Source organism: Bactrocera latifrons, unplaced genomic scaffold (genome assembly GCF_001853355.1).
Source record: "Bactrocera latifrons isolate USDA-ARS-PBARC rearing strain unplaced genomic scaffold, ASM185335v1 scaffold_14, whole genome shotgun sequence".
NCBI classification, from domain to species: Eukaryota; Metazoa; Arthropoda; class Insecta; order Diptera; family Tephritidae; genus Bactrocera; species Bactrocera latifrons.
This window is the reverse complement of record NW_017534852.1, coordinates 2,008,301-2,079,538: the sequence shown is the minus strand read 5'-3', so window position 1 is coordinate 2,079,538 and position 71,238 is coordinate 2,008,301. Positions and strand designations below refer to the sequence as shown.

Sequence of the window (71,238 nt, the reverse complement as noted above, 5' to 3'; positions counted from 1 at the left end):
TTTCAACAAGACGGCTCCACTTCCCACACATCGCATCAATCAAGGGATTTATTGAGAGAATACTTCTCAAGTTCGTGTTTTATCACACCGTTAGACTTTTTCCTGTGTGGAAATGTAAAGCCTAAGTATATGGGGACAATCCTGCTTCGATTCAGGCCTTGGAGCAAAACATCACGTTTGTCATTCGCCAGTTACCAGCGGTGGATAGACCATCTGAGACGTAGCCGCGACTAACATTTGAAAGAGATAATCTTCAAAAAATAAATGCCAAAGAATGTTTTCTGGAATGATAATAAACATTCCACATTAAATTTGAAGTTTCTGTGTTTTTTTTATTTAAAAATGTTGGGCACCTCCAAATTGATCACCCCATAGTAACAAGGCTTGGTTAAAGTTAGAATTCTACTCCAATTCCATTAATATTAAAAACGTATAATCAACTTTCAAAAAAGGAAACGAATGTATAATTCTTATTTGAATTTATTTAGATATTTTAAGCCGCACTAAAATCAGCATTTCAACTATCTGAACCTCCTTGACATTTAACTGCCAAACCAAATATTATATTAAATTGAATTAAGCATCTACAAATGCCTACAATTAAAAGTAATTATAATTACGAATATATGTATATAGATATCTATTTATATATATATATGTATATATATGTAAATTACAAGGTTAGCCGCAAATTACTTAGCGCACAGGAGCACTCACGAAATATAACCAGCTAGTCATAACGCTTAATTTATTTGATCCCTAATAATTTTTTAGCTGCGCAGAATTACTGACTGGTGCCAGTAAGCCACTTTGCAAATGAACATGTATGCGTATGAGAATCTGGTTATAGATAGGTGAACTCAATGGATTGAATATGCATGTCGAACGCGACTAATTGGCGCACAAACGCGCGTTAATTTAGTGCATTTGTATTTGACGGCACCTGTGACAGCTGGCGCAGCTTAAAGCGCTATTGAAATTCATTTAAAGCAAATTAGTTAATTTCAAGTAAAAAGTTGGAAAATTCAACATCTTTTTAATGCTTGTGGGTTGCGCTGCAGCAGCGCGGCACAGACGCGTAAATACGTATAACTCAATCTTGTTTGGCAATAAACGCAGCGCAAGCGGACATGCCGCGCTTGATAAGTGATACTAGTCTGCCGATTGCAACATATACATATGCATATATGTACGTATGAATATAAGTGTTTAGCAAATATTCATTCTGCTACTTGGCGACGCATTTGCATAATACGTTTGCGCATGCGCGCCGTACCGCGCACATATGTCGAATCGGCGCACGTGTGATGGAGGTGTTGGTGAGCGTACTTTGCCGCATTGGCACTATGCGCAACGTGTCGCACAGCATCAATACGTTTTGTTCTTGTTTTTGTTGTATTATCGTTCCAATCAATATGCTTTAGTGGATCAGTGTCGCAAGACATAAAGCTGCGCGCCTAAAGTAGATCATATAGGCGTACATATGCTAGTAATTAAAGTATTCGAACGCAAATCGCACTCACCGCAACCCAACGCGATATTTGAAGAAGTTTTACTTGTATACTTGTATGCTTTGAATCAGAAAAAAAAGAAAACAATATGTGCCGAAGAAGTCATTACGAAACATGAGCTATGCAGTATGTTGGCACGACTTCTGTGAACGCTCAGCTGATATAGTTAGGTATAAATAAGCGCGCAGGATGGCAATATTCAATTAATCCACGCTTGCAATTTACAGCGCTGACTTCACAGTTCAATTACATTAAGTAATCCACTTACGTAACGTAAACCTAGAATATGTTCCTCAAGGTAAATATTTGTAACTACAAAATCGAACCATAAAAATTCTCGAAACATTCACCTATTTTCTATGCATTTTAGTTATTCATTCTCGCCATCGCCGTTCTGCACGTGCACGCCTTGGTCGAGCTTCATGATCCACATGAAGAACATGGCCCCGTCGCTTATGAGTTCCACTATGCTGTGCACGATCCACACACTGGTGATATTAAATCGCAGAAGGAGTCACGCAAGGACGATCATGTAGAAGGCGTTTACGAACTGATCGATTCTGATGGCCATCATCGTGTCGTACACTACAAAGCCGACGATCATAGCGGCTTCGAAGCTGTTGTTTCACGTGAACCGACCAATATTAAAATTCCAGTTCCCGAAGTGCATCACAAGTTAGTTGCAACCAAAATTTTGGCACCAGCTTTGCTGCATCATTAGAACGACGAAAAACCCGCATTGAAACCACCATATAATAAATATTCTAGAAATACTCGATACGACGGTCTTGTGTGAAAGTCGAAGCTTCGTGGCGTCAAGCATGGTTATTTGTGGAATTCGTTGCATTTACTCATATTTACACTTGCATTTTTGTGTGTTTAGCCATAAATCCTATAATTAGCTAAGTTTTAACAATGTTTTTTAAGTCAAATTGTGAAAGCATCCCTTATGTGCCATTTTATTATAATGATATTTGTAAATATTTCTGCAATCTCCCGTTAAATATGCCATGCAAATGTACATACTATACATACATACACATATTGAAATATAAATGCGTCAATGTAAAGAAAATAACGCTTAATGTTCGTTAATCACAAGTAAAAAAGTGCAAGGGATTAAGATATTGGCAAAGGAACAAAATTTCAAAACAACGTGTATGACTTATTTTGCTAAGCCACCTGATCCATCCATTTTCTAGATTCATAAAGTAGTTCGGTCCAAATTCCCTTCACTTTATTATGCCCTTTCTGAACAACATAGTGCTGGTGATGAAGTTCTTCAATACTGAAAGTTTTACCTGTGTAACTTCCTAAATCAACAGCAAAGAACAAATTTTATAGTATCCTCATCTTCTACTTCCTGACTGATGCTACAATAGTTATTCTCTAGCCTTCGCAGTCTGCTAGCAATTGCAGAGTGGTGCATGCTTTGGCTATTTCGGCTTCACATATACCAGTAATATCACTATGTCCCGGAATCCAATATAATCTAGTTTAGACCCATCCATATATGTAGATGCTTAACTTCGTGAAAGCGAAGACAATAACCTACAGAATATGAGTTCAATTCTATAAGGTTTCAAAAATCCGTGGTTTTGTGTAGAAACGAGAACTTACTTTGTTAAGTAACTTAAACCGTAATCTGTCCTTCCCTGCTATTGGATAGAAACGCTAACTTATTATGTTACGTAGCTTAAGATGTGCCCCTTATTACAGGTGACTAATAGGGAGAATTCCTTCAGTCTAAAAGCTGACTTCGTTGCTAGTTGCTTACAGAACAAGTCCGTATCAAAACGTTAAGTGCATGACTTGTGCAGACCTGACAAAAGAAAAGCCGATGCTTTTTGTAATCACCTTAGGAATACTTTTAAGCCTTTTGCTCTCAATAGTGACTATTAGCGCTTGAGAGTCCATGTCAAATGGACTGAAATACAAGCAGAAGTTTTGCAGTTGAAACATTCTAAATCGCCTGGCCCAGATAATCTTTAATTGTGCTTTTAGGCTGAGCCACTTTTCTATGCAATGGAAAAGTGCCCTAATTATAATGATTCCGAAGCCAAACAAGCGCGAGAACGAAATATCCTAAGTTTTCTGGCAATATTTTCCAAAATATTTGAAAGAAAGCGCGAGAACGAAATATCCTAAGTTTTCTGGCAATATTTTCCAAAATATTTGAAAGAAAGCGCGAGAACGAAATATCCTAAGTTTTCTGGCAATATTTTCCAAAATATTTGAAAGAATATTTCTTCGTCGATTATATCTATTTCTGGAATCCCTATCCGTCAGCCCGGACAAACAATTTGGATTCAGGCAACTACATGGAACCCCTAAAAATGCCACAGTATCATTAAAGCCATACTAAAATGTCTGGAAGAGAAACAGTGTACAGCAGTTTTCTTAGACACTCAACAAGTTTTTGATAGAGCTTTGCACGAGAGGTTGTTGTTCAAAAGAAACTACCAGTTCCACTTTACCTATTTCTTAAGTCTTATCTCGATTACAGACATTTTACGTTAGAATTAATGTTGACACATCCGGTAAATACGAAGTAAAAGTAGGTGTTTCGCAAGATAGCGGGCTTGGCCCAACATTTTACACGATTTTTATTGGCAGCATGCCAATAATATATAACGAAAATAACCGTTGCCACACCTCCATTCTGACATCTGCATACTCTGCAAACGAAGCGTCTGAAACTTTGGGATTGGAACGTTATGGTGAATGAAACAAAATCACCGCATGTTGCTTTCACCATAAAAACAAGGAGCGCAAAAAGAAGTTATTGACTTATCATTGTTCTAAGAGCTCCACTGATGTTCATTTATCTAATACTTATATTAACCCATCCGAAAAATACATACCCTGAAGCTCTTCACAGAAAGCCTCAGATTTGCTTCATTTTATTATGCATTCTGTGGAAATCAGAACTAACGGCGCGGTTGTTGAGGCCAATGATATCAATATTATCGGCGTACGCCAACAGCTGTACACTCATGTAGAAGATGGTAAGCAGTAGGTCACACGAAAGGGAATCGCCTTGTCTGCAACCTCGTTTGGTATCGAACGGTTCGGAGAGGTCCTTTCCAATCCTAACGGAGACTTTTGGTGTTGCTCAACGCCAGTTTACACAGCCGTATTAGTTTGGCGGAGATACCAAATTTAGACATCGCGGCATAAAGCCAGCTCTTTTTCGTGATGTTGAAAGCAGCTTTGAAATCGACGAAAAGGGGGTGAGTGAATATCTGGTCGGTTATTGATTTTCCAGACCTAAAGCCACACTGATAAGTTCCTATCAGTTTGTTGACGGAGGGCTTTAATCACGTTCACACAATAAGCTCGAAAGAACCTTATATGCAATCCCACAGTGGTTGGCGCAGATTTTTGGGTCTCTCTTTTTGTGAATTGGGCATAGCACACTTAAATTCCAATCGTTGGACATGCTTTTGTCCGACCAGATTTAACAAAGAAGCTGATGTATGCTCCTTATAAGTTCTTCGCCGAGGTGTTTGTCGTTTTAGCTCGGCCGGCAATCCATCGGCCCCCGCCGCTTTGTTATTCTTCAGGCCGATGGTGTTATTTACGTTCGACTTTTTTCAAACCATATACATATGTATGAGACCATATGTAAGTAAATAACACATCAACTTACAGGTCAAACTATACACATTACTGAGGTCGAGTTTTTCAAACTGCCTGCTGTGCCAACTTTTGAACTCGAAAGGTTCGAACTAAAATTGAAACTCTGTCGAGTCTAAAGTGGGAAATGTTTTAAATCCTTTATTTATATAACAACAATAAGTAATTAATTAAATATATTATAATAATTTACTATTAAACAACTATTTGTTAAAATTTTAATAATTTATTGTAGTCTAAATTTAGTATGATGGCAAATAAAGCTCCGATTGTGGAATATAATCCAATGGTGGTGGTGCATATTCTGTACCATAAGAAATTGAATTCAGAAATTTTGTGCTATGATCATCATATGTGTTGTGACAACCCACGGTACTTGAACTGAGTTGATCATAGCCTGCTTGCTGAGATGGTAATGAAGGAGACGCCACAGTATAAAATTGTGATTCACTCAAATCCATTTTATGGACATAGTTTGCATACTGTGGTTCCGACGCTGGCAGCAATGGTGAGGCATAGCTCTGTGATCTGATATCTAATCTGTCTTCTTTATATTGAGACTCCGAAGAATTACTTTCGTAATTCGACTCAGCCGCAGACGTTGGGATGCCATAAGACAGCGAGTGTGGTTGATAAATTGGTGCGGTAGATGGAGGAGTTTGAGGGAAGCTGCCATGTATGGCATATGAAGGTCCGTTGATGGATTGTGTGTAGCTGTTGGTAGCCGCATTATTAAGATGTTCCATTTGCAAAAGACGAGTCAACTCATCAACAGAATAACTCGATTCTAATAAAGCATCCGGATAGATATTCGTAACCTGGGGATCTTCATATAAGTTTTGTGCAGGTTGAGGGTAAGCGATTGCTACTGGCTGCGATTGTATAGGCGGTCCCGATTGTGGCAGCATTGCTGGTTGAACTTTATACGCCAAATTTGTATTAAGGTATGGATTTATCAACTCTTTATTCCTATGTATAGGATAAATAGCGGGGGGAAGGCTGGACTGCGTTGACGGTTGTACCGGTGTGTATGTGGTTTGTGAGTCTGGCACAAATTTAAGCTGGTGCACGTGTTCCGAATTGAGCTGACCATTCGGTACACGTTGTGTTGTCTTTGTAACTTGTGTTATTTGTTTTTGTGTTGCTTGTGCTGCGCCATTTACCGTCACCTTGCGGCAGAACTCCTTACAGCCCCCTTTACATTCACAATAGCAATTGTTGTAAGTTGTAGCGGCTGTCGTTGTGACCGGCGGTGTAGGGGTGATGTACTGTGCTACACGCGGTTTTGTTGTTGTCGTTTTCTTAACTGGTGGATGCGCCGTTGTATGTGGTCTCCGTGTAGTGGACGGTTGTGGCCTTGCAGTAGTGGTTGTACTAGGTCTACTAGTAGTAGCGACCTCTTCACATGGCACCTCCTCCCACACTTCCTCTTCACATTGCGGACAATAATGATGGTAGTTAGATGTAGATGCGGCTGGCGCGAATATAGCGCAGGCCAGCACTAAGAAACAGAACGTAACAGACTGAAATTGAAAGAGAAAGCATTAACTTGTGTGTCAAATATGATCGAAAATTAAAAGTAAAAACAAAAAACGGGATACAACAAGTGATTGACTGCGAATTGGTTTACGCTAAATGGGTCAGTACGGCGATAGCAACGTCGGCAAAGCCGTTATGTCTTTATTAAATAATCGTCTCTACCATAATTGTCCATTTGGCACTTATACCGAGCGGGTGGTATTCGCAGCGACCTACTCAGTGTTAATTTACCTTCAACAGCATTTTCTGCACTCACTTAACGACAGATTCGTCGACGTTTGCCAATTGAAAGTTAAAAATTTTTTTTTAATGCAATAAGTTTTATAAGCCAATCGTCTTTACTGCGCCAACACAATGTATGGGTGTCGAATTATTTCGTTTTCCGTTGTATGCCGCCTCAGCACGCGCTTGCAAAGCTGGCCAATATACGGGCGAAGGTTGGACGCGCAAAAAATGTTCGCCTAGGGCACGTTCAGCGGAAAAAGAAATGTGGAGAAATGGTAAATGTTGTACCAATTGTTTTGTGTCCGCATGAGTTGAAATATGTTTACAAAATAAACCACCTTTTTCCCGAAGTCACTTGTAAATTCCGACGTTGTAAGTAGCAGATATTTCCCATATTATTGCTTCATAACCTTCATGGGTTTAAGATATTCTGCAAATATAAAGCTTATCATTTTTATAGTAGTATTAGGGTGGTTCTTAGATTTTGATTTTTATTAAATGCTCGAATTTTACAACTAGACTCATTTTTTTAAAGCTTTCGTCAGTTCCAAATGGCAGCTCAACCAAATTGTACATTTATAGATTATATTTTAATGATAAAAAATTTTTGTTGTTATTTTCTGGTTCCACAATGATAGCAAATATGAGGTTTAATATATTTGAAGCTGAATTTATTTTAAGACTAAAAATATTTGTTGGGCTTCTGTAACCGTTTGTAGTACAACATGTTTATATAGAATTTTTCTCGAAATCTAAAAAGCATTAGCTGTCTCATGCTCAGCTAACACCATCTGAGTTCTAACCACTGCTGCTCTGGTCACTTAAAATACAAAGTACTTAAAGTACAAATTCCATACAGCTCATTCATTCATCTCATCTCATCTCTTCTCTTCTCTTCTCATCTTATCTCATCTCATCTCTTCTCATCTCATCTTATCTCATATGTCAAAGCGAAAAGGTCCATAAATATTTACCTAATCTTCGAAGAGAACGAGCCTAATTTAGGTAAGCAAAGATTTATTTCGCTAAAGTCAAGAGAATTGATGAAAAGGAATACTTCGACTATTAATATCAAACAATGCTTCGTCCTCTTTTCTTTCTACAGTAGACTCGTTTCTTTATCTGCTCCGTCACTGCTGCAGTGATTGCCGTGCAATTACATTCAGTTAAAAAAATAAAAAATTGACAAAATCGCGGCATTTTTAAGATAAATATGAATTTTGCCCTAAATTGTGGCAATTTTTTCCCTGACAAAATTCGATTATCAAACAACTGGTAAGTCATTGTATGGAGAGCAGAAAGATGAACTGATTAAACTGGGTGGTTATATTTTTGAATGTTGAAATGGAAAAAACTATTTATATATGTCAAATAAATTTAATAATTTATATCACATCGAGTGGTCGTCTGCAATAAGTGGCATTCGAAGATACTAAGCAAGTTAGTGTTTATACCCAATACCGCAGGGAAGAAGTCGCTGGTCAATGGGAAAATCCAAAGTGAAAACGATGCCCAACTCACACCACCTTTCTTGAGAACAGCTACCTAACCAAGGCCGGCATCCCAACGCTTCCGCAGCCGCCCAACTGTCAGAAAAGACGAGAGAAAGGCAAAGCATTTTGAGACGACAAATGGCATCCATGCAGTATGCACCTCCGCTCTCAGGGCTATACCGAAGAATGCCTGCTGCGACGGTTTCAATGCTTGGAAACTGCGCTGAGAGCGCTGCATAGACGCAGAAGGAGCATATTTTGAAAGTTTTTAAAGAATTGTAATTGGTTCAATAATTTTTTTTATCTATTAAGTTCTATTACTTCTCGGGAAAACCCTGTATTTCACCATAAATCTGTGTTTGTATTTGTTTTCCATGTTTCAAGAAATAGTAATATTTCTGGTAACTGTGAAGCAGATGAACTGCGCCGGTGAGTTACCACCTTGCAATTAGACTCTGGGAAAGAGGGTTCTTATTTGCCACTAGGTACTTGTAAATATTTGATCGACAAATATTTTTTATACTAAATATAGCTGAGTCTGTTTGGAGCCAGACCTTAAACCTTTCGTTGTGAATGGTTTTTTAAACAAGGTATTTAAGTTGTGATTTCTAACCCCGCAAAAATCTGATCAAAATCTTCTGCAATGTTTTAGAAGTTGAGATCTATGTATTAACTTTTACATCGTCAGATATCAGATTAAATTTTAATTCCGTTTTTTTTTACTCTATAATTAGTTAAAAACCTTTTGATTTGTATTCTCCCCTGAAAAAGCTATCTCTTCATTTGGACAGTGCTTAGATCATTGTCGGTATGTATTGTATGTACCTTTCATACTTTTATATATGTATTATAAAATTGGAAAGAGGTGGTGACTGGGTTGCCACATTATTAATTACACGATTAAGATTTATTAAACAAATGTTTATTTATTTTTTATAGTTTATATAAAACAATTATTTAAAAAATGTTGTAAAAATATCTTAAATTAATTAAATAATACCCATATATTTGGTACTCAGATATGTATATTAACTTTTGGTCTAACTTATGGTAGACCCAACGCTGAGCGATACAAATACTCGAAATCTCGGATGTGTGGTGGAGCTTCATATACTGGCGCATCCGCGCTCATATCAGTCATATAGCGTTCTTTCAGTTTTTGGTTTAGAAGCGCTGATGTCTCCTCAGTGGGCGGATTATCGTATGTAAGAAACGTATCTGATAATTGGAGTGGAGTTTCCGCTGGTATAACCGCAGCTGGAACGACTTCTGTTAGCGACGATTCTTTGAGAAACTTCGACGATAACGCAGTGCTGCTCGAATTATTATTATTATTATCGATACTAATGGTTTCTGTGTTTGGAATAAACGTATTTTCCTCCAAAGATTTTTCTAATTCTTCCATATAGTTTGATTGTGGAGAGACACTTTGGATTTGTTTGCTCTTCTCGTTGTTTTTTGACAAATCAACGCGTTCTACTTCGCTTCCTTTCGATTGCGCCTCCATATTGTCGTTAAATTTTTGGGTCCAGGGAGCGGTTTCCTCTACTACCGGTTTTATATTCTTCATTTCGTTGTTCTTTTTGCTCGTTTCAATCTTTGGGACATCTTGTTTATATTGATTTGATGAATTTGAATGCATTTTTGGATTTTTACCCTTCTTCTTCGCGTTCAGTATGATAAATTGAATCTTTTTCTCCCCATTTGAAATCCGTTTTTCTTGTTTCTTTGTAACTGTTCGCTCCTTAATGTCTTCTGGAGGTGTTGTGGTCGCATCACTCTGCTTTCCCTCTGTCTGCTGCATTGCTGCCGCTTCATAACGCTTAAGGCTTTCGTAATAACCGGGCTGATCGGGTGTGATGATTTGTATCGGCTCATTGGCATTCAAAATTTGGTATTGTGGCGTACCCAGTTCGTAGGTGATGGCATCACCTTGATGTATTTCATTGCGTAAGTCTTGCCATGGAAAGGACGCGGTATCGTTGATGATATCATACTCAGCTTGGGTGAATGCCTTTTCCGCGTCTACACTTACATTGGTGCAATTAATTAAAAACACGGTTACAAAAATAACTGCTAATACATCTGACCCCATCTTGCAACTGATGCGTCTGTTAGCAAACCATAAACACTGAAATGTTTTCAAAGTGCTGTTTGGATGCAAAACGTGTCAAACGGTACGAAATCGCAAAGAAGAAAGACAAACGTGCGTTATGTGATGGAAACTGAAGATTTAGATGAAGCGTTAATCAAAAGATAAATTATGAGTGTGTAGGGGAGGGCTAAGTTCGGCTGTATCCAAACATTTTCACACACAAATTTGATTTTGGAGTAATGAAAACTATTATATGTAATATATGGGAGCTGGGATAGTTCATGGATCGATATCGCTCATTTATGGCATTAAGCGATAGTATATCCAATATTATACTTTGACTTTACGTTGCTAATATCTCTTACATACTGACGATATATACAGTATAAAGCAAGCCGGAAGTTTGATATTCTTATATACATATTATATCTTTCTGAATTTCAATAAGAAACCTTACGGATTGACCAATACATATATATAAAAGGTATAAAGTCAGGCGGATCTTTGGAAAACCTTATATTAATTATATGGGAACACGAGGACATATTGTCATACATTTTATGAAAATAAACTGTTATTTGAAAGATATTACTTCTGAGGGTCACTAAGATTTCTTACTTATTGGCCAATAGATGAGGAAAAGAGTGATCCATTTCGACATTCCCTACTTTTTTAAAGAAAAAAATTGAAACTTCAATCTTGATGAAGAATGTTTATTATGGTGGTTCATCCGTTGAGTATAATTTCGATGGCTCGTTCGAGCATTTCGACTAATAACTGACGAATGACACGCATGTTGTTTTGCTCCAAGGCCTGATAGACTTTCCATATCCCCACAGGAAAAAGTCTAAAGTCGTATGATACCCAGGGTTTTGGTGGCCCATTAATCGACCCAAAACTTGAAATTATCTGTTCTCTTAATTAATCCATTGATTGATGCGACGTGTGGGAATTGGCGACGTCTTGTTGAAACTAAATGTCGCCGAGATCACGAGCTTCAATTTCAGGCAGCAAACAGTCGGTTATCGTGGCGCGATAACGATCGCCATTGACGGTTACGTCTTCACCGGCATCATTTTTGAAGAAATATATGGACCGATGATTCCACCGGCCCACAAACCAGACAAAATCGTTGTTTTTTCTGAATAAAATGGCAGCCTTTGAGTTTCTTCAGATTGCTCTTTGTCCTAAATGAGCAATTTTGCCTGCCTATATACCTATTGAGCCAGAAATGGGCCTCATGTTGGAACAAAATTTGACTCGAAAACGTCGAATCTTTTTGGAACTTTTCAAGACCCCACTGAGCGAAGCATTGTCACTTGTTAAGGTGGACCATACGTCAGTAAGAGTTGTTGCGAACGGCGCCGAGTCGAATCTCCAGGGTCTTCGTGTACACTCTCAGCCACGGCTGCTTTATTTTCTTCACGTCGTGCTGGACGTGGTCTATCGACGTCGAATGTTATCCAATACTGAATTCTGGGTCTCAAGGGAAGTATTAACCCGAATAACAAAAATATTCTCATTCGATTTCAATATTTCAACTCACAGAATGATCGATATGTTCGATAAAAAATCAGCCATATACGCCGGGTTTCACATATTTGATGCATGTGTCCTTGAATAGTTATACTTATAATGATTTCGACTATTTTTGAGAGCAATGTGAACTGCTTTGTGGGCACTATTATTGTAAAGTTTTATTCTGATGAGTTCATAGATGTTTGATTTGTAAACTATAACGTGAATCAGAATCAGAAAGAATTTAAAAGTTTATTATGTGGGAAGAAGGCTTGGTATTATATGTGGCAATATTTGGATAAGCTCACACACCAAATTTGATTGAGGTAGTTCCTGAACTATATAATTTTACGGCCATTGTCTAATTTTTACACCTACTTCTATTAAGCCCTTCCCGACCATCTCGTTTGGGAAGTTGAATTTTTCTTGCCAAATTTATTCAGGCGGGTTTTATTAGTTTTCAACATACTTGTACATAACCGTTATATTATATGATTTTACCAATTTTCACAGTGTATAAAGAAGTACTAAATTGCTTCTTCGCATCAAGTTGGGTTGATTTAGTCTTAGCGGTTTGAATGATGGTACAATAAATCGGTTTTGGGGTGATGCTCACTCACTTTTAAACAATGTTTAGCGCAAAAGTGTCCGATCTGCAATACCAACCTCAATTGGGTGCCTAGGAACATGCGTTTCATTAGGATATCTCAATTTTACTCAAGTTATCGTTTGCATAGTCAGACCGAGGAACGTTAAACCTGATCATTTATATATAAGACTAACTCCTATATCTATATCTCGATTAGATTTAAGTGATACAAACAACAAAACTAGTATACTCTGCAAAAAAATGTTATGATTATATATAAAGCTCTTCCATTCCAAAAGAAAGGTTATACTCTTATATAATGCCATCATGGAAATCGTATAATTTTTAACTCCGTTAACAAGATAAGATTTCGGAGTGGTTTTCAGCGAGTTTATTGATTGCTCGAAAACCAAGCAACTGCAAATGTTAATAACGTTTATAGTCCTGTTACTGTAACAACACATCAATTCAAGTGGAAATTGCATCAGTCTTGTTGGCGCTGCTTCGATTTCCAGGAAGGTAAACATTGCACAAAAAGCCACTTGAACCATTTTAATACAGTTGGATAAAAAAGTAGCTCCGGGGGTGAATATTTATATCATCAGCAACACAAATGGGTCTGGCAGTGAACGAGGAAAAGACGAAATATCTCCTATCATCAAACAAACAGTCGTCGCACTCGCGACTTGACACTCACGTCACTGTTGACAGTCATAGCTTTGAAGTTGTGGATAATTTCGTCTATCTTGGAACCAGCGTAAACGCCACCAACAATGTCAGCCTAGAAATCCAACGCAGGATAACTCTTGCCAACAGGTGCTACTTCGGACTGAGTAGGCAATTGAGAAGCAAAGTCCTCTCTCGACAAACAAAAACCAAACTCTATAAGTCACGTCCTGCTATATGGTGCAGAGGCTTGGACGATGTCAACAACGGATGAGTCGATGTTGTGAGTTTTCGAGAGAAAAGTTCTGCGAAAGATTTATGGTCCTTTGCGCGTTGCCCACGGCGAATATCGCATTCGATGGAACGATGAACTGTACGAGATATACGACGACATTGACATAGTTCAGCGAATTAAAAGACAGCGGCTACGCTGGCTAGGTCATGTTGTCCGGATGGACGAAAACACTCCAGCTCTGAAAGTATTCGACGCAGTACCCGCCGGGGGAAGCAGACGAAGAGGAAAACTTCCACTCCGTTGGAAGGACCAAGTGGAGAAGGACCTGGCTACGCTTGGAATATCTAATTGGCGCCACGTAGCGAAAAGAAGAAACGACTAGCGCGCGGTTGTTAAAAAGAAGAAGATGGATAAAAAAGTAGCTAGAAAAATAGGCGATAGACAAAAAATGTAGACTGCATCGCTACAAGTTACTAATGATCGAAATTGGGACATTTATGGTAACGTCAAACGAAAACGGGCGTGGTCGAATCGTGTTGAGGAGAAATTTTGCTATGAGTATGATGGCAATGGCTGGCAATCATCTATTATGAGCCGCAGGGGTCTACTACCTATTCCTTTCTAGGACTAATGATTTTAGTAAAAAAAGCAACTATCACAGTTTTTTGAAATTATGAAACGTGCGCTGGGTCTAATATTCGGTTGACATAATCGCCGCGCAAAGTTGGTAATTCGAGACCCTGGTGACTAAAGCGCATGCTTAGAGATACCCTACAGTGCGCAGCGGAGACGCTATTGCTGTTGTGAAGCAGATATCGGAGAAGTTCACGGCCTCGACATACGGCCACAATTACTCTTAAAAGTGATCTTAACTGGTATTTATTCGAGCCAGCCGAAACTGTCATTCATCTGGAATCATTTTTAAAATATTTTGACAATCCATAATCTTTATAAAAAAGCAAAATTCTAGGCACTAAGAATAAATTATATGCTTTATATTTCTTCCTGAAAACGATATGTCTTAAAAAACATTATTTTAGTATTGATACTAAGTGAGTCTAGCTTCTACTGTAAATGGTAGTTGAGAAGTATATTTTCAATTATTTGAGCTGCAGTTACTTATTGGCGTTAAATCGGATTTATTAAAATACTGTGTAACGAACCTAAAATTGATTACTCAGAGAATTTTTGTGATTGTGTCATATGCAAAAATGCAAAAGTACTCATGTAAAAGTTATACAACACATGTTATTTATCGTTGATTTGTATGTTTCTGTCAAAATTAGAATTCCGTTAGCAAAAATCTGTAATTTATATTTGGTGTTGAAATCTTGCGTCGATGTTTATCCTTATCAGTATATCTCCCATTTCCGAACTTCATTAGCAAAAATCGTGCAAGTAAATATGCAAATAACGGAATGTTATTGCTAGAAATAAACAAGCGTATATACATACGTATGTCCATACTTACATACAGGTATACTCGCATGCAAAGGCGTAAGTGTATTTGGAGACAAGTTTCGTCAGCTTCTACGCAGAATTGGCGACGCCAAACAAGCGTTTCAAGTTGAAATTGGAGCAAGTAGGATTTAAATTTCCAACGCATAGCTAGCACTGGTCAACAAATTTATTTTCACTTCTACATATTTAGTTATAACTTGATTTTATTAAATTTGTTTGCACAAATGATTTCTCAAACATGTTCAGATGCAAAGTGTAGATCCTATTCGATATTACAGCAGACATGATACATATACAATATTTCTTGTATTGTTAATTCCTTGACCAGACTGAAGTAAATCTGGAGAAAAGCATAGCAGAAACAAGCAGAAGATCAATCTGAAATGAAAGCTTGAACCTGGCAACACCGACTATTGCAAAACAGCCGGAATTACGTGACCACTTAACATTTTGCCACTATCAGTTCCTTCAGACAAAAACTACCTACGAACACTATTCGGAAATCAGACCTTTATAGCATACAAAATGAACTATAACAAGTAAGGAAGGGCTAAGTTCAGGTGTAACCGAACATATTATATTCTTGCAACTTATAAGAATTGAAGCCAGGGAAATACTTCATGGTGTAAAACGTCAACCTGAAGATCGAAATCCAGCAATTTTATGCATATATACATACATATACAATATAAAACTTATACACTGACATACTCATAAGGTTTATTAGGAAAATTAAAATCATTATATATAGTACACGGGAGTTGGGGCAGTATCAATCCGATTTTATCAATTTTTCGCAATACCACATATGTATGTAAGTACTATTAACATGTCACATACAAACTACAGTGAAACTTCGATAACTCGTATTTGCAAGGGACCTCAATTTAAATACGAGTTATGGAGTTTTTCAAGTTATCAAGTTATACAACTTATAGAGGCAACATACAGAATATACGAGTTATAGAGTTTTTTTTTATTTATTTTTTCAATGTGTCACGTACGGTTTTTTGTGAAAAAAAAGAGTTGTAGAGGCTTTTGATACACATTTTTCAATTTTTGTCTCAAGAAAAATACGAGTTATCAAAGTAACCGAAATAAATGCATTTTTCGCGAATTTTTCTAGGGACCGAAGAAATACTATAAAATATCAAGGTTTTCCGCTTATCGAGGTTACGACTTATCGAAGTTTCACTGTAATCATATACATAGATCAAAGTCAGCCGGATGTTTGAAATCATGATATTAGTTATATAGGGATTAGTCAAGTTTTCGCTCAAATTAAGATATTTTAGGCATAAAGATACACTGTTACGAGTAAAACACGCTATGTAAGTATTAATGAGATAACTGAAATATTGGCATAAAGTCATAAAAATGTTTATATTAGGTATATTGGGGAAGTATTGACCTGATTCAAGCCATTTTTAACATACAGACACACCATTGTCAGTACTATTTCAAAACAAATTTTTACGTTTCTGGCGCGTTAACTTTAGATTTTTCGTGCTTTTAGTAATTTTGAACAGTACCGTTATATGAGAAGTGAACAGGGTTTTCATCCGATTTCATCCATTTTTACATTATAAGTAGGAGTATAGAAGTTCTTGAAATATTTGCGCCAAGCGAATTTGATTACTGTAGCTTTAGTGGTTTAAAGGATATATACATTAGACTTATTAGAGGGCGGGGCCACGCCCACTTTTTCACAATTTTACCCCAGGCTACTGCAATTTCCTGTGCCAAACATGAGTTTTTTATTTTAGTGCTTAGTTATGGCACTTTATGTGATTTCGGTTAATGGTGATTTTTGGGCGTAGCAGTGGTCCGATTACGCCTATGTAAGAACTCGAACTTTTCGTACTAAGAAACCTGCATATCAAGTATCAACAAGATATTTAAATTTTTACTCAAGTTACAGTTAGCACGGACGGACAGACAGACAATCAACCGGATTTTAAATTTTCTCGTCCTTATATTATATTATATTGAGATGCAGTTTTTCCTTTATCGTAGTAGTACTGTAAAATATGCCGTATTTCTCTTTATTTCGCTCCATGTTTGCGACGCTGTAACTCACGAACAACTTAAAAGAAACGGCAATCAATCAAACACGTGTTAGCGCGTGAAATGAGCTTTCCAAAGAGGTACAGCGTGACCCGATGCGACGAATAAAACTAGAACTATGCGCTCTCAGCGCCAACTAGCGAAAATACCGCAAGACTTTTTTGACAACCTATTATATATATAACCCTATATCTTTCTACAACCGTTAGGTAAACTAAACTACAAGTATAATATGTACTCTGTAGCAACTGGTTGCAAGCGTATAAAAACTATGCCTTTCTATGGAAAAGTTTTTTCTTCGACAAGAACCAGTGAAAAAATGCATCTCATTCCATCAGACATTTCTCCGACAGACGTCAAAAAAAAAAATTACGAAAAAATTTGTTTATATACTCCACGATATAACTCATGATATGTGAAAAAAGTTCTATCTTATATATAAAAATGAATCGCAAAATGTGTTGCTAAGCGCATAACTCACCAATTTTCCAATTCTTTTTTTTTTTAATGTTCGTTGAGGTTCAAGGATGGTTTTTACGGCAAGAAAAATTGGAATAATTGCCTGAAACAGGTTTAATTTTTCCCATACAAACGAATGAATGTTTACTTGTTAGTAAAGCTAAGTGAACGGCTACACCAATCTAGATGAGATTTTCAGAGGTTGCTCGTTGTGGGTCGAGGATTGTTTAAAAATAAAAATACCTTATACTTTTTAGGAGGAAAAGTCGGAAAATTGGATAATTCCAAAAAGATACATTTTTCTATTTACATTTCTTTAAAATTTTGTTTGTTTGTCCAATATTTTCAATTGTAAATTATTTGAATTGTTCAATTTCGGTCGCTTGCTTTTTTATTTCGGCTATTCAAAAGAAAAATTATTGAAAATTATTTGTGTGTTTCACACAAAGTGATCAATTGCAGATTGAAATTTGTTACGAAACTACGAAGAGTTCGCCCAAATATCGGTCGGCGTTCTTTTTGCCATCAACGTATGGCAGCCCAAGGCAAGAAGTACTCCCTATATGCGATGACATACGTGCGGGATTATGCATCGCGGTCAATCAGCAAGCGATCGTCACGATGTCACAGCACGTCTTTTCAAGCAACAGCTTCGATAGACCTTATCTTGAAGTAACGTTTATATGGTGCTGTTAGATGCTAGATGTGCTCTGTTGAGTGGCAAAAGAGAGATTTGCCACACGCAGACATTCTCCACATCTGATGGATAGTGGTTACACCATATCAAATTGATGATATTATTTCTGCGGAAATTCCTGATGCAGAGAAAGATCCAGTATTATTCGAAATGGCGAAAACCAATAAGGTTCATGGACCTTGCGGACACTACAATTCCACTTCGGTTTGTATGTCTGACAATAAATGCACGAAACACTATCCACGTGCTTTTCTTTCGGAAACACAAACTAGAAATGATGGATATCCACCCTATCGGCGTCGCTCACCAGACGACAATGGCAGAACATTCAGCATTCAATTTAGAAGAGTGAATATCGAAGTAGACAACACATGGATCGTACTATATTCGCCATTATTGTCTAATTCACATTAAAAACTCATGTCAATGTTGAGCAATGTTGCAATTCGGTGTAATCGATAAAACACGTTTGTAAGTAAGACACCAAAGGAACCAACATGGCGGTAATTGGTCTTGAACGATACGGTCGATACGTGAACTGCAATAAAGCGTTTTGTAGGATATTCCCTTTTGCAATTCATGAACGTTTTACGACTGTTGTGCGTCTCGCTGTTAATTTGGAGAATAGCCAAAGAGTGTATTTCAACCCATAGAATACAGTACAGCCAGTGAAAAAACGCCACCAACAAAATTAACATTTAGAAACATTTGTTTCTGAACTTTCGTCAGTGATTCGTTTGCGAGAACATTATTCTATTTGGAAATAGTTTGATATTATTTATACATGGAATGTATCATCAAAGAAATTGTTACGTAGAAAGCAAGACCAACCAGTATATTGACATCCAGGTGTGTTCTCAACTAATGCTTTCGGACGAATTTACACAATCCACCCGAAAAACGACGATTGCTTCTACCTTCGGTTGCTATTGATTAATGAACGCGGTTCAACTTTATTTGATTCATTGCGTACTGTGAATAGTACGGTGTGTGGAAGTTTTGGAGAAGTAAGTCAGCTTGAGGCCCTATGTTCCACCTAGGAACTACGGAAAAGTATATATAATTCAGCAATTACAATTGCTGGAACATGTCAGGAACATCACAGGAATGAAAATGAAGTTGGCACACATTTCGCGATAATCATTTCGACATGTCAGCCTTCAAATCCGAGCCAATTATGGGATTCGAACAAAAATGACATTGCCGAAGACATTTTACATCGTCTTCGCAAAAAATTGAAAATTGGTGGTTCAATATCAATTCGGACATTGGCCAAATTATCGTAACTACGATTCCTTAAGTTCACGCGCATTTTTAGCTACCAAATATGCCGATGTTGTTGACTTAAACTGGAAGATTGAAGTCAAGTTACGGGAAACTAATACAAATCGATCGATTGTCTTGACAATGAAGACGTCATGAATTATCCAGTGGAATTTCTAAATTCTTTCGAGAGGCTTGGTATGCCCCCGCATCAATTGCGTCTCAAAGTTGGATCTGTTATTATTATGTTTCGCAATCTTCATGCGCCGAAACTGTGTAATGGAACCTAACTGATTGTGCCGCACCTATCGAATACAAGGGGTAGAATGCTTGATTCTACGAACTCCTCTGAGTTCTAACGATTTGCCATTTTAGTTCAAACGTATTGCGTTTCCACTAAGTTGCATTTGAGATGACAATCAACAGAACACAAGTATAGTCTCTAGAAGTGTGTGGAATAAACTTGGAAATGCTATGTTTTTTCACACGGCCAGATATACGTGGCGTCCTCACGAGTTCTTTCACGATCTTTTCTGTACACCGGACTAGAAACCAAAAAATGATTTTTATCAAGTTGCTTTACATTGAAGAAAAAATGAAATTATAAATTCAACTATATTTTTATTTCCAAACACATAATTACACGCAGGACAACGACTGGGGGACGTCAGCTAGTTGTAGAATAAAAATATGTTAAAAAAATAGACCAGATTACACAACTATTAATTTATTAAACGAACCATGTACAACTCGTCCCAGATTCTGGCTGGTTTCGGGGTGATGTTTTCAAAGCGAGATTATCCGCATAGACGTTAGGAAAAAGTCAAACGGTGAGATTCCACACGATCTTGTTGGTTAATCGACCATCCCAATACATAAAATTATCTGCTCACCGAAGTAATTCGCGTATTTTCGATCGATTTTGGTCGTCACGCTGATCATTTATAAGCATGCATATAAGTACATATGTATGTATGTACTGTAAAGAGTTTCCTTTAGGATTTTACAAACATCGTGGTAAACATAATATACCCGTTCTTTATATGAAAGCGTCTCTTCTTTCCTTATTCCTTCTCTCATGCATGTATTGTAACAGAATTTATGGCAAGAATGTGTATTTTGTTCAAATAATTTCTTTAGTTTCAAAATATTATGCTGACCAATACAAAAAGACTAACCGAGGTAGCGGCAGGTAAGAAAAAGCACAGCAAAATAGATCGCTGCAACGACACGCGCCATACGCAAAGAAAAAATGTCAAAAAATATCGATACCTAGACGAGAGATAAACAAATGGGCATGTGTATCGATGAACAAAACAAGATTTCTGTTRAATGTACTAAGAGTATACAGAAAAGATACCCGAAAGTGTTATGAAAATACTTGCAGTTAAAAGAAAAAATATTTGAAATGCGTTGTAAAGAAATTAAAAGAATTACAAATTTTAAAATGACCAACAAGTGGGATTTATTTTTGTAAGACTGTAAATGCTAAATAAGATAGGAGAGCGATAACGGTAAGGCGTTGGGTGGTGGTTTTGAGGCACACATAGACATATAGTAGGCATTTGCATACACCAGATATTGGTTAATATTGTAGTGATACTGTAGCAAATTGTTATTGTGCGACTCAAATGAGCACTTGTGCCACCACTATTGCACACAGCGCAACTGCAGCGGCAGAAATTTTCAAGCTAACGGACATCAGCGTTCACACAATATAAAAGTTGGCGGCTAATTGATCAGAATTATAGTACAGCACAGGAGTTTGACGAGTACAAATCGATACACCACAGTACAGTAGTACGAAAAAGTCAGTTTAACTTGAACGTTAAATCCTTCGAAAACACATACACAATGTTCACTGTGCGTACCACGTGTAGTTAAATATTACTGAAACATTTAATTTGGCTAATGTGTACATATCCTTTTGCAGTTATTCGGCCTATTCATCATCGGTTTGGGTGCCACCACCGCCATCGAATTGGGACATGCACCACTCTTGCTCAAGCCGACGCTAGTCAAGACCGTCGAAGTCGAGGCACCAGCTCACTATGAGTTCTCCTATTCGGTGCGCGATGATCACACCGGTGATATTAAAAGCCAAAAGGAATCCCGTAAAGGAGATGTGGTGCACGGACAATATTCATTAGTTGACGCTGATGGCTATCTGCGCACTGTTGACTATACATCTGATGCTCACAATGGGTTCAATGCCTTAGTGCGTCGTGATCCACTTGGTCACAAGGTGGTTAAGGCTGTTGCACCGGTAGCCAAAGTACTCGCACCCATTGCCATAGCACCGAAATTACCATTGCTCTCCTTGGGTCTGGGGGGTAAGTACTGAGCATGGACAATGGCAGTGAAGCGATTTCGTTCGAATAGCAGCATAGTTGGTTAAACGAGCAGTTGATTCAGCACATACATTGTCACACAACCAAATCATTGAGAAATCATTAAGCAATGCATCATCTTTTGTTAAACAAATCGATTCTACGGGTAGTTTACATTTAAACATACATATGTATATACATACATGTATAAACGTAATATTTAGATTTTTTAAGTTCACTACATTTTGAATACTCACACGTCAACCACGAAACACTACATACAAATACACATGCAATTTTATGTTGAATACTTTTTTTTTTATTTGAAAACACCACCGCTGCAATACTTCAAGCAATCATTGGCGACTCCTGTAGGTACACTAAGCCTGTCACACCAGGCACGTGACCCCTCTGGTCAGCACTAACCTTTAGGCTCAACACGTTCTACTGTTACATTCACATATAACATGTCAGCACACTTTTTGATTTTTTTTTCGCTCGATGAGACGTTTTAAAAATCGTCCGATTGCGCTCCTGTTTCTGCGATATATTGAGTTACTGGTGGCGCGGCATCATCGACAGTGTTTTCGTTTTTCGTTTTAGTTAATTTCATTATTCTAACATTTATGAAACACAGCTTTGTTTAAATTGCCATAACACTTGTATAACTCACTTAACGGTAAAGCTATTGTATGTTAATTTGTTATAAATATGTTTACACATAAAATTATTTGCAATTTGCTKTATAGAAAGCACTTTATGCATTTGGAAATAAAACTAGAATGCGATTATAAAAAAAACTCTTTTTTTATCACCTGGATTTAAAGTGGCTACATGGACTCAAAAGTCTTTGGTTTGACAAGAGATATCCTTTCTTGCCTTAGAATACTAACTTTAACTAGAATATTGTGAAAATTGTATGACATTTATCCAAACATTCCGAGGTTCTCAACACAATTGATCCTTTTTGAAAAGCAAATCTGTTCCAAAAACATGTGTACCCAACTAAACCTCATGAACTGAACATTCAACTGGGAATTGCTACTTAATCACAACATATTAAATACATTTCTGATGCCGGTGGCTGCTGGTGATGAAAAGTAAGTCACTTGCGATACCGTCAACCAAAAAAAAAAAAAAAAATCATAATTGAATCGCGGTTAGTTGGCCCAAACGCTGGTCAAGCCTGGATTGATGGTCAAGAGTGTTTGGTGGCATTGACAGGGAATCATCTACTATAAACTGTCCGACTACAGCCAAACTCTTCATTCGGACTTGTACTGTCAACAATGAGAGCATCATAAGGAAGCAACCGGATAGGAGAGAAATTGATTTCCATCGGGCCAACGTCAGGCTACACACATGAATACTGATGCTCTTAGAGCTTTATGCTTGCTAGAGCTTGGAGATTGTTATGCATTTATCATATAGCCCGAACCTGACACAAAGCGATTACTACTCGTTTCTGACTTGGTAAATGAATTTACAGGCGAAAAAAAACGTCTCAAGAGAAGCTTGTGTAAATCGGCTGCCCTTATAAGGACGATGGTTTTTTTTTTTTTGAAAGTGTCTTTATAAAATTACCTTCAAAATAGCAATGAGTAATTCAAAAATACTTAATTTGTTGTATGTATAGTTGAACGCTATGTGGCAGTTACTTTGAATTTTAGAGCTATTTTTTTCAACAAGGGATGGTAATGTCTACTTTTCGGAGAACGTCAGAAAGTGCTCCTGAGGGTTAGAAGATCGTGGAAGCCTTATAATTAATAATTCACGTCGAGATTTTACTTACTGTGTCTTTTTACGTAAACCTAAAATAAAATAAATAGAATTCCGAGCAAACTGTTTATATCGACCCATATAACCCAGAACTTTTTGTAAAAATTATAATAGTAGGGGCGCCTGGAGTGCTAAATTTGCAGTTACTGCAGCGTCATGGAGACTTACTAGATTGTCAAGATAACGCTTATAAAAAGAAAGTCTAGGTGAAGTTTTTCATTTTAGCTAGGAGAAGGGCGGGTAATTAATTTCAAAAATGTAAAAAAAAACAGTCACATAAAAATATGCAAGCGCTTCAGTCATTTATGGTATATACGCGCGTTGTGTATATTAATCTGACAATCATTTCAAGGCGGAGGGCCGTAATGAGAGGTTAAAAAAACAACAAAAAGTTACTCGAGCGTATCGGATTTACAAAGCGAATGTTAATGAACCTCTAAAAAGTGTGCCATTTTAATTTCTGAGAATTTCGACGTGACCAAAAGTCATGATTGATTTTAAAACTTGTAAAAAAAAACAAGGTGACCTTGAGATACTCGATCGCGTCAGATATTTATGCAGGGGGATGAACTTGATGTCAAAGGCTTCCAAGAGATAATCTGACAATTATATAGAGGAATATTGTCAATCTGAATTCTGTTTGATTCTTGTTTTTGTTACAGGATGTAATAAAAACAGTGTATACATATATATGTATAGAAAATTGAATAATTTATTAATATGAAAATAGATATAAATATTAAAAGAAAAAAAAAACATGACAATTTTCGTCATTCGGGTCATCGTCGAAGTTGGTTTCCACTTCTTGAACTCCTTGAACTTTCGCGTCATTTTGCATTTCTGTAACGGAGAAAAAATACGAAACTTTACAATTTTTTACTTGTCTTATGACAGTATAGTCTTCAAAAAAAGATTTGCCACATCAGCAGTCCTCGTACACTTGAAAATTGAAAACACCACAAAACAAGTAAGGAAGGGCTAAGTTCGGGTGTCACCGAGCATTATATACTCTCGCATGATAAAGTGATAATCGAGATTTCAGGCGTGGTTGTGAACCGATTTCACCCATATTTGGTACATGTTATCACGATGTTAAGAAAATATTATATACCGAATTTCATTGAAATCGGTTGAGTACTTCCTGAGATATGGTTTTTGGTCCATAAGTGGGCGACGCCACGCCCATTTTCAATTTTTAAAAAAACCTGGATGCAACTTCCTTCTGACATTTCTTCCGTAAAATTTAGTGTTTCTGACGTTTTATGTTAGTCGGTTAACGCACTTTTAGTGATTTTCAACATAACCTTTGTATGGGAGGTGGGCGTGGTTATTATCCTTTTTTTTCCATTTTTGAAATGTCTGGAAATGCCTGAAGGAAACGACTCTATAGAGGTTGGTTGGCATAGCTATAGTAGTTTCCGAGATATGTACAAAAAACTTAGAAGGAGCTTTAATATCTTTATTTACGGCTTAGTTATGACATTTATTTCCGCCATTTTGTGGGCGTGGCAGTGGGCCGATTTTGCCCATCTTCGAACTTAACCTCCTTATGGAGCCAAGAAATACGTGTACCAAGTTTCATCATGACATCTCAATTTTGACTCAAGTTACAGCTTGCACGGACGGCCGGACAGACAGACATCCGGATTTCAACTCTACTCGTCACCCTGATCACTTTGGTATATATATATAACCCTATATCTGACTCTTTTAGTGTTAGGACTTACAAACAACCGTTATGTGAACAAAAATATAATACTCTCTTTAGCAACTTTGTTGCGAGAGTATAAAAACAAAAGTGTCAAGCGTCTACTAACAACAACCACGCTATGCTGATCAGCTGAGACGGCATCATGGCGGCAGACACTAGTATGAGGACGGTGCGAGGGATTGAGAAACAAACAAAAGTGTCAAGATCCACTAAAAACAACCACGCTATGTTGATCAGTACGCTTGACCTTTTGTCGACGATTTTACCTGTATCGCCCCATGGAAACTGTCAGATAGGATTTTCGTGATTCTGACAGAATTATCTTTAAAATGAAAAAAAAAAAAAAATCTATCGCACTCGAGTATTTTTAGGTGACGTTTTTGTTTTTTTCTACAGATTTGTCACCCTACTATTTCTCTAAGTCACCCTCAAACTGTCTGAATATTGAAATATACACTCGTCTTCATGTATTCAATTTACCATCTCTTAATCTGACGCGCACGAGCTTCCCGAAGGATCGATTTCTTTTCTCTAATCTGACGAACTCCCCCCAACGCATGCCTCCATTTTGAGTAACTGCAAAAATCCCCTCTTGGGCTCCCCTACTATAAAAAAATATATATAAATACATTAACAGAGCACATAAACAAACGAAATCATTAGCCTCAACAACGGCGCCGTTACTTCTGAATTCTTCAGGTTGGACAAAGAAGCGAAGCAAATGGGAGTGGTAGTGAACGAAGGTAAGACAAAATATCTCCTGCCATCAAACAAACAGTCGTCGCATTCGCGACTTGGTTCCCATGTCGCAGATGACAATCATAACTTCGATGTCGGAGATAGTTTCGTCTACCTTGGACCCGCATTGACACTAACAACAACGTTAGCCTCGAAATCCAACCCAGAATAACTCTTGCCAATAGGTGCTACTCATTCCGAGTAGGTAATTGACAAGTAAAGTCCTCTCTCGACGAACAAGGGCCATACTCTACAAGTCACACATCATCCCCGTCCTGCTATATGGAGGCAAGGAGTTTTCGAGAAAAACGTTCTGCGAAATTTTTATGATCCCTTGCGTGTTGACCATGGCGAATATCGCAATCGCTGGAACGATTTGCTGTACGAGATATACGACGACATTGGTACAGCCCAGCAAATTAAGAGACAGCGGCTCGGTCATACCATCCGAATGTATAAAAATACTCCAGCTCTGAGAGTCCACTTGGAATTTCCAATTGGCTCCAAATAGCGAGAAGGAAGACTTACGCAAGTTGGGTCTACGCCAATAAATGAGAAAAATATAGATACGTTCCGGAAATGTAGTTTGCAGATTTTCGCAATACAGAGTTGAATTAAAATCGATAGCTTTGCAATAAAATGCTACACAACTTTTTGATCTCATGCTAGAATATGAATGGGTTTTAAAAAAATTTTTTTACATTCAAAAACGGTTAACTGGCTACCTCGTAGGCTAGACTGACTCTCACGTTTTTTTTACAGTAAAGATTTTCTTACTCGAGACACTTGGTAAAAGGATAGCAAAGAAAAGTAGAATACTTCTAAAAGCTGTTAAGTTTTCATTGGCTACGTGTTACGAAGCCTGTTGAAGTCATATCTGCTGTAAGACATGGTTGCCACATATGTAATATATTTTTGTACAATCTATAACTTCAATATCTATATGCCTATAGCTACTCTGGAGACCATTTTCTAGAAGCATCACGAACTCGAACACGAGATCAAAATAATCAAATTTGTATATAATGAGGAAAAGTTAGACAACGTGTGAGCTTTTTAAATAGTTTCAGAATATTAAAAGCTAGTAATTCAAAGATCATCTTTTCATGGAAAAAAAGGATCTCAAAATCGCGCAAGGTTCGTTGTTAACCAGTGCGGGAGATCCATGGATCCAATGCTACAGCGCAAGAGGACAGCGGGGTATGCAATCGTTCCGAAAATGATAAAATTGTGGTAAGATTGCGGTATATTGCAAGTTCATTGGCTTTGTAGTTTACAGCGATTCCAAAGTGGAATGATGGTCTTGAACACACTGTCAGAGTGATCAAAACCATTATTAATGTTCTGCTATGGGAGAGAACTCAAGCCTCTCAGAAGGTTGCTGTACTTTGGAGCAGTACACTTACTGATACTTCAGAATGTCCGTACATGGGAACTCTCATGTTCATTGTTGATGTTGTTCTTACTGCACCACAAATTCCAATGAGAGTCGTTCTGCGTTGCCGGACCTGGATATTTATCTAGCCAAGGACTCAAAAGCACTTTAAGAATTCTTTCGGCCGCTGCAACAACCACAATAAAACCGCTCTGCCGACGTGGCTACAACCGAATTAGCATTAGTGGACTGTAAGGTAACCGGTTTAGGGCGGTTCATGCGGTTCAGATCCTCCCAGTTGAAAAGGTTGGTCACATCCCTCAATTGTGGCAAATGTACACTTTGAATAAGCAAACATAAAAACATTATCTTCCACAAACAGGACGCAAGGATTCTTATTAATAACAATTCAATTTGCATAAATAATTTTATTTATTTTTGAATGTTTGTGAAATGGTATGTGTAGCAATGAGTTTGAAGTGTATCTCAAAGCCCTTATGTGGGCATGTATGTATGTATTTTATTATAAGAGTATGTGTATAAATGGTCGTCCACATTACATGTCTTCAAAACTTTGCTAGTTTTTGCCCAACATGTTATCTGGACAACTGTATAAAATTCTGCTATATATGGTTCAATATGTATGTAGTATGTACATGCGTGTGTAAGTGTATGTGTGTTAGGATCAATGCATATGCTTTACGGAACTGTCGATATAAATAAAATGTATGGATATATAACAATGAGTATACATGCAGGTGTATATGTCACTACTATTTTTCTGCTGGCAAACTTTTAATGACGATGTAAGGGCAACTGGCGGATAACTGGCACTTCCCGATGCACTTGAGCGGTGAAGCCCAACAATGGATCGGCATTATATTCCACAACACGACGCTGGCCATCGGGTTCAATAAGCGAGTAACGGCCGGTTACATAATCGCCATGACGATGCTCGAACTGATCCTTAACATCGCCGGTGTGGGTGTCGTGCACGGAATAGTGGAATTCATACTGCGGTGGGCTGTTTTCCTCCAATTCGATGGGAATGGGAATGCCATGTCCAATGAGGCCCGCGTTGGTGCTAGCGAAGTAGCTGATGACGAGCAAAGTGAGTGCGTACTGCAAAGATGGGCAAAGAATTGTTAGATATAAGTTTTTTTTTTATAAAGGAGGATGTTGCTTACGAAGGCCTTCATGTTGTTTGAGTCTTTTGTTTAATTAATCACTGTGGCTTGAGTACTACTGCTGCTACTACTCCAATTGTCTCGCTGTGTTTAATGCTGTTTGTCCACATTGATGTAGCTTTTATACTTACTTGCACGAAGTCGGCCATATGAATATGATACGCATGCGCACGTTGAAGACATCTTCCGCCCAACACTGGTAGCATAGCCATGGGTCGCACTTTGTGTTGTACCACACATTGTTGTTGCTGCCCTATTGAGCTGTATTCAACGCGCTGTCGCATAATTGTCACCGGATCCAACAGCCGGTCGGTTCTCCTGCAGTGCTTTTTGATTGAGTAATATGGCGAAAATTAAAATAAAAAATTTAGTATCAAATATAAGACAAGTAAAAAGCCAAATAAATGTTAACTCTGTAGTAATATGTTTTTCGGCATTCACTTACTTACAGTGGTGGCCATTGAAATATGTCTATGTAATGGGTAGCTTTTATAACACCCTTTGTCATACGTCCAAGAAAGACATCATTGCTCACTTAGACAGCTTGAAGCGAAAACAATCGTGATCGAACTGTTGGGAGCCGGCGCAAACAGTATTCAAGCCTGGCTTGACGGTCAGAAAGAATTTTCTCCTATAAACTGCTACCTACGGTTAAACTTTTCATTCGGTACTTTTCATTCCAGTACTGTTAGGTGAGAATTTGTGCTTCATCAGGGCAACTTGAGGCCATACACATCGATGTTGACTCGCCAAAGCTTCGAGAGGTTGGTTAGGACTTTCTTATGCATTCAACTTACAGTCCTGACCAGGCGCGGATCCACGGGTCCAAAAGTGAAAAGTTATGCAATATTTCCACCTTAAGTGACATTCCGCGAAGAAAAGGACTATGAGTTGTTAGTACAAAATTATATAGTTCCCCCCCAACACCCAAAAAAAAAAAAACTACACTAATTGTTAAAGAAATTCAAATGTTTTCTACGTAATGTGAAGAACAATCAATACAATTAAGTTGTGAATATAACATCATTAAAAAAGGGTTTATTGCTAAAGACCAATGCCACCAAATAACCCCATCTTATGGTACAAGGGTGTTAAATCACAACTTCTTGGAGGCCATTCAATGTTAAAATTTTTGAAATAATCGTATCTTCAAACTCTTCTCGCAATAAATCAATTGTTGGACGTGCTGTGTGCCGCGCAGCTTTTGTCAAGATCAACTTCTTCCAATTTCGGTCCTTGCCGATCTTGAACTACTAAAGAATATAGCTGCATTATAAAATCAGCGTTCCAAAAAGTCCTTTATATCCTAATTCTGCTATTGACCAGAGCATACAAAAAGATCCACATGTGCCCATCCGCCAACGCGCAAAACAATTGGAACTGTGCCCATCCACTTTACAGAAGATTTTGCGGAAGGATCTTGGTTTGCGAGCTTACAAAATTCATGAGCCCAAAACGAGATTGCCATTGATACCAATTTTTATAAGAAAATTTTATTCAGCAACGCAATTCTCCTTCGGTTGAATGGGTATGTTGACAAGCAAAATTTCGCATTTGGTGTATTATTATATTCCACAAGAGAGTGTAAAGCACGTGTATCTTCAAAAGATCACTATTTGGTGTGCTGTATGGTCAGAGGGAATCATTGATCCTTATATCTTCAAAAATGAAGCCGTCCGTAATGTTACAGTTAATGGTTAACGCTATAAAGCCATGAATAATGAATATTTCGTGCTTGAATTGGAGGATATATAAGTGGATGGCCTTTATTTAAAACAAGACGGCGCTACTTGCTATGCAGCCAACGAAACAATAAATTTTATTAAAGCAAACTTTGGCGAGCACATCGTGGCCTCATGATAGTGAGCTTGTAGCGTGTCCTCCAGGACCGTTCGTTTTAATACCCGTTGGACCATATCTAGTGGGTTTATGTGAAGTAGCTTGATCGACGTTTTGGAAGAGAATATTCGAAGAGTTATTTTTGCCCAAAAGTGGTCAAAAATTTGGGTCTCTCGACTGTAATTCATTCAAAATATAACAAAACCGACCCTTATACTTATAATATATCACAATTTTTGGTCAGAACAGTAAGTTATATGCCTTCTTCTGATTTCTACTTGAAAACCACATATTTTCAAAGAAAACTCCTAACATAAAATGCAGGCCTTACTAGTAGCATATCTTTTAAGTGTGCATATTCTAAACGCCACAGCTGTATACTTGTGCGCATATACATATGTTAGTATGTGTATATATTTTCTAATTATGTAATTTTACGAACAAAATTATCTGTAACGCTGTCTACTAAAATATATACTATCAAATATTTATATACATATGTATGTATATTATATTATACACATACAAACTGTAAGGAAATGCCGCGCAGCACAGTATTGTCGAGGGATATCAAATTCGTTGACAATCCGAAAATCAGTCAGCTGGTAACTGTCAAGAGTTTGCTGCGCTGCGGCGACTCTATTGGTCACTTGGTAATCAGTTGGTTGTTGTACAAGTACGCACAACAATTGCCGTTTGAATTCGGTTTTAAAAGTCAAAGTAAAACTGTTGAACTGGCTTAATGATATCACATTTCCACGCCGCGAGTGCAAACAGACAATGTAATGATAATAAAAATGAGAATTAAAAAATTAAACATATTTACATATTAGCTTTTGAGCCTTTCTCGTAAGCGGTGCATTGCTCTACTTTCAACTTACATAGATACATATGTACATACAGATGTTCATAAAATAAAGCATAAGCCGCACACGCGTGTGTTGTTGTACACTTTTGTTGTTTGTTGTATTTTTTTTTTATTATTTTACAGTTTTTGAAATAAAATTAAGTACACATTTACAAATACATACATACATATAATTATTGTTATTGTTGTTTGCGTACAGAAATTCAGTTGCATTAACATATTTTGTATGAATTATACGATTCTTGTGTAAGTTTGTACAAATGTAACGCTAGTATTTATTTTATTTTGTATTGTACAATTTATTTTATATTTAAATAATGTCTCACACACATTTGTTTTTGCATATGTATTTAGAAAAATACCCATTTATGTGCCTTTGAATTTTTAATTTGTTTATTGAATTTTAGAATGTTCATTTAGTTTATCACAGCACAAACTTTTGTATGACAATTCAGCTCACACAACTTTTCGCCACTTTCCGGACACTGCGTTGCTTCCTTCCTTCCACTTTTTTAGATTATTAGTTATTAGTTATTCTACTTGCTTTTGTTTAGGCTTAATAATTAAGGTACGCTGTATTCCATTCGGAACTGTTTTTATCGTTGAGTCCATTTAGAATTTTCTTCTCAAGCAAAGAGCCTAGAAAAGCACAAAAAAAAAAAATTTAGATATATACATATACTATATTAGGATTGTTATATAATATTTAATGTTTATTAAGATTTTTTATATGTAACATCAACATTTGAAGAAGACTATGTTCGTGCAAAATCGAACCGATGTAAACATCTCACACTTTTTGAGATATAGAGGGTTATGAAGTAAAGTGCTATCCATTTCGAGGTTGGAATCTTCCAAGAGCACATAGAGCGAAGCGAAGATATCGACGTAAAATGCGCCAAGTCGTTCCATGCGTCAGTCCGAGTTACTGCGAACGGCGCCGAATCGACTCTCCACGGCCTTCGTATACATTCTCAGCTACAGTTGCTATATTTTCTTCACTGCTTACTGGACGTGGTCTATTCGATCGAATATTATTCAATAATGAATGCTGGGTCTCAAAATGGATAATGGTGTTGCCAGTAGTACGTTTAGTAGGCCGATTTTGTTGGCCATAAGACCACGTGAATTTTCGCAATCTTATTGAACGATTTGTAAACGTTCTTCAGGCATAAGTTCTTCCACGATAAAAAACCAAACAATACTGACAAAAATTACGTGACAGCTCGACACGACCAACCAATTGTGGTTTGATCAGCAACTTAGGGGATTTAAAAAAGTGTCTGATTTTTAACACACCTAGCCACTATCCTACTTCGTACTAAATAGGCAATTGAGAAGTAAAATCCTCTCTCGACGAACTAAGACCAAACTCTATAAGTCACTCATTATTCCCGTCCTGCTATATGGTGCATAGGACGACGACAACATCAGATGAATCGACGTTACGAGTTTCCGAGAGAAAGTTACTGCTAAAGATTTAAGGTCCTTTACGCGTTAACCACGGCATTCGATGGAACGAAGAGCTTCGCTTGGAATTTCGAATTGACGCCACGTTGTGAAAAGAAGAAGCGACTGGGGCGTTGTTGTTAACTCGGCTATAATCGCGTAAGCGGTGTCTACGCAAGTAATTAAGAAAAAGAACACTCCCCAAAAACTCTTTTGTAGCTTGTTGCTAGTGCGACAACATCTGAGGTGTTTCTGTAAGAATCTTTGCTTCAAACCACCTTGAAAGAGCTTAAGGGAATTGTTCTTCAACAGCCACTGGCCAAATTTTCTGCCTTTTCATTTCCATCTAATTTTATATGACAGGGTATCCGAAAGATCTTCACCTAGTTTCCTAAGTCTTAATAAGTCTAATGGATGCCTTCTTACAAAATCTAACGCAGAGTGTCTTCGTGTTAGCGCTGCGGATAGCCTTTATTTCCTTTATTCTTCTTTGGAAAACTGTCAGCAAAATCTCATACAGAAAAAAGTTGAAGCGGTACAACAAGGAGTTCTCTGCTTAACAGAAGCGCTGAAAACAACACTATTAGCTGCGCAAGACAAGTTATTCAACCTTCCACCAATCAGTGGAAAGCTTAGCAGCAAAATCATCTTCAAGAAAATCAATGTATACGGTAATAACCAAATGGCAATTAAGGAGATAGTCTCATATCATATTTCGTCAGAATATCTCCTTAGAATCAGGGAAGTGGCTGACGGAAAGCAACTTCTGCTGAAATTGCCAAGGGGGTTCTGATGGGATTTCCAACGGCTGTTGGTCTAAAACTCAGGCATCGCGTGTGAATTGAATGGTCATTAGTAATGACAATACATAAAGAAAGTGCAGGGAAGTTTGCAGGAGATTGACGCTGAAACACTTCCTTCACTTCTATACAATTTTATTCAGAAATCCTCTTCGACAACTATTCAAAGTAGTAGATTGCCTGTCAAAATTATATCTCATACTTACTTCAGCTGAAATATAGCTGAATCTCCACGGACATTACTAATAACCACTAGGGCTATGTATGACGCGACAGCCGGCCCTATAACCCAATCTAAACTGTCAATGTAGATATATTATTATGCGTAAATTAAAAAAAAGATGAAAGTGAGTAAATATGCTCAAAACAGCCACCATCCTTACTATCTCGAATCTTCAATACTACAGTTACATACCGATGAAACCTTTTGAATGGTCATCAATAATGTGTCAGTCTAGGAGGTATAATAAATATAAGTCCGTTTTGAAGTACATGTAATATCTACGAGGTGTGTTCAAAAAGTATCGCGAATTTTGAATTCTCGCGGATGTTGACTGTGGCATACGGAGAAGCTACCTTGGACCGAAGCAACGTTTATCGGTGGTACAAAATGTTCTCAGAARGSCRAGARGATGTGACAAAAATTGGCTTTTGCACCACGATAACGCCCCTGCTCACACATCGCTGCTTAAGCGCGACTTTTTGGCCAAAAACAACACACTAATGATGCCGCAGCCACCGTATTCCCCAGATCTGGTCCCCTATGACTTTTTCTTGGCCCATGAAAGCACGACGTTACGCTTCTCTTGACGAGATAAATACAGCATCGAAGGAGGAGCTGAAGAAGATAAGAAAAAATTGGTTTTTTGAAGTGCTTCTAAGATTGGAAAAACCGTTGGCACAAGTGTATAATATCTCATGGGGACTACTTTGAAGGGGACAAAATAGATATTCATGAATAAATAAATAATTTTTGAAAAAACACAAAATTCGCGAAACTTTTTGAACACACCTCGTATGTATGTATATATATTAGGCCTCACGCTATACATATGATCTTGAGAGGGCCATCCTTGCTTGTTTGCTCCTTAATCTTTACAAATTGAACTTATACAAAGACGTGGATGTTACTTATATCTTAGTGAAAAAATTCGGTGAGCATCTCACTTGCTTGCTCCGATATCTATGGTCGTATATTGTAAACAACTATAGCTTTCATTGAATTTTTCGGAATATAATTTGCTTAACCCTCTAATTATACTTGTCTCTTTTCATCTCGTTATTTGTATATAGTATGTCTGCTGTTCAATTATACAATTATCGATATAGTGATACATTACATATCTTATCTTATAACCAATCGATATATAAATAACCATAAATAGAGAATAGAGAAAACTCATATCTCTATATCATAGTAGGTCTATATGGACTATTCGCCCTCATATTCATTTGCGATGGGTTTACAAAAATATCTTGAAGAATAGGCATCATCTTTCAAAAACTATTATTTTGACAATATTACTGTATTTCACAACATAACCTCTAATTTACTAAATTTCAATAGCTGCCTTAGCAAACGGTTATTTGCTATAAATACTGAATAGTTCTTGTCTAATTACATTAATTTCGATTCAGGATGGACCTACCATTTTCCGCAACCATCCAWGCCGTCAATTTTTCATCTTCGGTCTTATTCGTACCGTCCCATGGTTGCATTTTTGCTTTTGTCTGCTCAACGGACTGTGGATCAACTCTGAAAAAATAATTTCAGTAAATCTGCTCATTTTTGTATGTTGAGATTCAATATGTTTGAAGAAAATATTTATTTATTATTTAAACTGAAGATATGCTTTGTGCGAAATGGGGGAAAGATGCACAAGATACTGAAACAAACTACATAAAGCAAATGAGTTCATAGCAACATACAAACAAATACAATGAGTAACTACTGTTATGTGACACGAGATTACGTCTATGGAACACAGAAATGTAACTATTTAATATAAAAGACATCTTACTAAGGTGTAGCAAACAATACAAATTCGGGGGGTACACACAAATTCTACAACAGCCAATTGCAACTAGAAGGCATTACAAAAACTCAACATTTTACCACTTTAGTTCAAATTAAGTACAAAATTCGAATGCGATGAGTTGGAGGTGGATAGTGTAGGCTAATCGTGGAATCCGCAACCAGTGTGACGTCTGAAATACAACCCATTTCGATATACCCGAATGAATGCGAATATTTGTCCAATTTTTAGTTTATAATTTTTTTTTATATTAACTAATTACTGTCCACTACCTAATAAACAAATAAATGACGTTAACTACAGATTACTCTACATTACATTGTTTTAAATTGACATTTTATATAAGCAAGGTCTAGTTTTTTACCTAATGGGCCAAAATTGGCACTCATCATCTGTGGGCGGGTCAAGTGAATCCTTAGATATACTAGAACTGTTGTATAAAATACACATGTTTATATTTCAATATTATGATTTTAAGAAACTTTTTTAAACGCTCTAAGCATTGCATAATACATAAGGAAATAATTAGAAATACACATAAGAGACAAAATGTTACGTACGAATTCGGACAAAACAAACAAGAAAACAAGGATAAAACAATGTTGAATAACAAGCGCTTATGAGTATAACTTAATGGACTAGTAGCACACGCATGGAGCACACTCTAATGATGACAATGTGATGATTAAGGGTTTCTTAGGTTTTTACCCTAAACATAAAGACCCGTGAAAAGAGAATCAACACCTCCCCTTCGTCGATTTCAAAGCTGCTTTTGAACGTACGAAAAGGAGCTGTAAATTTTCGGCTATGTCTGAATTTGGTATTCCTGCAAAACTAATACGGCTGCTTAAATTGACGTTGAGCAACACCAAAAGCTCCGTCAGGATCTGGAAGGACCTTTCCGAGCCGTTCGATAGCCAACGAGGTTTCAGAGAAGGCGACTCACTATCTCGTGACATCTTCAATCTGTTGCTGCAGAACTAAATAGAGATTTTACAATATTCTATAAGAGTGTACAGCTGCTGGCGTATGCCGATGGTATTGATCTCATTGACCTCAATAAGCTCGTAGTTAGTTCTACTTTCTAAAGACTGGATAAGGAAACGAAGCAATTAAAAATCAGATCGCTCAGATCCCTCCATCAAAAAAAAATACTATGCATTATACTATAAATGTTTCATAATTCACGTCCCATTACAAGGCGCAGAGACAGGAACATTGACGAACCGATACGAGAACTTAAAGCATTCGAAATAACTCTTGTCCACAAGGTCTTTGGAGCCGTCCGCGTGAGCGATGAATAAGATGCAACGACGAACTATATGAGCTCTACGAACATATGGAGCACATGGACATACATACAGTAGTTAAACGGATAAAAGTCGAACGAATGCTTTGGTTAGGCCATGCCATTCGCAGGAAAGATGGTGCTCCAGTGAAAAGCCCCTTCGATACGAGGCCCATTGGTAGACACGGTAGGTCCAATGGAAGGACCAAGTGCATAGTGATATGTCTACACTTAGAATGTACAACTAGTGAAATTTCGCAAATAATAGAGGTAACTGGTAGGATTGTAAATTATTAATAGAGTAGAGCACAGGTATGAAATGCAGTCAAAATACCACGTTGGACATATTGTGAATACTCCCTGAACGATGATTGCTCACTTTAGACAGCAAGTGCAACGGTGAGATCACTTCAAAGTAGTGTGTGTTGCTATTTAAGCACAATTTCAATGAGTCTTTGCATGGATGTTGGACACTCTAGTTATCACCAGCAATCAAGTGGCAGTCTACAGCCTGATAGCGAACGATTACAAGACCGAATTATTTGGCCGATACGACACCAAAAAGTGGTGTGCCATTATGACAATGGACGGTTCAACAATGTGACTATCGGTCTGGCCTTTTGTCATTGGAATTGTGTTACAATCTACTTTCTCATCCATCACTGCAATTTATTTTCCAGAATTTCGGAAAACGTAATATGGAGAAATGTCAAAAAATTTGAGCTGAGTTCTTATCAAATTGACCTTGTATGTAACACAAATAATACTTATACTTTTTAGAATATTAATTAACAGTTATTTTAAGTAATATAATTTATTGGGATCTATACCGCCCAATGCAAACTTCAAAAGTCTCTCAAATCAGTTTATATTTTCCGATTTCCGCACATCTCCGAAAAGTAGATGGTATTTTAGATGGCTTACTTACGCATTTGTCGACAGCGAGTCAGCATAACTACCGTTATTTACTTCAATGCTACTGGGTATGTACACCTTACTCTTCTCCGTCAATGAAGTCTCATTGGAATAACCATTTGGCAAATTGGAGTTACGTTCCGCTAATGTTTGTTGTTGTTGCATCGTTAATGGAACTGTATTTGGATACTTTGTTGTTTCGCTATCCGAATCGAGCGATAGATGCCCGAAGAGATCTTCAAGCAAAATATTTGCTTTTCCATTGCGTTGACGTTGACGTTTGGCTGATGTTTTGATTTTCGAACTGTTAATAATATAAATTTAACATCAAATTATTTGTTAGTCTAATAAGTTAATAATTGCTAGCATATAAATAGAGATAAATATGATTTATTAGTACTTAATTTGTTACCAATATTGACCGGTTAATCAGAAATCGTGAAAAACGTTCGTGTCTTTTAAATAAGCTCAATACGCCAAGCTCAGTTTCTATTTAATTCAAGACAAATTTATCAATTTATAACCGAATTTTTGATATTTTTTATAATTGAAAAAAAAAAAATCGAGTATCAAAAATAGAAATTATAACAGAAATTCTTTGAAAATATAGTTTCAGTTTAGCTAATTTTACACACTACTTTCAATATTTCTAAACATTTGTATTTTATTTAATTATTTTTTTAATTTTTCTTTCATACTTCCAGATATACTATCTGTTTGTACATCTTAATCGTCATCTATGTACATAGAGACCGGTGAACAAAAGACTTAAGCAACAAACTTTTCTCCATCTAAATTCATTTCTTGAAAAGATAATTTGAATTAATAATAATAGTAAGTGCGCATGATACAAGAAAAAAGTACTAATAATGATTACAACAACAATATAATGTACTCTGAAGCTTTCTTGTAAGAGGAAACAATTATGCTTTGCTGCGGAAAGACTCCTACCGTATAGTATGCGTATATATGATATACTAATTGAATATGGATGTAAAACTCCGACATCGTTCTACAAGAGTTAATTGTGTCAGTCAATATAAATCAATTGTGTCAGACAATATAAATCAGCCTTACTTGCTCGAGTGAGCTAATTTTTAAAGTGAGCCTTATGGCTTTGTTTTCAAATAAGTATTCAAAACACGGATTGATATTTAAATCTCAATAACTAAACACTATGGGTATAGTTCCTACATATACAGACAGAGAGACATGGCTAAATCGACTCAGCTCTTTAGGCTAATCATTTAGTATGTATATATTTTATATTTTTTCCCTCTGAACCTTCGTGCAACCTTAATATAGTCTGTTCAGAGTATGAAAAAACTAAAAGCAGGAAGATCGAGATAAGCACTAATTGCTAGTTATTTAGTAACAGCCTTAATTGGCCACAGAAAAAAAGCTCTTTTCCTTCCGTTTTCCATAACTTTTTCAAACAACTTGAAAAATAAATATGAATTCTGGTTAGCTAGTCAAAGCCGCTTCTCTTTGATGTCAAATGAGCTTTCTTGGCGTGAACTGCATAGTTTGTACCGTAGTTTGACATAGACTATGCGATGTTGAAATTTGTAAATGCCAAAACTTCCAACATCGACATTAATTTCCATCGACTGTTTTGTATGGATTGTATGTTCTTAAAACCTAGTATTTGAAGCTACATGCTGCAAACGAAACCATCACAAAATGCAAAAGAACAGCTGGTACGTCACAGTGGAGAGAAATAGACAATACAATCGACGCATGTGCGGACTGGGATAGTTACCTACAGCTGATGAGGGAAGCGGGACGCATTTGCAGGCAAAACAAGAAAAATCGTTAACTTCGGCTGCACCGAAGCTAATATACCCTTCACAGGTGTATTTCTTTTAGTAACTATGTGTTCAGTTTATATGGGAGCTATATGCTATAGTAATCCGATCTGAACAACTTTTTCGGAGTAATCCATGTCAAATTTCGTGAAGATACCACGTCAAATGCGAAAGTTTTCCATACAAGCCCTTGATTACGATTGTTAGGCTTATATGGCAGCAATATTCTATAGTTAGCAAAATCTGAACAATTTCTTCTGACATTACATTATTTCTATGAACAATAACTCATACCAAATTTCGTGAATATATCTTGTCAAATACAGAAGTTTTCCATACAACAACTTGATCCCGATCGTTCAGTTTATATGGCAGCTATCTGTTATAGTGGTCCGATATCGGCAATTCCGACAAATGAGAAGCTTCTTGAAGAGAAAATGATATTTGCAAAATTTCAAAGCGATATCTTAAAAAAGAAGGACTAGTTCGTATATATACAGACAGACGTTCATGGCTAAATCGACTCAGTTCAATATGCTGATCATTTATATATATACTTTTTAGGGTCTCCGACCCTTCCTTCTGGGTGTTACAAACTTCGTGACAAACTTAATACACGCTGTTCAGGGTATAAAAAGAGAGAGGCCGAAGAGTATAAAGAGCTTGACAAGCTAGCCGATAGCGGTAATGCTCGAAAATTCTTCGTAAAGATGCGGCAAATAACATAAGGTTTCAAGACCGGAAAAAAGGGGATCTAGTGACTAATTCCCAGAGCAACTTAAATTATGAAAGGAATATTTCTCTAGCCTGCTGAATGGCAGTGAAGGCATAACGACCATGAAGAATTTCGAATACCAATTATCTGTCTGAAGAACAGCAAAGCGGGGGGTACTATTCAATATAGCTATTCAAATACGGTGGCGAATAACTGATAAGGAGCATGCATCAACTTCTTTGTCGAATATGGTCGGATGAAAGCATGGCAGCCGATTGGAATTTAACTGCTCTCTGCCCAATCCACAAAATCTCCGCCAACTACCGTGGGATAACTCTCCTCAACGTCACATATAAGATTTTATCGCTTATTGTGTAAAAGATTAAATCCCACCGTCAACAAACAAATTGAACCCCATCAACAACTGACCTGGTTTTCATCATGACCGAAATCTTGAAAAAGAACCTTGAAAAAAGTATCGACATACATCACCTCTTCGTCTATTTCAAAGCTGTGTTTGACGGTGAGCAGGTCAAGAAGCCTTTACTTCTAGGCAAAAGTGAACTTAGTCACATTGGAGAAGTCATCACTGGAGGGTCACTGCACTTAAGATACCACCTTCAGAAAATTACAGTACAAATTAGAATTGGAATGTAGAGCATTCGCGGAAGGTGAAGAGATGCGGAAACATTACCTTTGGCAATGAATAGTTTCTAGCCGGTTATCTTCCAGAACTGCCAACGCAAAAACTTCAGAGATATTGGGTAGATGGGTTGAAAGAAATCAGGTTTTAGACCAAATTCACTGAGTTGATGAATAAGGTTTAATTAATTACCGTTAATTAATTACCGCTCGGGAGCTTATTGGGCCTAAAGATGTCCCAAATATGGCCCACAGTGATCTGGTGCTTATGCGTCTCGTTACATCTACGTTAAAATGTAGTTTGTAGTATGATATGAGTTGGATCTACAAATCTATAGAGCTCTTTCTTTACAACTTATTGGTATCAAATTGCAATATTTCCATTAAGAGTTGCCTTTACATAAGATAAAACTATAAACTTACCCTAATATAAGATCGAGTTCATCGTCCTTACTAAGCGCCGTATTTCGATCGTTCGACAAGGTCGACTTTTTGTCGCCACCAAGACGCTCGAAAAGTGGTTTCTCCACGGTTTGCTCATTATTTGTTTTGTAATCATTGCTATCCCCATTCGGTTCGAATGCATTACGCATAATTAGATTGCTTGGTGGCGCTTGTTTGGGCACCACCTTGGAGAACATATTATAGACCTTCGCATCCTTACCAACTGCATCGAGGTTCAATAAGCTTGGACGTGTCTGCAGGTAATAGTTATTAATTTTCGCCGAATTTTTAGCATTCTTTGTGGCGGTCTCAAAGAGTGCATAATTTCGATGGCCATTCGCCAAATAGATGACACCGGCTTTAATATTTCCTACAGGATTAACGCTGTTATTGAAAGAAACATTTGGCGGTTGTGGCGGATGCAGCTGACCGGTGTTGCGATTCAAGTAGATATCGTTTATGGACTCGGTAAATGCGAGGTTCTCCTGTGAACGCTTGTGGAGCGCAGCATCACCGCCACCGTTCAGATATATGTGACTGGCGGGCGCTAGTATTGTATTGTAGCGTATGGAACCGCTTTTTATAGAGAGACTATCTTCAAGTTGTTCACGGAATTGCCGATTGGCGGCGTTGTTGACGGCATTTGATGGCATGCCGTTGTTGGTATGCAAGTTCTGTTGCGTACTAACTGCTGCCATTTGTACAGGCATTGTGGTGCGCGTCGCATCACCACCATTTATTGATAGGAAACTGATTTTGGGCGCTTGCATTTGGTTGGGGTTTTGTGCCAATGGAATTATCGTACGTCTAGCATATATGTTGTTGTACCCGCGATTGTTGTTGTTGTTCAACGATGCATTTACCGCATTATTGGCATTTATGGTATTGCTATTATTATGCTGCCGATTACCTTGCTGCAACAGCTCGGTAACCGCTTGTAGTTTCTCCTGAACCGGAAGCACATTATTCGATAAATTCGGCAATTGCCCCGCATTTCTGCCATTGATATTCGCATTGGTTGTTGCATTTGTATTGGCAGCAGGAGCCGCTGCCGCATATTTGGCCGTAAGTTTGACGTTAGCTTTCGCCGCCGCCGTGGGTGAGATACGCTTTAGCGCATGAAAGTAGGCATATTTAAGGCTCTGCTGCGCCGTGGGTCGCTTATCAGGATCATAGTGCAGCATGTCCTCCAACAAATCCAAGCCCGCCTGACTGCAGCGTGTCACAATCGTATTAAGCGGCACTTTGATGCATTCCGGATAACGAAAGTGTATCGTAGCAGCGAGTCTATAACCTTCAGGCCATTCTCCCTGGTCATGTAAGATAGATTTGACTCCACTGTGGTTAAAATACTACATATAATGCATACCTTCTCTGGCGTTCCTAAAACAGAACAAATCTTAAACAGCTGATCCACTTCACTGCTGCCCGGAAAGAGTGGCCGAAATGTGTAGAGCTCCGCCATGATGCAACCCATTGCCCATAAATCTATGGAACTGCCATAGTTTGTAGAATGCAGCAGCACCTCTGGCGCTCGATACCTTTAAAGGATTCGTTGGATGAATGTTATTGCAAATACGAATCTGATCAAATTTGAATAGGACTACTTTATCACGAACGTAAGTATTTAAGTGGCACAAAGCATTCATTGGAGGTCGTGAAGTCAATGAAAGCTTGACTCATGCAAAATTGTTACGAAATTGTTAATAACAATTACATCGAAAAAGTTAAGGAAACAGTGCTTGAATATCGTCATGTTGACATGAGATGGATTATAGGGGTCCCCAACGCCTCTTATAAAATGAATCATTACATTTCGTTCGTTTCGCTTTGGGTGAAGCGTACCATTGTCAGGCTCATACCAAAAGATTTGAATCTTTTGGAAAAAGAATGTCAAGTAGAGCTCCCAAAAGAGATGCTTTGTAATGTAACAGAGGACTCTATAGTCATCAAATCATCATTTCTGGTCACGAGACGTGGGTTTACATATGAATATCTAGCGATTGGCGGTTCAAAATTGAGCCGAAACCTAAAAATCCACGTCAAAGTCAGTCAAAAATCAAGGTGATGCATGGGGCAACTGGTCAATCAGAGAATACTACTTGACCGTTTCGAAGCATTTACGTGAAGTGATTCACGTTAATCGACCAAAATTGTAGGCAGAAAAAATGTATGTGTGTGGGACGGCATTTCGACACAGTACACGCCGGGGGAAGAGAAAGACTTCTACTCCGTTGGAAGGACCTGGCTACACTTGGCATCTCCAATGGGAGCTGAACAGCATAAAGAAAGAACGACTGACGTTCTCTCGTAAACTCGTAAACTCGAATACTTGTTTTACTGCCTAAGCGGTGTCTACGCCAATGAAGAATAAGAAGTACAAAGATTTGTGTAAAAATATATGATAATATTGTTTCTTTTGTCTGTCCTGGTCAAATTTTACCAGATAGTATTGTTGTTGGCAAATAAAAATGCACTCACCATCTTGTCGACACATAGTCCGTGAATGGCGGTCGCGAACGTACCTCGCGTGCTAAGCCGAAATCTGCAATTTTAATAAGCTCCGGTCCTGAGCAAAGTAAATTCTCCGGCTTCAAGTCACGATGAAAAAATCCATGGCGGTGCATAAACGCTAAGCCGGTGAGTACCTGTTTGTTAAAACGACATAAAATATATATATTAAAGGATTTGGTTACAAACTCTGAACTTAACATTAGTTGACTTAAGCTCTATCAACGCATATGTAAATTAACTTACCTGAAACAGTATACTTTTGAGCGTCGGTTCTGGCAAATGTGTGTCACGATCCTTAATCATTTGATATAAATTCTCTTTCATATATTCAAAAACAAAATATAACGTGTCATTCTCGCGTATGACTTCCTTCAGTTTTACAATATTGGGATGAGAGAGTTTCTTGAGTGACTGCAAAATTAATTTCGTATAAGTAATTATATACGAGTATATATGTACCTAATATACATAGAAGTATTTAACAAAAGTCTTACCTTGACTTCTCGCAAATTCATCGCCTCCTCCCAGGAGTAATATTTTCGTTTCATACGTTTGATAGCCACCTTTTCGCCAGTGTCCTTGCGTTGAGCTAACACCACTGTGCCGTATGTGCCATCACCCAATTGTGAGAGTGTAATATAACGATTCATTATACTTGAAGCGGGAAGCACCCGTAGCCGTATGAATAAATTGTCGCAATTATTTTCAGTCAGTCGTTATAATAAAAGGCATTATGCTGGAATTGTAACAGGAAACTGTAAGGTTTTGGAATGGTACATAATAAAAGTAGTAATAATAAAAATGTATGCGAACAAATTCAACCTGGTGCGGTTGTAAGTTGTATGAGAAGCTTTACTTCGTAGCATTCCACAAGTTATTGCGTTCAAGCTACGTAATTGCCTACAGCCCGAGAGAGGCTGTATAAGAGGGATTCTTATACAAAAGCAGATGAAAGCGGACTCGGTATTTATTCCAAGAGTCAATATGACATCGTATGTTTTAGCCCAGGATTTTAGACCCATCAGTCTTCTCTACTCCTCCTTCATATTGAAAATGACCGATTGATCGGCTCTTAAGGGATAGCACCTGTATTCCAAGATGTAGACTCTCAACTACACAGCAGGTATATTGGTCAATGGACACAGCCATGCCTAGTATTGTCTTATTGCTTAAGGAACAAGAAGATTGCAGTGGGGATCTTCCTCGATATCGGAAAAGCATTCAACAACGTTTTGTCGGAAGCAGCACTTAGAGCTTTTTATTGGTTTGTTGTTGAGTCGAACGATCGTGGAGGAATGGAGCCTCACCTTCAGGAAAGAGCGGTCGCCCTGCACTGATGTAGAGAAGCTATTGGAGTTTATTACCAAAAAGTGGTTCTTTCGCTCTTTGAATCCATAGTTAAACCTATAACGTGCTGCGAAATTTTTGTATTGCAGACAGCGCTGGAAAACGCTTCTGGTGGTCAAGCGGCTTCAGTTCATGCAATTCACAAGGCTTGAGAACGACGTGCAAGAGACTGATGTAGGTCTTCTTCAATTGATGCGCTAACGGCAAAAATATTCTGGACCTACGGGAACAATTTTTCCACTTGGCGCTCAATTTTTGATCTGACAGCACGATTATGACGACCATAAATTGGACGAGCGCTTTTAAAGTTGAGGCCACTGACTCCGAATAAATGTCAAAAGAGAGAGAAAAAATATTCTATCGGTCTACTTTTGTAGCTCCCTAAAGAAAAAATATACTCCAGTCTTAATATCTGCGAAATAGGAACGGTTGGAGATCCATTCTCTTCTTGTCTTTTGTTGTGCAGTGGTAAGTTCCTTCTGCCCAAGGTAAATCATAAGAGGTTTTTCAGCAATGCCCATCTTTTAATTGATGTAGCTGTTCTAACTGGAAACTGCCTGATCGAGATTCATGAAGTAAGTTTGAAAATTTTACAGGCTGCCAGCTGCATCAGCTGTTTCTAATCCTTCTAATCGAAAGTCCTGCCTTTGCCATATTAGGGCAAAAGATCCTCGATTCCCATACTTTTAGACATCCAAGTTAAATTTCGGGAATAGGAAAGCAATATTTAGGTAGATTTATGATAGGTTCAGTGCTTTCTGCCAATAACTCATATCAACTATGCTAGTTATATTCGGTTTTTATGTGGTGAGTGATCTAACCTAACCTAACCTAGCTGCAGCTAAGAGCTAGAATAACATAAAGTGATGATCTCGAATCCGAAAAAAGTTAGAATTCCCTTTCAACTACCCAACACCATTAAAAAAGTGGAAATATATTAATGCTTTCTGCTCTTTAAAAACCATAAAATTTTTGGAACTCATGGTCTATCAAAAGCGTTATTCAAATATGGCAACTAGAAGTTTTTAAAATGAATGCAGCAACACTTAAAGAGAATTGAATCGAAATTGTGAAATACGAGCTGACATGATCTTAATATTTAGGATTAGGCCTTGGAATCTACATTTTACCTATCCCATCCATACCCAGCGACTCTTGGAAAATACTCCAGCATAATAAATGGACACTACAATCGGTATCTGTCGGATCATTTGACTGTTTGAGATCTTGATGTCAAATTTTAGTATGTGATTTTTAAGTATCGTATATGAAGAATTCTCAATTTCGATGTTTAAAATAATTCACACACCTGTGCCCCTTTAGTCAAAAAGTACACATGCGCCAAGAGTGAGATTACCCTTCAGCGGTAAAAGCCTTCAATTCGCTACTAAATATTGGTAGCAAGGCAGTAAGAGTACCACCTGTCATTTCGTAAGCTGAAGTAGAGAGGGAAGTGTCCTTACTAAGTAATTCGCATTGCCGCAAAAATATTCCATATTGAAGAAGTTTAGTTAGTTCCAGGTCGAAATAAAATATGTTATGTAATAAAATTACGGTGGCAGTTATTGAAGTGAACTGCCCAAATTCGCGTGACTACGGTTGAAACAGCTTGTCTTATAAGTGAACTAAATGAAATCAAAGTAAGTCGCCTTTATGGATTCACTTTCACGAATTTTGGGCATTTCATTTATTGTCATTGTCTCAGCATGATGTCCCCATTCTAAAAACATTCCCACTACTTGCCTTTAGCAAAATAATTATTTAAATAGATATTGCATTTCCTACATGTCGGCCTATCTTGAAACCTATTATTCTCCAACTTATGTTGTTGAAACTTTTTCGTCAACTCGTCAAGAATTCTACATAGACTTACTCTTAAAGACGAACGTCATAAAGTCCTAGTTACCGCAGATTTGTATAAATTTTCATACAACTGTTTCCACGAAAAGTATCGTCTATACCACAACTACATTCAGTTATTACCCGTTATCTGCTGAGTCCCAAACGCTACTAAAATCCATTTCTATGCTCAGAGTCAATCGCATTGTAGAAGTCACGCATATATTGAATACATTGCTTTCATACAAATGTATATACATATTTAATAACTATAAAAATGTATTTACTAAATCTGCTGCTAAGCGTGTCGATTTAATAGTTACAATACTAAATTATTCCTTTATTGTCGCCGCTTTGTCATTCTATCGTCGCTATAAATAATTTCCACTTATCAATATTTTTTTCACGCCGCTTTATGCAATTATATACACATTTATATTTCGATATCGAAGGTAGATAGCCATTTATAGATCTTATAATTACTAACAGTAGCTTGAATATTTATTTTTGTACTATTCCCGTATTAAATTGACACGTGCTTGTAAAAGAACAAAACAAAAAATATTCATTACAAAAATATAAACAAGACAAAAAACTAAATAAACAAAAACTTTTCAAGAAGCTGCTATTTGTCGTAACCACCAATATCGGACCACTATAGCAATACTTTAATTAATTTCGAGACCGCGCTGACGATGAACCACGTACGGGACGACCATCCACATTAACTTATGATCAACACGTCAATTATGCGCAGACAACTCGTGGTTAATGCACCGTCGCATACTGCATTGATATTTTGTGAGTTTTTTGCAAAATTTTCATTCAATATAGTGCTGCAACCACTGATTTGGCTCTGTGTGACTATTCAGTAAACTCAAATGACCGCTTCGGGAAAACCGTTTTGAGTCCATTGAAGCCGTTAAAAGTGAATCGCTACGTGCATTGCAGGCTATTACGGAAATCGATGATTGGAAAAAACGTTGGCATGTGTGTACTAGAGTCAAAGGGAATTGCTTAGAGGGGGACGACGATTTTGAAAAATTGTCTTACTATTTTTGCTCTTATCTTTTCACGGCTTTTCATAAGACTTTGTAGGCATGATCTTATGTTAAATTGAGAAGACGGTATCGTAAACGGTTAAGTGGTCCGTTGCCATGCCCACACTAGACCCCCGTATCAATCAAAGTGCAATTTCTACACTTCTGCTAACCACAAACGGCAGATTGATTGTCCTAATAGAAACACGCAGCATCTATTAGACGATCCAAAGCGGATGGGCCACCTATTAAATGGTCGCTGGTCGCCAGAGGTCGTTAAAATTGCGAAAAACGATATGCGCGCTTTCAAAATCGATCATGATGAACTCCGAAAAATTATCGCATTTCTGGTGCTGCTGGGAGGGCGCCTGATTCTAATGGAAGCATATGTATAGCAACTTGCAGGAACTCTGGTTTAAGGTTGTTATAGGTTACCGCTAAAACGCTAATGAATATATCGGCCACTAGATGTGCTAAGGCTTGTCGTCTTATGACAAAAAATTGCCAAAATTAGATAATAACAGTTTAAGTCCCCGGTTACCGAATATGTGGACCACACTGCGTATGAATAAAATTTGACCGAAAATATCGGTCAATTTATGAAAATATTATTGAAACTCGGTTAGAATTTTTTTCTGGCAATAGTATGCCTGTCTATACAAATTGGGTTTATTAGGGTTAATATTTCACTAAGCCAATATATACCAAATATTAAAGATTTTAGTACTTCCGATTGACTTTATACCGCTTATTTTGGTGATGAATGAAACCCAGAGGATGTTTTTATGTTTATAATACTAAGTACTCAGTACACCATATTTATTATTCTAACAAACCCTATGCTGGATATGTCAAACAAGTTCTCGATTATACTTGACTAATTTCAAATGATTATACAAGGTGCGTTGCAAAGTTAAGAGGACTAAAAAAAAACAGAACAAATGATTTTTCGGTAAAATTAATTAATTTTATTCAAAATAGTATCCTTCTACTTCAATACACCTTATTGCACGGTCCAAAAGCATGTCGAACGAGTGTTTTAGCTCATTGGCCGGTATGGCCACCAGTATGCCGATGCAAACCTTTGAATGGTCTCTACGTCTACACAACGCTTTCCTTTCATGGTTAAAATGTGATTTTTGGTCAAATAACCGGTCACAAGCGTCGATCGAATGTTGAATTCTGAGCAATTTTTGATCGTCAGTCTATTTGTGCGGAACAAACAGCGCACACACATTTCGTAAGCCCGAATGTTCGACCAAAATGCGATAAATCGATGTTTTGGAGATGTTCAATTCCATTTCCATGAATTTCAAAGATGATTTCGACGAATACTTGATGAATTCACGCACAGTTTCGATGGAGTTTCCGGTGATCACGGATTTTCATTGGCCCTCATGTTGATCGTCATTTATGTCCTCACGACCACTATGAAAACATTGAAACCACTCGTGCATTCTGCTACGTTGTTTCATCAATTGAAACGTTTCGGTAAAAGTTTTACCAACTTTAAAACAAAATTTAATGTTGGCTCTTTGTCCGAAGCTCATTTTCGCACCGATAACACAAACATACTGACACTTAAACGCAATAACTTCACTTCCAATAGATGAAATGCCATGAAATTCTCACTGGACAATCGACAAAAATAGCAGATTCTTACGCACCGGTCGACATATAGATGCCACCAAGGGGCGCTAGATTTAAAAATTCATGTTTACTTTGGAAGGCACCTTGTATTATTACTGGCGTGTGTAATATGTAATCTTACACTTTGGATAATTTTAAATTGTTATACCATGAACAAAATATAATAAATTTCACACGATGGTAATAACACTGTGGAACATTTTTGGGATTATTGTCTGGGGGATGAGAAATTCACAGGTCAGGGTGATGGTACTAGGGCAGTATAGTAAAATCCTCAAAGGGTTTGGCGTTCGTATATGACAGTTTTTTTTATGACCTTTTCAATTTTTTCCTTAAACAAAAAAAAAAAAAACCAATTKCCGAGAATTCTCTTAACATCCTTGCGACAGAAACATCGTAGTTATTAGAACGATGCTTTCCCAACAAGCCTTCTATTACTTCTTTGATTGCCTGCCATGCATTCAATATATATCAATCAAAATATTGTTGAATGCGTCACTTTTAATCAGCTTTCGTATATCTGGACCATTTAGTACGCCTAATGGGAAAAAATTTATTTGTTAAGATGGAAAACCATGGGAAATAAGGAAAAAATTTAAAAGGTCATAAAAAAAACTGACACATACGAACGCCAAACCCTTTGAGGGTTTTACTGTACTGACCTAGTACCATCACCCTGACTTAGAATTTCTCACCCCCCAGATTAGCTGTTGTACTGTGTAACACTCTGAGGGTCTCCAAACCCTATAAAATGTATATATAAATGATTATAATGACAAACTGAGTCGAATTAGCCATATCCGTCTGCCTTTATATACGCTAAATACGTTCAGTTTTCGAGATATCGATCTGCAATTTAGATCGAACCGCTATAGCATATGCCATACAAATCGAGCGATCAAAATTCAGTCCTTGTATGGAAAACTTCTTTATTTCAAGATATATCTTGACGAAATTCGACATGAATTATTGTCCGAAGCAGCGGTACAATCTCCGAAAAAAAATCTCAGATCGAACCACTATAGCATTTAGCCGTCATACAAACTGAACAATTAAACCGACGTCCTTGAAAAGTTTTTATTTATAAGAGGTACTCTAGCTCACGTGGAACCGAATTGTTTTTCATTGCTTTCAGCGCCTACAATAATAACGTCAACTATTTATGCACATATGTATGTATGTGTTTTTAGTACGTAATAATTCTATGTGTCACTTAACAATTGGGTAACAAATCAATATATTGAAATTAATGTGTGCACATGCATACATATATAGATCCTCATTCTGCTCCTCAACGATGTCAGCGCTCGCAAGCAAACGTTAAGACACATTTTCCACAATCAGCCAAGGTCAAAGGCGTCATTTTTCTATGAAAATACCAATATTATTAAAGTGTCTTGGCTGCACTAATATTGACTGCATGTTTGATGTTGGCGTGTAAGCACTGGAAAGCACGCAAGGAAGAGTCGGGTCCCAGTAGGAGTTGACCCAGAAATTTATTACTTGGCTTTCCTAATAATTATCGCCAATGTTTGTAAGTTTTATTTTGTATATATCTATTTAGAAGTGTCTACGAGTCAATTAAAGCAAATGTCATTACGGTTGTCACAAAGTTGACCCAATTGAAATCAAGCGTATAACAAGCTTAGATAATTGTGTCATAATGTCAGGATAATACTGTGAAAATTGTCAACTATTTCCCATATGCATTAATAAATAATGTACATACATAACTGCTGCTTTTTCCATACATATTAAAATAAAAATTAGAAAAAAGCTTAAATTAATATTCAAATAGACAACCTGATTATTTTACCGATATTTTGTGAAAATTTTATTGCAAGAGTATATACATAAGTATATAGTTAATAAATAGAATAGAAATAACAAAAATATTTTAGGACTTTGTAAGCAACGTAGAATGTGTTTCTGTTAGACATGTGGTTTTCAAGAAGAAATAAAAAGTAGATAAATTAATACTGCGGCCAAGATTTAGCTTTTGTTTTATGAATGGCATCCTTTATATTTTAAAATGACTTCCGGTGGGGAATATATCTTCCAAGATGTCAATCGTCTCTAGCTTATCTAGGTACATAAGCGACACAAAAATTTGTCCAGCAATGCACGTTCTTTTAGGCCACGCCACTGGCCCACAACTTGTGATAACGCACTTACTAAAAGTTTCCTGGCATGTAGTGCTTTTTTGCTGGGATCAAAGGTCGTTCACAACAACATCCCCCAACTCAGCTACAAAAAAAGTTATTTACCACGGCTCTATAGCATTGCAAATTGACTGTAACATTAAGGCTGGCTTCATTCGACCGTGGACCAATATTTTGTCAATAGATTTACATGCAAATTAAAGTGAGTATAAATTAAGTAACAACTCTCAATAAGACCTATTTCGAAAAAGTATGCCTCATTGAAGACCATACGTCTAAAAAAGACATCCGTTGACACATTTTATTTCGTATTCAAATACAACAAATATGTACTTGAGTTGGTTTAGGGGCTTGACAAATATTGTATTAAAATAGTGAATAGATGGGATAGGTTGGCACGCTTACTTGGATTGGTTTCGATCATTAAACTGGTGTATATCCAAAATAATAAATTTATTTAATTTTTTTTAAGGATATCCTTCATACAGACTGATATATTAGACCTATATGGTACAAAACTAATCAGAAAACCGAAATAAATGTATTAAACATATTGGAGCTGGAGTAGATAATGACCGATTTTATAAAACTATGGGTGCCAAACCACATTATTATCACGAATCTCTGAATTTCGTTCAGATATCTCAACGATTGACCGATTTCGATAAATCATTTGACCACTGGTTTGACTGGTTCATTTCAACTGGGTGTGCAAACCTCATCGCCCTACAACCTTTTTTCATGTTTGTGTGAAGTTTGATTTTCATATGTAAATTATTGTGCGTTTGGCAGCTGTTTGTTTAGGACGTTATAATTTGGTTATAAAGTGTGTCAATGCTACACTCGTACCAAGTCAACTGAATCGTTTGTAAGAACGAGGAAGTGTACGAGTATTATATATTGCTGAGAACTCTAAATTCATCAAACGCATCATTACTGCTGACAAGACGTGGGTTTATAAATATGATGTCGAAACTGCCCAACAATCTAGCGAATGGTTCACATAACTAAGCTGAAACCCAAAAAAACAAAGCTGAAGAAATAATCTTAGTGGAGTCGTGAACAAGTTTTAAATTTGATCAGATAAATTCATTATGATGATGATAGTTGATGATAAAATCAGCTGTAAATTTTGGGGTGCCAAATATGGTATCTTGGTTCCTTGAAAAGTTGTGTTCTGATTTTTAATACCCTGAAAGGGGTATATTAAGTTTGTCACGAAGTTTGTAACACCCATTAGTAAGGGTAGGAGACTTTATAAAATAGTAAACATGTCTGTCTGCTGTATATATACGAACCTCCTCAGTTTTTAAGATATCGTTTTGAAATTTTGCAGACGTCATTTTCTCTTCAGGAAGCTTCTCATTTGTCGAAACTGTCGATATCGGACCACTACAACATATAGCTGACATACAAACTGAACGATCGGGGTCAAGTTCTTGTATGGAAAACTTTCACATTTCACAATGTATTTTCACAAAAGTTGGCACAGATTATTTTCTAAAGCAACAATGTAATCTCCGAAGAAATGGTTCAGATCGGTTAACAATAGCATATAGCTGCCATACAAACTGAACACATAGTTACTAACAGAAATGCACCTGTGAAGGGTATTTATCTTCGGTGCAGCCGAAGTTAAGGTTTTTTCTTGTTATTGCTAAATCTTTATTGTTGTTTTTCGATATTGGAATATATGAAATTTAATATTTTATTATATTCGAAGTAGGCTCCGCGTCCATTCCGATCGCGCTCACTTTGAAAGTGTAACTTAAGGATGTCATGAGGTATACCAAATTTTAATTTCATTTTGTTAGGTTTAGATACGAGATTTTATCCACATTGTCAAAATCAACCGAGTATTGTCTTTACTTCTAAATTTAAAATTTAATTCGTGAACGTGGCAATAATTCTATTTTGACTAAACTATAAAAATAATAATGATATGCATATGCACCTACATATTTTGGATTTATTTTAAAATAGTTTACACACCGAAGATCTTCTAACCCTTCAACAGTTATAAATTCGACACATTGACAAATATTTTCGGTAAAAAGTCAACTATAAGCACTGGGTCCATTTATTGAGTACCTAGCCGCTTAAACAATTTGGTTTCAAACGCACACGGTGCCACGCCCATCTTCCAATTTTCTTACCTGCTCCCATGAAGCTTTCTCATACCATCTCGGTGATAAAATTTAATGTCTATGGCGTATTTAATTATTTATTTTTTAATTCATTTATCGTGCTTGTGGTATTTTCTAACAGTACCGTTATATGGGAAGTGAGCGTGGTATACCCTGTTCTACTGCGTACTTTATAATTTTTCGGTTAACAGCGATTTGTAGGCATGGCAGTGGTCTGATTATGCCCATCTACGAACTCGTACTTTTCTTGCGAAGAAATGCACATACCCAGTTTAATGAAGATATCTCAATTTTCACTCAAGTTACAGCTTGCACGAACGGTCGGACAAAGCAGTCACCCGGATTTCAACTGTTCTAGTCAGCACACTTATATTATAAACACTCAATATTTTACGAAATCATGAATGAATTACAGTCAAATTTTTTATTTTATTTAGTTATATAATATTATGAGTCATTTAGTTTAATAACTATATTTTACTTCCCGTCAACCCAAATTAGATTGCAATCGTCCTCAAATGAGATATATCTGACATTAATTTAACCGAAGGGGCTAAATTTAATCAGTATCAGTACAACCGAAGTTACACCACGCGCTGTATATGTTTCATGCAATCAGGCAACGCGTGACACTAATTACCTATTTCTACGTTACTAGTTTTTTTTTATCACTAAACAGTTATTATGACAACAATGTCATTGGTTGAGCGATCATGGATAATATTCAAGGTAACAGACTATTGACTGCAAGATGCACAGATGGGGGGCCTAATTGTACCAAAATATATGTAAGTCGAATTGATTTTAGTATTGCCCACTCTATTCTTCATATCCAGGGTCAGCTAATTTTATAAATCATAATAAGTATATAGTGCGAAGGGTAAGAGCTTTATCAATATTATAGGGTTAAAACATGCTGAAAAGGTGGGTCTTGCGGTATTTACGCTAGTTGGCGCCGCACAACGATGGTTCCAACGTTTTCGTTCTGGTGTAGAGGTGGTCGAAGATGCGCCACGCTCCGAAAGGCCTGTCGTCGAAAATTGCTATAAAATCGCTGAATTGGTCGAAAGCGACCGGCATAACAGCCGTAGCATCAGTCAAAAGCTCGGAATAAGTCATCAAAAAAAATTTTATGAACAATTGAAAATTCAAAAAAAATACCGCAAATATACCGCAAGACTTTTTTGACAAACTAATATATAATATTATGTATGCATGTCCAGATTATCCGATATTTCAGGAGATTGTTATGTCTAAATGTAAGTGAAATTTAAAGTTTATGCAAAAAATTAGTCACCGAAATTATTGTTCTAACTTCATTTCTCTCGTTGAAGTGAATAATAGCTATTAAAGAGCAAATTATTTGACCACGTTATAGTTTTTTATACGGAGTTTCCCAAAGGTCCAGGTCAATATCAATAATACTTATAACACTGACTGTGATAAAACGTGGTACTATACGATTTCGTGTCGTTGCTAGTCGCCATAAGGACCACTAGCGGCGTGTATTCTACAACTTATTCAATTTTTTCCGATTTTTTTTTACTTTTACCAGGAGAAATCAAGAGTTGTCGTACCATAATTGCAGCCTTTTTTTATGAATAGTTCCTAACATATAAGGACAGCAAATACCTCCATTAATAACATCGAAAACAAATGAAAGGCAAAGAACACATTGTCGATTTTAAAGCGATTTGAGCTGGGGTCAACACTTTAAGAAGCTTTCAACACACTCAATCCTACTTATTTAGAATAGACAATATAGACTCCAGATGAATACAGCATACTCCAAAATAGAATGAACAAAAGACTTAAACAGAAATTTTAAGGTACAGGGGTAGTAAAATTTGGAACCACTTTGCCTAACTAAACCAAGCACAGAAAACTATTTAGAAGTGATATAATGCATGCGATTATTGAAATAAAAACTATTGTTAAAGATTACCCCAATGATCTTTGATTTCGGTTACACGTTTTAGGACGTAATTTTAAATATTGTAACAACTAGAAGATAAGATGCTACCTCCCATCGCATAAGAGTTTTGAGAACATTTACCCAAAATCGGGGAAAGCTGTGATTTCAGGTTTCAATCATAATAGTTTTTATACATCCTGAAGTTTAATTACATCTTCGGAGTTTTTGATTTTTTTCTTTAAGTAATCTGCATATACCAAAAATTTAGCACAAGAGAAACAACAGGAAATAACATTGACAAGCAGCACAAAGCTAAGAGGACCCAAAACGTTTTCTTGTGGCACTCTCCATGACACAATGAAGGCGCCAGATGGCACCCTTTCTTGTACAAATATGACTTGATCCACTGCAAGAAAACTGTGTGAGAACCTATGGAGCAGGACTTTTTAATTAGAATATTGAGGGTTTCAACATGTCTCATAAAGTTATAAGTTATAACAATTCGAAAATATAGCATTGAAAATTTTCATTATATAAACTCATTTCTGTATGTAATCCAACAACAAACATTTAAACAAGTATAAAAATTTAAAATCTTTAGAGAAATATGTATATAAACAATCCACTTGAAATCCAGCAGAGAATGCTGACATGCAATAATCACTAAAAACTGCTAAATTTGACACAGTAGAGCGAATAGAGACAAACCAATGCTGATTTTTGTTAATGATTGATTTAATTGCAAAAAATAACTTAATTTTAACAGAGCACACAAAAATTTTGGAAATTAGAGAGTTTAGAGATAGGAATGTAATTGAAGATTATATCCCTTCGCCACCTTTAAGGCCTCTGTTGCCCCTAATGAATGTCAATTTCTAGTCTGAAATAAAGTTACCAGATGACAGAGACTTATTGAAGAGAAGCTTGAGTGGATAAACAAAAGCGGGAATATTTTTTATAAGTACGGGCGGTAGCCCATCAAGATCCAAATTTGAAGGAATGTTTTATGTCACAAATCGCCTTAACAATATCAACCTGCGAGAGACAAAATATGTTAAAATTTACAGTTGAAAAATTCTTGGGAGAAAAAGTGGAAGTAGTTGCAAGCTCATCACGAAAAATGCCGCAAACAAGTTGGAAATTTCACCAGAGTGCCTCCAACGTAAAGTGGAGGAATGGCCGAAGACGTCTTTCTAGATTTTACAAAGTTCCAAAAAACAAAACTTAGGGTTCAACTTAATCTTAGACTCCGTGCTGGCAATAATTTTGTGGGAAAATACATTCACACATCAACTCAACCGTAAAAAACTAAACAAAGTAATTTTGAGAACAACGCAATTAAACTTTAAATTTATTTCAGTTACACGCCATGTGATTTCCATACGGAGTTAAATACATATAGTATACCACTTGATACCTAAGAGAAATTATTTTAGGGCTTTAAGTTTCGAATTTTGAAAACATAACTACACCTTAAAATATTCCACCCATGCATATACATACATACATATGTATATTCTTTCGAATAACAAGTGTGTCTAATGTGCGGCAGTCTTTAGTTTTGCCTTGACCAAAATTTGAATTTACAACCCACAAGCAATCAACGCACGCGGCTAAAACGGACGCAGAAAACTTATTCTACTAAAGATATAACAATTGAATCAAGGAGAGAGTGAAATGTTAGAACTTTTTTCGAAGACACAAATTTTAATGAAAATTTAAGCCTTAAAAGTACTCACAAAGTTATAGAAAAATTTCGGAAGTTAGAGTTTTTTTACTTTATACAAAAAATATTGATAATATAATATATATGTATGTACATATCGTTACCTAAATTGCAAAATAACGTAATATCACTTTTCATAAGTTTACAAGTGAAGGAAAAACAATATAATAGAAACCACTCATATTGAAACAAAATTTATATTTTGGTTATAAAACGGTTATATTATATATTGAATATATTGCACAGCGGAAGCTTAAAAGTTTATGATACAGAAGTAATTTAATATTGTGAATCGTAAGCAATAAAAAACTCAATTTCAAATTTTTTGCTGATACGGTATATTTTTTATTATTAATGACGATATGTAGTTATAAAGATATTTATGTATATTAGGCCTCGTTTAAATGTTTGTATTTACCTTCATTAGCTTCTACTTGGCAATTAAGCTTTCACTATTTTCTTATTTATTTTGTATACACTAAAGTAGGGCTTTATAATTTATTATTATTTATTTATTTATTTATTTTTGTATAAATATACATTGATATATGCACACAAACATCTTATATATGGTTTGCAGCGCTGTAAGTATAAACACTTGCAATTGTCACACTTTCATTGCGATTTATGGGTGCACTGAGTTTATCGATTAATTGTAATTAACACTGATGATCATGCATTTAAAATTTATGAGAGAATATGTATTTTCCATTTATTATTCATCTTTATGTTCGATATACATATGTATACTAAATAAATTAATCACCTTTGTACATTACTTTCTTTCAATACTTCTTCTGGCTCGAAAGTGGGCAATTTTTATATAAGCTCACTAGAATCTCATATACATATATATTTTTTTATAAACTGGTATTTACAGTTGATTTTGTGTCGTTTTCACTATGCATTTTGATATTGAAATATTTGTATTTCAAACTGTATTTTCCAACTATTCCATATTTCGAATTCTCTTTTGCACTTTCTTTACAATATTTTTTATACAGTCTTATGAAAAAATACTTAATATTTTCAACAAAATTCGACTACACAATAAATACAGGCGTAACTAACGTTTAACGTTGCCAACGTTAAAGGTTCTCAGACTAACCACGAATAGCCGACGTTAACCAACGCTAGCGAAGTCGAACCCTTTCAAAATAACAAACGAAATAAAAAGCAAAAACGCCTGCCAACCAAGCAGCACACAACAATAAATTGCCGAAAATAAAGAAATATAACGGGCGTACAACTTTAAGGAAGTCACCAAGCAGCCAGCCTGCGAACTAGTCCGTGTCAAAACGAAGTGCTAGCCACTTTTTGCAGCTGTTCCAGGCTTACCTTGCGTTACAGCTAAAGTAATCGAACGCAAAAACAACACTGCTTGCGGCTTAACTAACCATGTAAGTACGAAGTGACCGACCGAATGCATACGAAAGTGAACGCGAAGTCTAGGACAATACACGAGACCGTCGTCAAAGGTGAATGGCAAATGCGTAAAGTTGGTGGACGTCTCAAAGGTGTTAGACGCGCAAACCCTCGGGTACCGACCGGCTAAACACGTCTGTCAGATGACTATGTCGTCGTTGTTCGGCATATCGGGTTGAATATGCCCAGCAACGCCGAAGCCTAGGTCGTCTTGACAACGTCATACCAAAACAATGCACAAAATACAAATTGTTGTAAGTTAGAATAAATAGAATAAAGCATTTGCGGTAATGCACATACCTGTAAGTAGTAATTAGTATGCAGTTTGGATCATGTAAGGGTCTGACGTTCGTTTAAACTCACCGAAATTTCGTTAATGTATTGTTAGTGTCGTGTGTGAGAAGGTAGTGAGACTGTAACCCTTGTAAATGAAAGTGAATTATTATTTTCAACTGCCGCTAATATTTTTTCGCATTAGTACTCTTCAGTTACCGGCATAACAGTTTTAAAACCAAAGCGAAAAAAATACAAGCATGTCGGAAACTAATAAACTTGATAATCTGAAATCTTTGGATGAAATCATATATCCCGAAATCGAGCCTGGCATCATCAGTAAGCAAATGATTGACAAAGCTTACCTAGAGGATGGTAAGCAAGGAGAAGCCGCACGTCTACATCAAATGGAGCCGGTGGTGTATGAACGTATCTTTGTGCTCAGACTGGAGTTTAAAAGTAAGTTATATTCGAGAATGCTAGGAATATCGAAAGCTATACTGAGTTGAAAATTGAGCTATACCCTTCTCATGTCCTAGTTTTCTTTTTTTCTGACGAGAAATGTTCAAATTGAAGCTAGCGCCCTTATCGATCTAATTTTCGTCAAACAGTACCGTATATTATATGGGGTTTCTTTAAGAAAATAAGCCGATATAACATAATATTGTTCACCAAAAAAAAGATGCAAGTTAAATTCTTCTGTCTCTATTTATTATTGTATTTTATTTACGCGATTTTAAAGTCAAATATTACAGATTTTTGTTTTTAACCGGGAAACAATGTAGACTTTCGTTGCAACTTCGTCGGTTCCAAATGGAATACGTCGAGCTTAAGCTAACTGGAGAAGGATTTATATTAGCTACGTAGGTTGAAACAGAGGCATTCCTCTCCTATTCATTTATTGAACACTTCGCTCAATTATGTTATTTCATCCATTCAATGCCTCAAGAGCGCCTAACAATGAACTAGGTACAATAGAAATGAATTTTCTGAAACGCTGAATTTTCTTCTTCTTGCATTCTCTGCATATTCAAAAACTGGACGTTTTAGAGCAAGGTCGCAAGGCTGACTATTTTATGTTAGTGATCACCTTACTCTTAAGTGGTCTCAATTTTGGCTCTGCGGAGACTGATGACCTGACTTAAGCTTTTGAGGTTGGGTCTCCAAAAAAATTCATACGTTTGACAAATTCCATACTTGTAGCCAGTACTGAAACCCCTTTTATTTTTGCCTCCTTCAGCAATTCTTTTGTGTGAGTCTCTTTAAAAAATCTGGTTGTGGTAGGGTAGCCTTGTTTTTTGACAAAATCATAAGGAAGCTACTTTAATGAAGCTCGAGTTACTTTACAAAAGTCGTATATGTATATATATATATGTATAAATGTGCTTTGTTTTTTACATTTTCAGATATTCTACGCATAGATCACTTGTGGATCATGCCAAATTTAACGAAGCTTTCGTTGAATTGTAATAAAATCGAAGTTATTGAACACATCGATATGTTGACTGCACTGAAAGAACTCGATTTGAGCTTCAACTACATCGAACGTATTGAAAATATTGAAAAACTCGTTAATCTGGAAGTGCTCTCACTTTTCAATAATCTCATCACCTATATACAAAATTTAGATACTTTGGAGAAGCTGGTGATACTGAGTTTGGGCAACAATAAAATCAAAACAACCGTGGGGGTAATGAGAGAATGCATTTGATATATGTACATTACCGTAAAACTATTTACTAAATATGTGTTTTGATTGCAAAGATTGAAAGATTTCGATTTCTGAAAGACCTGAGCGTACTCAATCTGGAGGGTAATCCCATAGCAAAAGAAGCCAACTTTCAAATGGATCTTTACGTGGCAGCTGTGCTACCAGGTGTTAAATATTACGAATATAAAACGATAACCGAAGAGATGCGACACAAAGGTCGGGAACGATATTAGTGAGTATGGTGAAAGAAAAAACGTTGAATACGCTTCACAAATACAAAAGATACCTTAGTCGAGCTTGATTTTGGTCGTTCAGTTCGTTTGTCCGCTATAAGCTATGTATAGTAGTTTGATAAGAAAAAAAAAAGTATTCGTAGATTTCACAGTTGCTTTGGCAAAATTTCTTGAAAATATCTCGTCAAATATACAAGTTTTCTATATAAGGACATACGGATATAAGGACTAGAGGATTTGATTTTGATCATTCAATGTGTACGGCGGCTAAATGCTATAGTTGTTTTAGTCTCAGTATCAGTACCTTTCGCTTGTTGAATACAGAGAAATTTCAGTAGGCTTAAAAAGGCTATTATCATTAGTACATGATAGTGTCATAATCTTTTCAAGATCGACTAATATCCTTCAAAGTTGCTAGCAGCTGATTTTTCGAAGTCGAATGAATCTGTATTTCCGAATTTTTATACGGTCAATAACTCCAATGTCGACACATTATAATTTGGAGAATATTTTCTACACATACAACAATGAAATCGCCCGTTTGATATTGCTTTTTCCATTTCTAGTCGAGAACTGCGCGAAATTGAAGCCAATGAGGAGAAGGAAATAATAGCGCGTGCTGCTAAGGCCAAAGAAGAATACGATGAAAAGCGTTTGGCTTCCAGTTTTGTAGAATATCTCAACGAACACCAATTGTACGAATCCTTGTGGAAAGGTGATGAAGACGGCTATGCACTGCTCAAAATCGGTCAGCCTGCCACTGACTTAGCCGAGGAGTATGACAACGACATCTACGATGTAACGCAAGAGATTTATAAGTATGGTTTGCAACGCTACGAAGAACGTGAATTAGAAATTAATGAGTTCAAAGAGAATTTGGAAGAAGGTCAACTACAGATACAACAAATGGGTCAGGATGTAATCGAAGACTTTCTACGTCATAAGGATCGTATTTTTGAGCGTGCAACAGCTGTACTTAAAGCGTTGGAGCTGCGTACACTACACGGTGAGGATGAAGAGTCACCCGAAAGCTTAGAACTAATGGAACAATTTGATAAAATTACAATGCAGTTTGATGATATCATCAATGAAGTATGGCAACAGCTCATGAGTCAGGAACTGCACTTGCACGAGAGCATAGAGGTGCGTATTAATAGTAACTTTCTACGGCCGCTTTCTCGCTTTATCTAAAACCGAAATCTGTTTTTTCACACATAAGGAGTCCACCGTTAATTTTCAACGTCGCATACAAGAGATGATGGCTAAATTTGTGGAGCAAGTGCAAACATATTTTGGACAATTGCGCGACATTGCTATACACTTTTCGGAGAATATGACCGAAGTGGCTACACATTACACCAACACCAAGTTGGCACTGCAAGATTTCGAAGATGTACCACCAGAACTGCTGCATTGCATGGAGGATCGTGAAGCCATACTCAATTTGATTGCCGGTATGAAAGATGCACACATACAGCGCATTGATGAGCGCGAAGATCGTTTGATGGTAAGAAGCAGAGACTTCATAGAAAATATGATCGATGAATTGAACAAGTAAGTTGCACGCTAAATAAGTATTTAGCATTATATTTATAATAAACGGCAGCAACGTTGGTTATATTGTCATTAATATGCTGTTTATTTGTATTATTTTGTAGTGATGAGTTGGAGCGCAACAGAGCTAAAATTCTTGAAATCAATTCCTTCCTCGAATTAATGTCCGATTCCCTGGCATCGCTACGCACTGAAATTCGCGAGGCAATAATGAATGAGGAAGCGTAAAATTAAAAAAAAAAGAACATATATTTTATCATTATTCACTTAAAAAAACAAAAACATTTATAAAAGGGTAAACGAAATAGGTATACTTGAAAGTATCAACACTTTCAAAATAAATGAGGCTTAATATGTATGTAATTTTTTATGTGTTTGTATATGGAGGCACTTATATATAATAAAATAGAAGTACATATAGTAGTTAAATCAGCGAAACACTGTGTTTGTAAACGAACTTATTATTTTGATTTCTTTTTTAAGTTCTCCAAATACGCACCCATCGCTGCTTGGGTGCTCGGTTTAGTTACAGCAGCTATAAATGCCTGCAAATCTTGTTCGCGGTTTTGTTCGAGCTCTTGCAGGTCCCTAATGCGAAACTGTTGCTTAGTTAAGGCACGCGCGTATGGATTAATTTTTTTGAATAAACCAATAAACTCTTCACATTTTGCGATCGCTTCCTCCTTGGTATTCACAACGTCATCAACGAGACCCACCTGTTGCGCCTCAGCGGTGGTGAACATTTTACCTTGAGTCAGCGCTAATTCGGCCACTCGTCGTGGCAAAACATTGAGATATGAATTCATGAACCAACTGGGTGCTACAATGCCTATGAGGGTTTCATTCAAACCTATTGTAAATTTGGGTAACATGACACGATATTCGCAAGATGTGGCTAGTAAACAACCGCCTGCCGGTGAATGACCCTGTTGATGAATATGTAAGCAATTAGATTTACTGTCATAATACACAAATACTTTTTTTTGATTAATTTAATTATACAAATGAACAATTTTGTACAAATTTGTACTTTGACCCCACGCAAAGAAACTTCTATTGCTTACATTAATAGCCGCAGCAGTTGGTATTTTCGAGCCATATAGCGTCATCCAAGTGCTTTGCAGCGCTGTCCAGAAACTCTTCAATCGTTCTTCATTCGGTTGATACATCTCCAAAAAGTCCAACCCGGCAGAAAATACTGAATTTGAGGACTAAATGAAAACACATATTTTTTTATATATTTATAGTCAGTTAATATAACAAAATTATTACCGATGTGAGTATGAGCCCCTTGCACTTGTTGCTTTCAGCATCTTTAATTGAGTTGCGTATATCAGTTAGAAGCTCAAGATTTAAACTATTCACTGGTGGTCGGTTCAAAGTTAGCACAGCAATACCAGTTTTGTCATTTACTTCAAGTTTGGTCAACTCAGTTGAAGATAATGACCGTACTACTGACCAGCAGTTTTTTGGAACCAAAGTGGAAGCGTTAAAACGGGCAGAACGGATTATATTCATGTTAAGTTTATTGTTATTTAGCGATCTCTCTAATTTGAGTTGACTCCAACAAGTTAATTTAAATTTGAGAAGTGCATTTTATGATTATCCGCTAATTATCGTTTTGCTTTAGATCGATTGTTTTCATAGAAATGCGTTATCGACGTTATGACACACAAAGGTATATCAAAAATTACAATTTCATAAATAAATTAAGTTTGAAAAAATACAAAAATAACTACCATAAATTTTGTTTTTGATTCTCAGAACCCATAAGCAATTAAAAAAAATGATGAAAAAATATGTTCAAAAGCTTGAAAAGACATATAAGGATAATAAGGATAATAATTTTTAACAAGCCTGTCTCGGAATAGCATTTAAGCAAAAATATATACTTAGTTATAAAAAGATTTTTACTACATTTACTTCATAAATAATACTCTTAATTCTCTCCAAATGTACACATAATTTTAACCCAATTGCTACACCGTGCCTGAATTCTCACTCATAGGTGTCGCCCCACCAACGAAGTGTCAATATTTCGTTGACAGTTTAACACGTCACGGAGTTTATTCGTGCCACCGCCACTTCGTTCATTTCATTGCTTTCACTTCTTCCAATTGGCTATAGTTGGTTATTTGCTTCGAAAGTTTTGTGTACGTGTTTTTAATTTAATAACAACCGTGTTGTCAGTAAAATAAAATGGGATCAGGAAAGCAACAAAAAGTGCAATCTTCTGGCTTCACCAAGGAAGAGGAACTGCTATTGCAGGATTTCAGCCGTAATGTGAGCACCAAATCATCTGCGCTATTCTACAGCAATGCTTTCATCGTATCGGCGATACCAATTTGTAAGTATGGTGACACGTAGCCGGTTGCCAGCGAAGGCAACTAGATTCGAATAGCCACTTACACTAATATTGTGTTTATATATTATTTAGGGCTCTTTTGGCGTGTGCATAATATGGATCTGCTGTCAAGTGCAGTTTTCTTCGTGCTATTGACTGGCGCTAGCACCTACCTCATGGCTATGGCATATCGCAATATTAAATTCCAGATTAAACACAAAATCGCTGTGCGCCGCGAAGATGCCGTAACTCGCGAGATTAACCGTCAAATTGGTGATGACAAGAAAGTCACACGTAAAGAGAAGGATGAGCGCATTTTGTGGAAAAAGAACGAAGTTGCTGATTATGAAGCTACCACTTTCTCGATCTTCTACAACAATGCTCTTTTCTTGGCCATTATAATTTTCATTAGCTTTTTCTTATTGAAAAATTCATCACCTTTGGTAAATTATATTTTCTCCATTGGTCTGGCCAGCGGTGCTTTGGCGTTATTCTCTACTAGTGCTCAAACAAATTAATATGCCACAGTTGGATCACAGTTATGTTAATAACGCGGTATACAGAGATGAGATTTACCATTTCATAATTTTCGTATGAAACACAAATAATTTGTAACAAAATAACACAAATGTGTGAACGAGAGCAAATGGAAGTATTTTCACTTTCAACTTAAGCCAGAAATAATAAGCATGAAAAATTTCATAATAATTAAGAAAACAAAAAACGAATAAAATACGCGTTTAGTATAAATTCTATTATAAATAATTTTTTGTTTTATTTTTATCAATACATTTATGTTTACAAAAAGAAAATGCGTAGGCTGCTAGATCCAAAATAATGTGGAAACACGAAACCAATAATAGATGTGTTATTAATCTCCAATGAAAAATAATTTCAATTGTCTTGAAATACTATCTGCTGCATACATTTTCAAACATTTCTGCCATGGGTGTTGTGTATTTGTTGTTTGTGCATTGTCGTCACTTGCTGAATTGATACTTCTTGAATATTTTTCCATATGATCGGGCCAAATTTCGTTCTGTTCATCTGAGACATCTTCTATTGGCAATGGCGTTTCATTATTTTTATCGGCTACATCGTATATTGGTATGCTCTGTAGATAAGTAACACCAAAATCGATAACCTCACCCAGTAGAATGAACGGGTATTCATAAAAGCTACGGTCAGGGTAAGCAGTTGTGATGTATTTTCCAAAACATTTGCCCAGCAAAACCTCCGGTATATAGTGGTTGTATAAGCGAAATATCTCAGCAAGACTATTACGGAGCAGTGAAAACCAATGTTTAGCAAATCGAATGGCATCCTGCAGCAGTTGGGCGACGGTTTTTCTGTGATGATGTAGAGTAATTGGTAAAAATTTTAAATTATATTTTTTATATATGTATGTATAGGTTGCGATGTGGTTTTTTACTTACAAATACAGCAGTTGTTGCTCATGATCACCAGATAAGCGGCGTTGGAAGGCAACTGAGATTTCCTTAACGCCTACAAGCATATGACGTAGCCCAAGCAGTAGAGTGAGACGTGTGTTCTCCACAAATGTGCTGCGTTAAGAAATTATTTAAAATTAGTTACATAAGTATTTAATTGTATACCGATGCACGAAAGTTTGTTTATTAAACCACAAAATATATTATATTTTAGTTTATTTTGTATGTAATACACTACACTCACACCATTTTATAACTTTTTTATATTATATATTCAACTTCATATCGGTTTCTACTCACGCATTATTTGTGTTCGATGTCAAGGATCTACTGCCTTCCTTATTTACAACGGGTAAAATTTGCACCAATGAATCGGCTATGATTTCTACATGTTGGAAAAACCACTGTGCATCATTACGTAGCGCTTTATAATCTTCAGTTATGCTGCAACGTTCAAAAATAGGTAATTTTTATCACACACCACAAAAGATCAAAACAAAATATTTATTTATTTACCTTATGCTGACATTTTGCTTCGGATTTACCGTATGAGGTGCTGTCGATATTATTTTAAATTCAACTATTGATATTATAAAAAATGAAAACACTAATTTATGCACCGCCATAGTATTTCAGACGATCTTGCTTGACATACCATTCAAAATCGAATAGAGTATTCAAATGCATTTAGAAATTTTTTACCTGGGCAAAGGAACAGAAATGCAAAACACCAGATGTCCTTTACCTGTCTGCAAATACCTGTGCATTTAATGGTTGGTAAACGCGCTGCGTCTGCACATATGTACATAGTTATGTTAGTACGTACTAAATTTTTCTAGAATGAAACATCGTCGCCAGGCACATATTAATGATAATTTGGGATACGTGGAAGGATTAGTTTTAGTGCAAAATGATAATTAACCAAATTATGTATGTTCAGCAATTTTTGTATATACATACATACACATGTATGTATGTATTTTATGTCATTGTTATTAATTTAATCCATTTTTATAGATTTTTATTATGCTAATTTTAAAAATAAATTTTCTTATTACAATTTCAAATATTATTAAAACTGTTACAACTGGAAGAGGCTTTTAGATTTATTTCAAACAACATGTTCTTCATGAGTTAATCATAATTTAACTAAGGTGGCATTCAATTTATACAAAATAAAGAAACTGTTATATAAAAATTTAAGTTTTAGGAATTTTTGTTATTGCAATAGCCAAAAATATTATTTAAACAGATTTAAGAATAACATATAGGGTATAAAAGAGTTACATGTACATATGTACGTATGTATGCACTTGAGTTTTATGAATATATTTTACGTTATTCTTTTATTTTTATTGAGTTAAATTGGAAAATGCCACCGAATTCAAATGTCTAGCGATCGTACGACACAAGAACGTAAACTGTGCTAATTGTTTTAACGAGTACCGGAGCGATTTTTAAGGGAAAGAGCATACCGCTTAGCGATAGGTCTAGAGGCCAGTTTGCTTCGACCGGGTCGGACCAAAGAGAAAGCGAAGTGAGTGGACTTGCAAAAAGGTGGTTAGTGTCACACAAGACGATTTTAAATGTCGATAAGTAGGAGTTTAAACTGCTAGGATTACTTTGATTTCACACAGCTACTCGAACTCACGATTATGGATGGTTATGGTTTAATCTCCAAGATCGCCATTCATTGGGAGGGTCAGTAACAGTATTAATAGCTCACCTGCGAATGCCGTCCAGTACACTTTTGATATTTACCGCACCCGAAACTGCGTCGACGTATTGTTCTCTTAATGTACTTCGGAGACGGTGCCGTTCCAGCTGATTATTGCAAGAATAATAGCTTTGTAAATATCCCAGCAGAAACTGGTTAGAGAGGAGAACTTTATGTTTCTTACTCGAAAGCATGCGGACTTCACTATGACGGTGTTCGACGGGGGAACTCAAGAGACATCAAGAGGATTGGAGTGCTTTGACAAGTCTGTACTTTCTTCAGCTGCATCTAGTCGATCATATTAGGGCTGCGTAATTTATGACCGGGCGGCCGATAGCCTTATAAGTGGCCAGCAATATTTCTTCGTCTTTGCCAGATGTGGCCGCCTAGCGACTTGAGGATCTTATTGAGGGTCTGTATATATAGGAGTGGAGATTATTAAACATAACTCCCAAAATATTGGGAGTATGTATTTCTTTGTCGAGTTAGTAAACATGTTCACTATGCACAGGGAACAGGGGAGAGTTTTAGGCTTCTTGCAGTGAAGAAGCAAGAAGGAGCGAGGAGATAAGCGTCCACTTCCGAGCACATATCATCGTTTCCAGCCTCCGACGTCAATATCGTACAATCATTAGCGTATGAGGTAATGGAACTACCCACTAGTCGAAGAAGGAGACAAAAACCTGTGAAAGTCCTTATATAATTCTTTTTAGTTTAGAATTTTTAATTCGATATAGACCTAGAAGAAGCGTGGATTGTGCGATGTCTTTTAGTCGCGTAAGATTGACAGTTCAGAAGCCTTTTAACAAGTCCAACGCTACGCGGATAGTCCTCTCGCAGGGTGATTTTCAATTAGCAAGGCCTCAGGTGTCTTTACTATTCAGGAAAGGAGAGTTATCCCAAGTTTCAGTAGTGGTAACATCGTTCAGATTTTTCCATCATTGAGTATGCAAAGAGTGGTCAGAAGTAATTTAACCTTACTAAAGAAGTAATCGGATACTTATTTATATAAGTGATCATCAACTATCAGTATATACTAGGTACATAGTAAGCATATTTTTTTCTTGCGAAACTGATCATATCCAACGAGCGATAAGTCTAATTACTTATCAAGCCGTGTGAGCATTTCAGTATATGTACTAAAGACAGACACTTGATTTTATTTACAAAAGAGTTCATCAACATCAAAATAATCACCACAAACTAGTTGACACAACAAGTTCAAGTTTGGTACTAACTTACTCTCAGCCTTACAGTTAGCACAAACTCATAGTTGACTCATACTAACAGAGACTTTTTTATATGCTGTTAGAAAAGTTTGTATAGAGCATACCACAACTTCCGGAATTTATAGCACTGATTTTTTAAATACTTTGGCTTAGTTAAGCAAATATTATTTTATTGCAGGTGTTTACCAAAGTAATCTGTGCACAACTAGAAAAAACGCTTAAACTATTAAAAAGTTAGTACAGTGACGCATATTAACTTGATAGCTTTTGACGAACTTAGTTCATGTTGTGATGAACACTTTTTTATTTTTTCTTTCCAGTAACGGACTTAGTAACTTTACGACCTAGCAGGAATGTCAAACATCCCAAATAAGCCATCCACGTTACACAAAATGTTTGGAAAAGAGATTCCAAAAGTAAGCCCTTTCATAGATCTCTAGTATCCCTAAGTTTGTTACTATTATTAATGAGCTTTAGCCAAATGTTAGAATAAGTTAGATGACCGATCCAGAGATACCACTTGGAACACTATGTGCAGTCCTTTGTGATGCAATGAAGTCAACCATGCGTCCAGTGGTTAATGGAAATTTGCACAGGGTTTAATTTTTATTCACACCACTTCGGTAGGGGATGTTTGAAAATATGAGCATTCAAGTGTTTAAGCCTTGACCTCGCAAATGTCCAATCAAGAAAGAAGTGTTGAGGGGTAGAACTTGACAATCTTATAGAGTAACGGTACATTAGAGACCCCACAACTAGGGAGATGCTAACCTTACTGAGTGCATGAATCTCACTAGATCTGTTACGATGAAACTTGATCTAAGAACCTTGCGACAGAAAATGAGTCGTTAGTAGCCCACTAATAGAACACACAAGCAGAAGGGAGGTTCGATCTATTCCCTTTTTGCTGACAGTGGTACTTTTGGTACCTTTTTCATTATCTTTGCATTTACCAGCGATTCCCGTTGAAGCTGTGGAATAGATTAGCAGGTATTCTGAGGTCGCTGAGTATGTAAATACTTTCATAACGATAAATGCGTTGAGGGTTTAGTTCTACACACCAACATATAGCATAGACTACCGCTTGGGACATGGGCTTTCAACTATTGTACCCATAGATTTTAACCGTTTCGAGCCGTCGGTATACCACTTGATGGCGCTTCCTCTTAGCAGTAGGACCAATGCGGAATCATTCCATTCCGCCTTACTGCTGAGGGTCACTTTAAACTTAATAGTAAAATTTACTGTTTTGGTAATGACAGAATGGTAAATGGTATTTCATCACTTTCATCTGCTTGAACGAGATTGCCTTCCCTCAGCCAAACCAGTCAACTGCTTCTTGATTGATTACTATTTGTAGCGATGTGAGATCCAGCATCACTTCCAGTCTTGGTGTCGGTCACGTATGTACGTGTGGCACCTGATGCGCAGATAGAGGCAAGTCGTTACAGCTTCGATAGTTGAATACCTACCGCGGCAAGTCGATTGCACACCATGAGTGCCTTTACACTTGACTATGGTCAGGTTAGGTCAACATTCTGCTTCCACCAAAGAGTCGGATCCGGCGTGAGGCTCAGGTA

General features: G+C 36.8%; 9 protein-coding genes across 12 annotated transcripts; 4 read left to right on the top strand and 5 right to left on the bottom strand.

Moving 5' to 3' along the window:
* The first annotated feature begins 1,722 nt into the window (after positions 1–1,722).
* LOC108965401 (cuticle protein 8) lies at positions 1,723–2,559 on the top strand. The gene is made up of 2 exons (XM_018927762.1): positions 1,723–1,809; positions 1,882–2,559. Exons 1-2 carry the CDS (start codon positions 1,798–1,800, stop codon positions 2,230–2,232), a joined length of 363 nt encoding a protein of 120 aa, XP_018783307.1. The 5' UTR covers positions 1,723–1,797; the 3' UTR covers positions 2,233–2,559.
* A 2,833-nt stretch (positions 2,560–5,392) lies between these two features.
* On the bottom strand, positions 5,393–6,932 carry LOC108965358 (mucin-5AC). Its single transcript, XM_018927708.1, has 2 exons — positions 6,921–6,932; positions 5,393–6,673 (listed from the first exon to the last, which is right to left on the bottom strand). Exons 1-2 carry the CDS (start codon positions 6,930–6,932, stop codon positions 5,393–5,395), a joined length of 1,293 nt encoding a protein of 430 aa, XP_018783253.1.
* Positions 6,933–21,232: 14,300 nt separating this feature from the next.
* LOC108965394 (cuticle protein) lies at positions 21,233–22,532 on the top strand. Its single transcript, XM_018927754.1, has 2 exons — positions 21,233–21,320; positions 21,391–22,532. Exons 1-2 carry the CDS (start codon positions 21,312–21,314, stop codon positions 21,799–21,801), a joined length of 420 nt encoding a protein of 139 aa, XP_018783299.1. The 5' UTR covers positions 21,233–21,311; the 3' UTR covers positions 21,802–22,532.
* Positions 22,533–28,041: 5,509 nt separating this feature from the next.
* On the bottom strand, positions 28,042–28,661 carry LOC108965438 (cuticle protein 7). The gene is made up of 2 exons (XM_018927856.1): positions 28,578–28,661; positions 28,042–28,512 (listed from the first exon to the last, which is right to left on the bottom strand). The coding sequence occupies exons 1-2, from the start codon at positions 28,587–28,589 to the stop codon at positions 28,186–28,188; spliced, it is 339 nt and encodes a 112-aa protein (XP_018783401.1). The 5' UTR covers positions 28,590–28,661; the 3' UTR covers positions 28,042–28,185.
* A 3,001-nt stretch (positions 28,662–31,662) lies between these two features.
* Positions 31,663–58,205, bottom strand: LOC108965434 (cyclin-dependent kinase-like 5). 3 transcript variants are annotated; one of them, XM_018927849.1, is made up of 10 exons: positions 58,140–58,205; positions 44,390–44,631; positions 44,139–44,306; positions 43,863–44,029; positions 42,751–42,922; positions 41,361–42,691; positions 37,786–38,076; positions 35,934–35,999; positions 35,183–35,289; positions 31,663–31,923 (listed from the first exon to the last, which is right to left on the bottom strand). In XM_018927849.1, exons 2-10 carry the CDS (start codon positions 44,543–44,545, stop codon positions 31,841–31,843), a joined length of 2,541 nt encoding a protein of 846 aa, XP_018783394.1. In that variant the 5' UTR covers positions 44,546–44,631; positions 58,140–58,205; the 3' UTR covers positions 31,663–31,840. The 3 variants fall into 3 exon arrangements, with proteins under 3 accessions (XP_018783394.1, XP_018783396.1, XP_018783395.1); XM_018927850.1 differs by lacking the exons at positions 35,934–35,999; positions 58,140–58,205 and having other exon boundaries at positions 31,841–31,923; positions 44,390–44,545; XM_018927851.1 differs by lacking the exons at positions 35,183–35,289; positions 35,934–35,999; positions 58,140–58,205 and having other exon boundaries at positions 31,827–31,923; positions 44,390–44,545.
* Positions 58,206–59,036: 831 nt separating this feature from the next.
* Positions 59,037–63,355, top strand: LOC108965436 (dynein regulatory complex subunit 3). 2 transcript variants are annotated; one of them, XM_018927852.1, is made up of 7 exons: positions 59,037–59,121; positions 59,625–59,878; positions 60,826–61,109; positions 61,184–61,362; positions 61,930–62,506; positions 62,583–62,917; positions 63,022–63,145. In XM_018927852.1, the coding sequence occupies exons 2-7, from the start codon at positions 59,680–59,682 to the stop codon at positions 63,143–63,145; spliced, it is 1,698 nt and encodes a 565-aa protein (XP_018783397.1). In that variant the 5' UTR covers positions 59,037–59,121; positions 59,625–59,679. The 2 variants fall into 2 exon arrangements, with proteins under 2 accessions (XP_018783397.1, XP_018783398.1); XM_018927853.1 differs by lacking the exon at positions 59,037–59,121 and having other exon boundaries at positions 59,680–59,878; positions 63,022–63,355.
* LOC108965437 (enoyl-CoA delta isomerase 1, mitochondrial) lies at positions 63,148–64,522 on the bottom strand. Its single transcript, XM_018927854.1, has 3 exons — positions 64,190–64,522; positions 63,982–64,128; positions 63,148–63,843 (listed from the first exon to the last, which is right to left on the bottom strand). The coding sequence occupies exons 1-3, from the start codon at positions 64,433–64,435 to the stop codon at positions 63,379–63,381; spliced, it is 858 nt and encodes a 285-aa protein (XP_018783399.1). The 5' UTR covers positions 64,436–64,522; the 3' UTR covers positions 63,148–63,378.
* A 477-nt stretch (positions 64,523–64,999) lies between these two features.
* Positions 65,000–65,978, top strand: LOC108965374 (translocon-associated protein subunit gamma). Its single transcript, XM_018927728.1, has 2 exons — positions 65,000–65,264; positions 65,355–65,978. Exons 1-2 carry the CDS (start codon positions 65,117–65,119, stop codon positions 65,777–65,779), a joined length of 573 nt encoding a protein of 190 aa, XP_018783273.1. The 5' UTR covers positions 65,000–65,116; the 3' UTR covers positions 65,780–65,978.
* Positions 65,979–66,017: 39 nt separating this feature from the next.
* Positions 66,018–67,632, bottom strand: LOC108965373. Its single transcript, XM_018927727.1, has 4 exons — positions 67,229–67,632; positions 67,013–67,156; positions 66,698–66,826; positions 66,018–66,610 (listed from the first exon to the last, which is right to left on the bottom strand). Exons 1-4 carry the CDS (start codon positions 67,336–67,338, stop codon positions 66,133–66,135), a joined length of 861 nt encoding a protein of 286 aa, XP_018783272.1. The 5' UTR covers positions 67,339–67,632; the 3' UTR covers positions 66,018–66,132.
* Positions 67,633–71,238: the final 3,606 nt, after the last annotated feature.

What these genes read in the sequence shown, in the direction of transcription:
- LOC108965436 (XM_018927853.1), top strand. Translation starts at nt 59,680, where the DNA reads ATGTCGGAAACTAATAAACTTGATAATCTGAAATCTTTGGATGAAATC. An exon ending in AAATCAAAACAACCGTGGGG is followed by an intron (nt 61,110 to 61,183) that starts GTAATGAGAGAA and finishes TTGATTGCAAAG; the next exon opens with ATTGAAAGATTTCGATTTCT. An exon ending in ATGATCGATGAATTGAACAA is followed by an intron (nt 62,918 to 63,021) that starts GTAAGTTGCACG and finishes ATTATTTTGTAG; the next exon opens with TGATGAGTTGGAGCGCAACA.
- LOC108965437 (XM_018927854.1), bottom strand. Translation starts at nt 64,435, where the DNA reads ATGAATATAATCCGTTCTGCCCGTTTTAACGCTTCCACTTTGGTTCCA. An exon ending in AGGGGCTCATACTCACATCG is followed by an intron (nt 64,129 to 64,189) that starts GTAATAATTTTG and finishes GTTTTCATTTAG; the next exon opens with TCCTCAAATTCAGTATTTTC. An exon ending in CAACTGCTGCGGCTATTAAT is followed by an intron (nt 63,844 to 63,981) that starts GTAAGCAATAGA and finishes ATTCATCAACAG; the next exon opens with GGTCATTCACCGGCAGGCGG.
- LOC108965374 (XM_018927728.1), top strand. Translation starts at nt 65,117, where the DNA reads ATGGGATCAGGAAAGCAACAAAAAGTGCAATCTTCTGGCTTCACCAAG. An exon ending in CGTATCGGCGATACCAATTT is followed by an intron (nt 65,265 to 65,354) that starts GTAAGTATGGTG and finishes TATATTATTTAG; the next exon opens with GGCTCTTTTGGCGTGTGCAT.
- LOC108965373 (XM_018927727.1), bottom strand. Translation starts at nt 67,338, where the DNA reads ATGGCGGTGCATAAATTAGTGTTTTCATTTTTTATAATATCAATAGTT. An exon ending in AAGCAAAATGTCAGCATAAG is followed by an intron (nt 67,157 to 67,228) that starts GTAAATAAATAA and finishes TGAACGTTGCAG; the next exon opens with CATAACTGAAGATTATAAAG. An exon ending in ACATCGAACACAAATAATGC is followed by an intron (nt 66,827 to 67,012) that starts GTGAGTAGAAAC and finishes TTCTTAACGCAG; the next exon opens with CACATTTGTGGAGAACACAC.